Source organism: Ursus americanus, chromosome 18 (genome assembly GCF_024610735.1).
Source record: "Ursus americanus isolate L20-20 chromosome 18, mUrsAme1.1.p, whole genome shotgun sequence".
Lineage (NCBI taxonomy): Eukaryota > Metazoa > Chordata > Mammalia > Carnivora > Ursidae > Ursus > Ursus americanus.
Window position 1 is genome coordinate 40,767,337 of NC_142144.1, and position 72,089 is coordinate 40,839,425.

Sequence of the window (72,089 nt, forward strand, 5' to 3'; positions counted from 1 at the left end):
CCTCCCCATCCCTCACCTCAATGGACTGACAATGGACTGACACATTAAATACATTCATCCATTCAAGAAACTTCATTGTAGCCTACAAGTCATTCTTTAAAGTTCCTTCATTGAAGCACCAATTTCATAAGCATTTATTGAGCTCCTTCTATAAAGCAGAGACTGGACTAGGTGTGTAGTAGATGTGGTTCCTACTCTCTCAGAGTTTATGGTCTACTGGGAGAGACAAACGTGTTCAGGCAGTCACCTACGATATGACATGTGTTGTGATGGAAGTGGAGGATGCAATGAAAGAAGCGAAGAGAAGCCCATAATGATAGGCTTGAATTGGACTCATCTCTCTGTATGAGGTTACATCTAAACTGAAATGTGAAAGTTGTGCAATAACCAGTTCGAAGAGCATATGCTTATGTGAAGTGTGTGTGTGTGACAGAGAGAGAGTGAGAGAGATTTGGGAGGAAGAAGGAACAGCATGTATAAAGTCTCATGAGCAAGTGGCATTTTGTAAACTGAAAGCAAGTAATTTCACATAGTGTTGTTCTGACCCCTTATATGTTGATTTCATAGTTTACTTCTCCGTCTTTAAGAAGGGAACATTTCTTTTGTTGCATGTTTACAATTAATGCAGGAATGAAGGCTTATCATTCTGAGTGGGTTCTCATTTTAGAAATGTCGCAGCTCACACCAAGCAGCTGTCACCCTCACTAAGCCAAATCCTCTACCAGGCAAACAGCCTTTGGAATAGCTTAACAGAAACATGGTATGTGCATTTTTTAATTGTTCTGTTCGCCTACAAAAAGCTAGCTGTGGTAAGCCCTAGATTAGTGCATCCACATTGATATCTTAGCAAGTACTTATTTTATTGTCTTTATTTTAAACAAAAAGAGCTCAACTTTTTATAGTATAGATTTCTTCAATTTGGATATAATTTCCCTTAGCTTGGTAGACTACAAAGACTTAATAAAATCTTTAAGCACAGTTTGCAGAAACCAGCCACTTCTCATACTATATTTTAACCATTGAAAAAGTAGGTGGATAGAGAAGTTAAGATTTTCTGGCTTCAAATGAATAATTTAAATTACCAGTGGCTAAACAAGATAAAACATACCAGGCACGGTACAGACTCTTAATATATACATACTAGACTAAATAAATCAATGAAAACTATTTCCTTGCTAATTATACACACGGTAAAACTGAAACATTCTAATAATCATTCTGTGGTTAAAATGCCCATGTGGTAGAATACTTGCATGGTATGGCATTTCTAGTTTGGACTGGTGGTTCACAGTTTCTTTCCAGAGAATACTCCAAAAGTTCAAAGGAGTGGTGGTCTTGTCCCCATTATGACAGCCTCTCCCTTGGAAATGCCCCTTCTCTTCACCTGGCAGTAGATGAGTTGCTCATCTTATGGTCTTCTAGTTTCCATGTATAACCCAGAAAGCTGGTGTTATCCTTTAAGCCTCAATAAAAAGAAGAGGGTTCTTTAATTTAATCCTGTTAAATCTCACTTCCCAATTTTCCACCCCCCTAGAATTCAGCTATCTGCCCCACAGTATCAAGTCCTGCAATATAAGAGAAAATAGCAGATATAAATGCATTTTAAGGAGAGCAATCTGCCAAGGCTTTTTGGATGGAAGGTGAAGAATGTGGGTTTCGGTAGAGTGTTATCAGATGCTTGATTGTTTTGCACTTCTAATTCACTGATAAGCTCCAGTGATCCTAAAGTGTCTCATTTTTACATATATAAAAAAGACAGTTGAAATCTTTAAACTGTCTTTAAAACTACAGTCAGAGAGTACTTTGAGAGGCACTGGGTCGCTCAGTTGAACATCCCATTCTTGAATTCAACTCAGGTCATGATCTCATGGGTCATGGGGTCGAGACCTGAGTCAGGCTCCAGCCGCAGGGGGACTCTGCTTGAAGATTCTCTCCCTCTGCCTCTCCCCTCACTTCTTCCTCTCTCTCTCTCTCTCTCAAATAAATAAATATTTTTTAAAAATAAGGAGAGAGTACTTTGAAGAGGAAACTTCCTTTGCTGAATTAGAGCCTTCAGACTACACAACTTTCAAACAGGGGAGCACGCAGAAGCTGAAGCCAATCACCACGGTCAAAGAGAAGAGTTTCGAGTTTGTGATGGCACATGTTGGCCTCCAGGAGTTGGCATCACCCCAAGCCCTGTTTCTGCAGTCTGTGAATGCAGGTCAGCAACAGGCCAAAGGCAAAGGCGGTGTTTCAGCCAGTTTTCTTTTCCTTAACATAACATTCAATTGTAGAAGATGAAAAAGCAAGAGATTTCTGTCAAAGACTAAAAAATAAAAAAGGACTTGGAGCTAGAAAAAGAGCTTCAGGAAAAAAAAATGTTTATAAGAAATTCATGCCTAAAGACAATGAATTGAAGCCAGACTATACATTCTAATCACTGTGAACGAACCCTTGGAATTTCTTTCTCCATCCTTCCCTGAAAGTTTCTCTCCAAAGCTCCTTTTCCACATGTAAATTTATGGGTTTCATTATGGATTTACATTTCCAGGATTAATGTGTTTTTAATCACAAAAATATTCAACATGTAGGTTAAGATTACCTCAGTGTTGGGACCCCCGGGTGGCTCAGTTCGTTAAGCATCTGCCTTCGGCTCAGATCATGATCCCAGGGTCCTGGGATCGAGCCCTGCATCGGGCTCCCTGCTCGGCGGGAAGCCTGCTTCTCCCTCTGCCTGCCACTCCCCCCTTCTTGTGCCCCTCTCTCTCACAAATAAATCTTAAAAAAAAAAATCTTTAAAAAAAAAGATTACCCTTTAAATGTTAAATGTTTAAAATGAAATGTTTAAAATGAAAATAATGCTGCTTCCTACTTTGCAGGATGGACTCGGTGAGATACTGCAGGGAAAGTACTTATTTAGTGCAGTACCCAGCGAATCCTCAGTTCTGTCAGGTACAGCAGTGCAGCGGATGCCAAGGGAGTAGAGGCTTTTTGGACTATATTTCAGCTGTGAGGGCTTCACAGCAATCAGAGCTCTATTTCTGTGGTCACAGTACAACGTTAGAATTGGGAAGGGAGAAAAATGACAACAAATTATTGAGTAGGGAAAGCTCCATACATATTTGGATAGTATGCAAATCCTGCGGTCCTGGATTTTAGGACTTCTGTCCATGCCTATGAGTTCCTTATCTTTTCAGTATGGCTGGGAGCCCCCCAAACCTCCCGTCCTCTGTGATGCCTACAACAACCCAGTTCTGGACTTTCATGGGGTTTTAGAGTAGGTGGAGGACTTTTCAGGTATGGCCTCCACCCTGCTCAAGCATGGCTCTAATTAAAACGGTTCTGGTGGCAAGGAGCAGGAATTTTAAAGTTAGATCTAATAAGGAATAAAGAGATTGTTAATGAAGGGTGTCCTGAAGCTCTGCTTCCTTCTGCATATTTGTTCCATTCACTTCCTTGTAGACTTAGTGTTTCTCTTTCCTCATAGTTTCTGCCCCCGCCCCTCTCTCCAGTTTCACGTTGTACTTGGTTTTGGTTTACTGTGGTGATTCTGGCCTTGCTAATAAGAATTGTAATATAATATCCCACAGCTAAGACCGGTGCCTGAATCACCAAATATAAAATTTGGGGAGGATAAAGCTGATTGGCCCACCTTACACTGAGTGTCTACCTGCTGGTCCAGAAGTTGTTGTGGGATGGGGGTGATGGTGTCCAGAGTCACTTGTGGTTGGCAGGAAAATGGCTCCCCAAAGAATTCCTTGTCCTAATGTCTAGAGTCTCTGAATATGTTACCTTATATAGCAAAAGGGACTTCGCAGATTTCATTAAAATAAAGATCTTCAGATGTAAACAATACCCTGGATTGTCTAGGTTGGAGCTGTATAATCACAAGGGTGCTAATCAGGGGAAGAGGAAGGCAAGAGAGTCAGCGTCAGAGGAGGAGATGTGATGAGGAAAGCAGTTTGGAGTGATGCAAGGCCATGAGTCAAGGAATGCAGGAAACTGCTTGAAGTTGGAAGTCAGGGACACACAATCTCTGCTAACACTTTAACACAGCCCTGAGACCCATTTTAGACTTGATCTCCAGGGCTATAAGAGAATAAATTTGTGTTGTGTTAAAGCCCTAAATCGGTGGTAATTTGTTACGGTAGCAATAGGAAACCAATATGCCACCCCTTTCAGAAGTAGGGACAGTTCCTAGAGATTGTTAATGCCAGCCACCCTCTATCATCTCAGGACCTCAGAGAAATCAAAAGTCTTTTCTCAAAGTTTAGGGACTTCTTACCTTCCATTTCCTAACTTTTCTTCTGTCCCTGAGTAGGCTGAGGAATAGCCACTAGGTAATTCTATGTCGATAGAAGCTGTCCTTGTTTCCTGAGAGCAATAGTAATAGCTACTTCATGTTTGTGAGTATTAATTTAGATAATACACCTATGGAAAGTTACTTATAACAATGTCTGGCACAGAGTGAATGCCAGTTATCTGAACACTACCAATGAGAAGTGAAATATTGATGGTGGTCTTGGATGAAGTCTGAAGGCCATGCACTTGTTGCACATCTTTTGTGGTTCAAATATTTCCACATGTGTCACTCATTCAGACTTCACAACCACATGGTAGGATGCATTATCTCTATCTTACAGATGAGAACTGGCTCCTAGAGAATGTAAATAACTCGCCCAGAAGCGGGAATGTCAAAGCTAGAATTCAAATGTAGGTCATCTGGCTTTAACAGCAAGCCTCTTCCGAGGTCATTGCGCAGGCTCTCCCAGTGCCAACAAACTACTAGTCCCCAGAGCACTGCCCACACTTCTAGTGCATGATATTTTAGAAGGTGGCAATGGATATGAAAAAGCTGGGAAACACCTCAACATAAGAGCACTGAGTCTGCAAACGTCTGTCAGAGGTTCACTAAGTATGCATATTGCTATGGACTGAATTGTGTTTCCCTAAAATTCATGTGCTGAAGCCCTGCTCCCAGGGTGACTGTATTTAGATATAGAACCTATGAGGAGGTGATAAAGGTTAAATGAGATCATAAGAGTTAAACCCTAACTTGATAGGGCCTGTGCCCTTAGAAGAAGAGGAAGAGACACCAGAGTTCTCTCTCTCTTCACCATGTGAGGGCACAGTGAGAAGGCAGCTGACTACACACCAGGAGGAGAATCCTTACCAGGAACCAGATAAACCTGCACCTTCATCTTGGACTTCGCAGGCTTCGGAACTATGAGAAAATAAACTTCTGGTGGTTAAGTCCCTCAGTCTAAGGTATTTTGTTGTGGCAGCGTGACTGGACTAAGACACATTTCCATTAGCGGCATCTCCTCTCTTCCTCTTCGTACAGTTATTCTGGTTTTCTTTTTTTTTTTTTTCAACTCCAGGTATTTCAGTGTGTGTGCCTATAAATATGAAATACTGTTCCTCATTTCATATCTAACATACCTGCATTCATTCCAAAATTTTTTAAGAGGAGAACTTGTGTTACCTGACAGAGATGCAAAATCAGGAAGGACAGACTCCAAGAATTACGGTGGAGCTTCCAGCATAAAAATGTAGGGTGTGTGTGTGTGTGTGTGTGTGTGTGTGTGTGTGTTGGTGTGTGTTGGTGTCTGTTCATGTATGTGTGTGAGATATGTGAGCAAGACAAAGAAAAAAGAAAAAAGGGTGATGAAAGAGGCAGAGTTAGCATCAGAGATTAAACAATACATCTCTTTACTTCATTCTGAGGGAACAACATGGTGTTTTTGGGTAAAGCAAGGGGAAAGAAAGGAACAAGGGTTTTAGGGAAGATAGTAAGGAGAAAGGTCCAAAAAGTTGTCTTTTACCCTTCTAGACAATTTCCTTCCTAGACTAACACCTGATATCTTTTCTGGGTCCTAGAAAAGATGCTTCCACATCCTGGTGCTTTGGATAGTTCACACAACAGAACTAGGGTCCCACCCCAGTTCTGCTGTTTAGCCTTGGAACCCCATGCATGGATAGTGATAATTGGAAAAGCAGTGTTGACTCGTGGGTACTTGAAGAACACATAGAAAGATTCAGCTATGGAACTTCTCTAGGAGCTAATCTTAACTTTGCAAATAACATATTTGGCTACTGGAAAACATTAAACGATTCATTATTCCTTCTTTCTTGAACTATAGATTCTTGCTTCCATCCTGGGGAAGGGCATGCACTATCATCAGACTTTCTATGCTTCTTCCCACCTGAATGGCACTACGTAGGTTGAGTCCACTATCACCTAATGCCAAGTTAACTGTTGCTAGTATCCACTTCCAACCGTTCTCTCCAACATTACAGTATGATCTTGTGATTCCCTATGTAAAAACTTTGAGTGACTCTCCCTTGTACTCTGCATCAAGTCCTTTGGGTTCAGGGTGCCCTAAAAGACCCTGTAAGCTTCAGCTATACAAATATTAACAGTTCCCGGAAGGTGACAAGCTCTCCCTCATCATCAGTTCCTTTGCACATGCTGTTGTCTCTGCTTTTCCTGAACTGGATAGCTCTATGTTCGGGTTTCCACCCATCTAGATTAGCCTGCCTTCGTTTTACATCAGAGGAGGAAACTCCTGTGTGTTTCCAGAGTACCCAGAATTCTTATCACATTGGAATGGGATCGTCTGTTTGCTGCAAGTCACTAGAAAGTAGGTGCTGATGGTGGGGACTAATTATTGTTCATTGTTCATCATAGTGTTTGTTATGTTCACTACAATGTCCTTTCTGTGCCTCAACTATATGTCAAACCTTCTATTGGCTCACTTACTCAAAATTCATCCAAACATTCATTCAGAAATATGTATTGAATACCAGGTATGTCTCTGGTACTGTTCCAGGTCCTGGGAACTTAGCAGTGAACATAACAGAAAGTAACTCTTGCCCTCATGTAGCTTCCATTGTTATGAGGCTGAGGCAGAAAATAACCAAAAGCAATAATGAAAATATAGAAGATAGAGATCAGAGAGGGAGTGCTGGTGTGTGGAAACGGATGCAATCTTAAATAAGGTGACCAGTGAAGGCCTCATTGAAAAGATGACATTCGAACAGAGCATAGAAGAGAATTGGACTTGTATTTGGGGAAAAAAAGCAATCCAGACAGAAAGATACCAGAGCAAAGTTCATGCTATTATTTCTCTCACTTAGTGAATAAATAAACAAAAGAACTCATTTTTTTTTACCTCATCTCCCTTCCAGCTACCATTTCATTTTTCAGTTCTGGCTCCATTTTATATATAGTCTATATCCTTGATTATATATTACATATATGTATTTATTTGCCTCTTGTCTGTCCCTCTAGTAAATTACAAGCTCCATAAAGACAGGGATTTTGTCCATTTTATTCATTACTACATCATCAGAATCTAGAATAGTGTCTGGATACATAATAGGCATTTGATTAATATTTTTTGAATGATAAAATAATGAACAATATGTGTTGAACGAATCAATGAGTTAGAATCCCTATACATATCGATATGTTATTATTAAATATATTTTCTTCTAGTTTTGTTTCCATGAAGTCTTAACTTCGGAAACCCTCATTTTGGCTTCTGGACTACTACATTTCAAATACAGTGAAAATCAATCTTTTCTTCCAAAAACATTGCCCTTTACCGTCTCTCACCAAATCTACTTATTTTAAATATCCCGATGTTAGCAAAAAAAAAAAAAAAAAAAAAAGGAAAAGAAAAAAGAAATCAGTGTATGGATAGTGGCTTCAGTCTGATCAGGTATTTTTTGTTCTGTGTGCTGCTGCCTCAACTCTGTGGAAGGGTGAGTGGACTTTTCAAAACATACAAATTAAAAATAAGGAAAATGATAAAGCTCTTTGGATGTCCTTTAAAAAATGGCTACAAAATGTTTAGTGCATACATTAGTCAGAGAAGTTTGTGGGGGTTTTGTTTTGTTTTGTTTCGTTTGGAAGGGGGTATTTTGTTTTGTTTGCCTATTAAAAGCCTGAAATAATTAAATTCATAGATACGGATAGGTGGTTCATTTTCAAATGGGTTAAGGTACATCTCAAGGATAACATGAAGGAATTCTGTGTGGCAGAACCACACATGGCTATTCTAATGTCCTTTGTGAAAACACGTCCTACTTATGCAGATGGAAGGGACAGTTTTGTTTACTGATTATTTACATCCTCCCAAGTATAGTGCATATATGCTCTTATTGCTTTACTTTAGTGCAGGTTGAGTTCCACAGATCTTTAGGCCTTGGCCCCAACCATTCATATCATCATTTAGGCTGGCTGGCAAAACCGCCTCCTCACTCCTCTGAGGAAGCTTCCCAGTGCAGAGGGAAGGAGATGGCTGCTATGCCTAACCTAATTGTTCGCAAACGTGGCTTTCTATTAGAATCACCTGGGATGCTTTTAAATCCATAGGATGCCAGTTTGCAAAATTAGCCATAATGGCGTGAGCTAGAACCAGACTTTTCTGTCACCATAGTCAACTAGAAATCATTGACTCTCTGTGGCATTCAGTAGATACCCCAAAAACATCACATCCAAGTTGGTAAATAAACTAACACAGGCCAGTAGTGGGCGGAGTAATAGCAGCTGTTCTTAATTTAGATAGGACTTGATAGAAGCCAAAATTCCATTTGTTTACCCCCAAGATACAAGGATCCAACTTTAGAATTTGGGAAGAAAAAGAAAATGTCAATAATACCATTGATCAGAGAAAACCCCATTATGTTCTTGTGCAGTGTCAGATTCTGCAGTCCTGGAAAGTGACCCTCCTTCCATTCTCAGAATTTAAAAAATTCTTCTACATTCAATTTGTATACTCTATTTCTTGTGCCCTGTACCAACTCAGTAAATCATGATCGGATTCTTTCCTTACTGTCACAAATGCCCTAAAGTTTTCCTGAGCATCCTTCTAACACCAAATAAAAATAGAGCATCTCTCCTTTGAACCATTGTGTTTGAATGTCCTGTGACTTCTGAACCTTCGTGAGTGCATGTGAGAGTGTTTTAGTATCGTGAAGTAGCAACTGTTCACAATACTAATTTCTTGATCACTCTGAGATAGTTACTGCACCAAGCACATGTGCAGCTTATCTCATTTAACCTTAACGACAAACACATGTGATGAGAACCCTTATAAATCCTTCCTTCTCCCCTGCGGAAGCCGAGGTTTGGAGAGCTAGTAAGTAGCAAAACCAAGAGTTGAACACAAGCAGCCTGGCTCCAGAAAACACGTTCGCTGGCTCCACTATATTGTGAGTACTTGGTCTCTTTTTCTTGATTAGAAGCTACTTGTAGACAAAGACTGTGTCTTTTCCATCTTTGTATGCTCTGTGCTTAACGTAGTGTTTTGTTTGTAGTTGGTTATCGGTGGACATTTGTTAGGTAAATAAATGCATGCACACGTGAAAATTACGTTTTCGTAGGTGATGTTATGACTCACATCCAGGTATAAATGATGCCTACTGGGTAAGGGGCATATTATTGATGTGTTTGGTGGTTTTGTGTTTGGTAAATAATAGTTCTGTTGAATTGCTTTTGTTTTTTTGTTTTTGTTTTTCTTTTAGACTATTCTCTTTCCTTTGTGTTCCCATTCTGCTAGGATTTTTGAAGCAAAATATACTTTTGACACATAAAATAGATGATGTTTTCAGAGCCGGGAAATTTAGTGATCAATATTCTAATCATTAAGTATGAAATTCCTTTAGTAGAGTGAGATTTGGTAAATGGAGAGAGAAAAATAACTAAAGTCATTGAAAGGAAGCCTCCCTCAGCTTCTCTAGAGGAAAAAATGCCAGTTCAAAAGGAATCAGGAAAAAATGGAAAACAATTACAGGCAAAACCACAGGCTTTACAGGCTCAATGATTTTTTTTTATTTCAGAATTCATTTTATTGCATTTGCTTTTCTTTCCCATAGAGCTGAAAATGAATGGGGAGTGGCATGGTAATAATGAATTTGGGATTGCAAATTTTTTTCGGTGAAGCTGCTATATGACTTAAATGAACGAAACTAAGCATCTTTTGTGTAGAACCTGGAGTAGTGGAAGGAGAGCCACAAATGACCTCACATCCTTTCTGTACTGCCCCTTCCTCCACAGTCCAACTCCTTAACCCCAGACTTTGGGCCCTGGATCTCCCACCACGTGTCCTAGGGTCTCTGCAGTGAAGTGCAGCAAAGTAACAAGATTTAGTGTACCATTAACAGATTTAGCATGAAAGAGACCAAGAGAACACTACTGATCCACTTCTGTTTTGAGCAAATGTTGTACAATGAACTATAAAAAAAAATTGTTCTTTAGAGAAATGGTAAATTTTATGATTCTTCATTTGTTCTTATTTTAGAAATCTGGGTTTGCACTAAAAGTATCTTTGTCAAAATTAGAAAAACTAACAAGGAAAAAGTAAGGGGCCTCCATGTCCTGTTTTCTATCCTAGAGATTAACTGGGAGGAAGAATGTCCCAACTTAAGAGTTGTCCAGAGATGAGGTCACTGCTTCACTGTAGTAAAGCCCAAATGACTCTAGACAAAGCTTTGCCAAGGGCCCCATGGGTGTCATACTCAAGTTGAAAAGCCACAATTGTTAGTGGAGGAGAAACAGTCAGCAATAATTCAATATGATGAGTCAAAGTCCTCTATCAATATACAAAGCAAGAGGCAGGGAGCAAAGGAGATGTGGAACTGGGTCAGGAGAGTTGAGAGAGTTGCTCAAAATTCAGGGCTAGAACCTACAGACAGGTTGCCAAGAGCTTACCCTGATGGTACAGTGTCAGCCACATATGTGGGAGTGGCCCAGCCACCTCAAAGGCATAAAGCAATCCAGATAATTTGCATATGTTACCTCCAGACTGTTGGATGTCAAGAAGCTTGCTTTTGTACTCTCCAGCTATTTATTTGTAATGCTGCAGTGGAATTCAGCATTTTTCATCTATTACCATGGAATAACTTTCGAAACATGATCTGGCTCCAAATCTCAGTTTCACCACTTTTTAAGCTTCTATTCATAACATTTGCAAAGAAAGTTAATAAAAACATGATACATTAGAAATTTCTGGCAAATAGTAACAGGAAAAATTGTTTTATTAATGTACTCATTATTATCATCTTATATTTTACCATAGTGCCTGACACATTGTCAGTGATCTGTAAATATCCAGTGAATACAAATTTACAAGAATTTCATTCATGTGAACAACAGATCATGAATCCTAAGTTTGTAAAGCACTGGCAGTGGTCAAAATACTTACTTGTAGTTCAGACGAAAATGAAAAATCTAGATAGGCACCAGCCACTTCTTTAGAATGATCCCTTTTGATAATTTGTACCTATGATAGCCCTAGTGGAATATGGCTTCATTTTTATTGCATTGAAGCAAAAAATAACTCCCAACATTTGGAGTTTCTTTCCTGATTAATTTGACATTTTTGACTTAGATAAGAATACAGGCAGAATAATTTCCTAAACAAATGTAAGCTGACCTGCTTGCTTGCATTTCGATCAATGTTCCAAGTGAGGGCCAAAGCACATCTTAATTCTAGGCTGTTGTGGAATCGTTGCTTACACCAAGAAGTCCAATCAGCTGAACAATTGTTAATAGAGTTTTAATGAAGTCCAGTGAATTGTAAATAGGCAAGTTGGAGCTCGTTTAGGCAGAAAATTGGGCTGTAGGTATGTGGGGTGTGTGGTAGCGATTATTGAATTAGGCAGACTCTGCAGTCCACAAAGGGAAAGTAACTATGCACCATGACCTGTACTTTCAATATTGTTGCTGGATCTTTGAACATGTATTTTTATTTTTATTTTTGTCTTTAAGAACACGTAAAGTTATTGAAAGCAGCAGCATATGGTACCATCACACGCTACTTTTAGGCCTTGTGATTCACTTCTCCCATATCTTACCATCTGAATTCAGAAGGTTATTTTGACTGCATTTTAGAATTTTCTGTCTTTGGAAATTTTTTAACCACAAGATTATTTAAATATCTTTATAGTCTATTTAAAAAGGACAGAAAGACTTTCCATTTACAACATATTAACTTCAGGTTACCATTCAGTATCTACTAATTATCAGCCTCTTAGCCTGATGTTCTCCCCAGTAGCTCAAATGCGCCTTACTTTTCACTGTTGTGCTTTTTCCCAGCTACCACTTAACTCGAGATTCTCTGATGCCTCCTTTTCAATGTCTCTCAAATCCTGAAGTAACTAATTCTTTTGTGTGGAATGCTTATAGTAAACTCATTAAAATGATTTTCTGCCTCTGGTTTCTTGCTCCCTCTGTTCAGCCATACACATTTTTGCTAGAGTTGTTTTCTAAGACACAAATATAAATAGAACTTCTTTAAAATTTCTGGTGATCTCTGTTGCCAGAAGAAAAAAATAGAGCCCTCTCAACCTGTTTCTTAGCATGATTCAACATTTGCCCTTCACCAAGTAACTCCTCCCACCTCATCCTCCTCAGTGTTGAATGGTGCACCCAAAAGGTAGCCTCCCTGTCCTTCTTCACTGTGCCATATCCTATTTTTGTTTTACTAACATGCGCAACCAGTCGTGTCTAAGCTAAGCCGCATTTAAGGAATAGCTTCTATCCACACACTGGGATCCTAGAACCCCACCCAGACTGCCCCTATCCAGTCATCTCCAGAGTAGAGCGTAATACGCAAGTAGACAATAATGCAGGAAAAAAATATAAAATATCTCCCTCAAATGCTGATTGCAGTCTATAGTAAAGGAATGATTACATTTCATATTAAAATAAGTCATGTCGTAGAATTGTTACTGCTGTTGGATCTCCCTGGTATTTCTTCCTTCAGTGGGGGAACGCTTACTCTTTGACTGAATCCATGTGGCTCTGAGAGAGCCTCCATATTACCCCGAGTTTCTGCCTGTGTAGCTCTAGTTGGTGCATCTACTGTGTATGTGACCCAAACCACATGAGTCCGTCTTCTCCTGTGATTTTTCAACCAGACTCTGGCATGAAAGATGACCTCTTTATGCCAAAGATAGATGATGTGAGATAAGGAAGTTAGCAGTTACATAAGTAAGCAAGGTTAAAAGATTGAAGCCTTATCTGACTGAGCAGAAATGAGGTGTGGGGGCTAGTTTTGTTGTGGTATCCTTGGAAAATAAAAATTGCATATATTTAAGGTATACAAGGTGATGTTTTGATATACATATATAGTGAAATTATTACTGCTGTCTAACTTATTACCATCCCTATCACCTCACATAGTTATGGTTTCTTTTGTGTGTGTATGTGGTGAGAACACTTCAGACCAACTCTCTGAGCAAGTTTCAAATATATAATACAGTATTATTAACTGTCATCATCATGCTGTACATTAGATCCCAAGGGCTTATTCATCTTGTAGCTGGAAATCTGTATGCTTTGATGAACATCTACTCATTTCCCCTACCCTCCCAGCTCCTGATGACTGCCATTTTACTCTTTGGTTTTATGAGTTTGACATTTTTATAGATTCCACATGTAAGTGAGGTCATGTGGTATTTGTCTTTCTATGTCTGGCTTATTTCACTTGGCATAATGTCCACCAGTTTCATCCATGTTGTTGCAAATGGCAACAAAAGATTTCTCTTTTAAGGCTGAATAGTATTCCACTGTGTGTGTGTATTATATATACTAATTTTTTATTCATTCATCCATTGATAGACACATAGGTTATTTCCATATCTTGGCTGTTGTGAATAATGCTACAATGAATATAGGGGTGCAAACACTTCTGCAAGATATTGCTTCTCCTTTAGGTATTTGTCCAGAAGCGATATTCATGAATCCTATGGCAGCTCTATTTCTAACTTTTGAGGTACATTGCTAACACTTGTTCTCTTTTGTCATTTTGATAAGCCATTTTAATACATTTTAGTGAAACATTTTGAGGATTACTTTTTTAAATTTTTTAGACACTTTGGGGAAATTATTAATACTTTTTGGCTACTGATTAACTGGAAGGAATGGATTGTTAGTACTGAATAAATTAGAAAATGTGAGTTTTTACAGAGATGGAATGAAATGGTGAGAAATTCTGAAGTATCACTTGATAATAGTCTCACAGAATCTGCATAAGATAGGAGATAACAGATGTCTGAATTCTGCATCCTAGAAAGTTACACTCTCTGCTAGCTGGTGGCTATTCTACATGAAACATTCTCACTTGATTTGCACTATAACTGAAGCTAGGAAATTGTAATAGTTGACTTCCTTTCTAGTAATCAAGAGGATTACTTGATTTTTTTCTTTTTTTTTTCATCAACAAATAAGGCTAATACTATCTTTTAGTTGGTACTGCTACTGAATGATTTTTAATGAGTTTGCATCTAAAATATGTACTTTCACTTGTTTTAAATGAAAAATCATTACAGTTACACTTAAATGTTTTGTACTTTAATTGGCAAAAATAACTCTGGAAAACAATATTCAAGGTCATTGCCAACAGTTTTTTGCTCTTGTTGTCTTCTTCTTATCATATATCCAAACGCCTTTTTCCTATACTTTAACCCCTTTTTGCCCCCCAAGTGGTCCAGGGGGTCTAGGGCACAACTGACTTTCCTTGAGAAACCTGATTGACCAAAGTAGTATTTACACAACTTAAAGCCTATTAGAAATTATTTCACTCCATACAAGTATTATGCATTTTTATTGTTATCAGAATCTTGCCCTCCATGTTCTTCAACCTTTGGCTAGAATATTGATCTAGCTATTGATGAAATGGATGAGAATCTGGGGGGCCAGATTTAATTCCCCTTCTGAGAGTACTGCAGTGATCAAGATTGAAAAATAGAGTAATGTCAAACACTGTTCAGGTACATGGGTGACTAAAATGCTAGGAAGGAAAACAAAAGATAGTTAAATTCTGGTGGATCAGAGAGGCTAATAAACTGGGATAGGGAGCCAAACGCTAGCAATCAGTATGGTGCTTGATATTCAGGTCATTAATTCATCCAGTAACTATTGTTAGGTAGTGCCAGACACTGCAAATAAAATAATGAAGACAATATGAAAAATGTACTGCTCTTTAGAAGCTATCGTTAAATATTCAGTAAATAAATGAATGGCTATAGAAGAATGAATTAATACACATTCGTAGAGTATCAAATCAGACCCTCTGAAGAGCAAGAGCAGAAGTGGGATAAAGGTAGAACAGAAAAGACAAATTCTGACTTTTCTCTGTTATGGGGCAAGCTGGATATGTGAATGGATGAGTAGAGCCTGATATAAAAGAACAGAAAGGTAGCAGATAATTAGGATGAAATTTTCTCCATATTACTGAACAAAGGCAATAAATAATTTAGCTGCCAGAAATTATTTTTTTCTCCTTCCTTTTAATTGATTTTCAATGTGAGAGGTCTAACGGGTCATCATTCCCTTTAATGAATGGGCCACTTCACAAAAAGTCACTGCAAGCCGGAGCCCTCTCTCAAGATAACACATGAGATGGACATTATTTCTCTTGGACTCCAGTAGACTCCAGTCAGTGCAAGCAGTATCCTGACATGCTCAGTTCAGGATATTGCTAACCCTGCCTCTTAGAACATTAGACAATGATCCTATTAACCTTAATGTTCTCGAGTAACTAATTCCTTTTCACAATTGCTGCAGATTCTCTTTTATAAGGCAGGACATCCCCAGGAAGTTGTTAGGCACTCATAATACCATGTCAGCAATCAAATGAACCAGCATCTCCCGTTCAGTGGGTCTGGACTGGGAGCTTCCAGTCAGCTCTCTCTGCTGAACAGACAGCAGTCACTTTTTTATAGTTTAAAAAAAAAAAAAATCTCAGTTACCCCACACCTGTAGGTAATAGGTGACCTTGGAAGAGAGGGCAAAGGAATTGTGTTCAATTAGAGCAGATGTTCTTAGTTACCTGAAGCTTGTTTGGAATAAATGTTACTATCTTTATTTAGCTAAGCAATCAGGTAAAGCAGGAAATATGCCATTTGGTCCTTGTTGATCAGACTTCCAAATTCTCCTTGGAAATCCCAGAAGGTTATCATGAAATTTAAATTTCATTTGTATTTTTTTCTTAGTAATATTTTCTTTCTAATGTTCAGATAAGAAAGTCAATAACACTTAATATCAGAAAAATGGCTCATATGTCAATTATCTGAGAAAAAAGAAATCTGCACATATGCCCATTAAAACTGAAACAAAGAATTTTTTACTTTTTTAGCTAAGGGGGCTTTAAAATATGCTGTAACATAGTTCCAAGCATTTTAATTGTCTGTGCATTTACCTCACTTATAATGCTTGGAAATACTGTGTAGCTGACTTTTTAAAAAAAAAAAATCATAGAACAAAATTGAGATGCTTTCTATTACATGTCAGTTGACAATCCAGGTAACAAAATAAGAAAATATTTACAACCATCATTTTGATACATATATGAAGCCATTATCTCCTTAAATCAAGCAGGGAAATGATGAACTAAGAATTTAGCGATTATTCAGATCTGTCCTCGTGTGCCTGTCCATGCAACTTCTAATTTCATTTTGCTTTGTTCTACTGTTTTCTCTTGGCTCTGACCTTTTTATTTGTATACTGTTCTATTATTTACACACACACACACACACACACACACACACACACACATTTTGGAAGCAAAATAAGGGAATGAAGAATAATCTAAAGGCATGTTTGTCAAACTAGTCCCTTATGAATATTGCCCATGCAAGTGAAAATTTGAACCAGCCACTTCCTCCTCGGCGTGTACTTTGTGAAGGAGAGTTCCTTAGCTGAATGGTGACTGCACACATTCCTCCCCACTGAAACTGCTCCTCGGCAGTTACTGTCTACCCCTGGGGAGGAGCTGTAAGTGGAAATAGCGGGTGCGAGGGGAATCCCCTCCTCCCAAGACCCAGATGGCTCTTCACTGCCTGCTGCCATGGCCTTGTCTGTTAGACGTACTCTGTTGAGCTTTGAGGTACTTTTAATCCAATTTTGAAAGAGAAACAGGCAAACTGAAGGAAAGACCTATGATGCTGAGGAAGGAAATGGATGGGGAGAAGTGAAGCCTCCTGCCCTGTCTTCCAGACTCCCCAACCAACTTTGCGAACCCTCCTTGATCTAACCTTCTTGGAGTCTCTTTCCTCCTACCTGAGAACTCTCCCCTGGCACATCAGAGACTTGTGCTTCTGATAGAAAGATCTCCTCTGAAGAAATTTCTGTTGATAAACTTGGCTAGGGTTTGGGACACTTCTTTAGAAGGCCTTCCATTGTCTGCAGAATGTGAGAAAACCACTGATTATAAACTACATTTTTCAAAAGGAGACAACTGAGTTCTGGGAGTTCGCATGGGTGTGGTCTTTCCGTTCCTGAGCTTTGCAGTCTGAGAAGCTTAATTTTTTCACTTGCTCCCAGAGTTCAGAGACTGAGGGACTGAATGTCAGTCCCTAAGCTTCCTCCAAGGAAGTGTACTAAAAAGGCCAATGCATTTATCTACAATGAGGATAACCAACTCCAAAGAACTTGAGTGTTCATTGTCTAGGCCAATATCTTGGCCAAATGTGTGGGAAACCTAATGTATAGCCAGGAGCTGGCTGGGTGAGTGCATGATTATGGCAAGGACAGAGATGTAGTATCATTTTAAACAGTGGTGAGCCAGTTTATGTGCTAGGAGAAAAGAACACAGAGTTTGTAGTCACAGTAGCCTTCATCCAAAGTCTTTGTCCCTGTAACAAATTCTGAAGCTATTGAGTGTCAATCTTTTCATCTAAAAATGTAAGAATACCTTTTAAGTAAAAGTTGAACATCTTAAATAAGATAGCACAAACAGCCCATTAGATTCATGGAAAGTGCCCACAGGTTGCAATATTATCTAGCATTGTCATTATTGTTAGTATTAAAATTTATCCAGGCAGTCTAAAGATAAGTCTTGCTCCCTCAAAGAGTTCATTTGTTTATTTTTAGTAGGTGGTATGCTCTGCTCCACTTGGTGCAGTGACTCTTGTCTGGATATTACTGGCTAAATATTCATAAATTATACCTGAACTGATTTTCATATTCCTAGACTCAATGCAAATTAGCAGTTCATTTCCTTTATGATGTCACAGAAAAATTATACTAATTATATTTTGATCGACCAAAGATTTGACAGACATCTTATTTTCACTAAGAAAATTTGAGTCTCTCTGACCTTCATTTGCACAATGGGGATTAAAATGCCTGTGTGTAAGACACATGCGAGTATTTTGTGGCTGAATGAGAGAATATATTTTTCAAAGGCCTAGCACAGGGCCTGATGAGTAGTCAGATCCTTAACTATGCTAACTGAAGCTACTGCTTATTTCGAAACCATTCCTGCGAGTAGTTGCTCTCACTGAATTCTATTGACTCCTGTTAGTTTCTGCTGAAGGGAGTAGCGTCCTGGCCTGTCCTCAGCTGGTGAAGAATATTATATTTTTTGAAGCTAATGTGTCTGATACTGTTCTCCTCAGTGTATAATTAAGAGGTATGTAAGAAGAAAAGGGAAAAACACTTTATACCCAAAAAGCAAGCATATAAGCCCCAACACTTCTTAGATACTTGTTACAGTAAAGATTTTTTTTTCTCTTATAATGAATAATTGGAAATAAGGGATTCCAGTCAATAGCGGTTAGTCATCTAGTTATACAACCTTATGCCATCTATTTCCACAAATCCACAATAGATTTTTGTCATATAATTGTAGGCAGTTCTATATATCTGCACCTGATTTAATATTCTGCCATTTCAGTAGAGTATATTTTTAAAAAGTTGATTTCCACAAACACACATTGGGCATATTCTTTGTGTAAAAGTTGCAAGCAGGGTGTAGCATTGTCAATTTTGTGTTATAAAAGGACGACTTTGACCATTACATAAGAGGAAGAAAGTAAGAGTGGACATGAGGAATTAGGACTTGTTAGGATTGTGTGCAAAGAGAAAACTAAAAGTTTAATTGAGAACATATGGGCCCCTCCTGCAGGCATAACTTTTCATGACTGACCCTTTCATTTAGCATGTGGCTTCTCAGAGACCTTGTTTCCCTTTACTTGTAGATTCCTGGCTATGTTCCATGTTGTTGAATTTGCCGGAAATCTAAGCATACAGCAGTTGGATTCTTAAAGTAAATTTATTGTATTATCAAGATAAACCTGTTTCCCCAAAGCTGGAAACCATTATCTGTCGATGGCTTACATATTTTTTTGTATCTCTAATGAATCTTAATGCTCTCAGACAGAATGTCTACAAATAAATAAACGACCAATAAATAAAGTACCAATAATGGGAATTTCTGACTGGAATTCACAGGGGAGAATTAAAATCCAATAAGCAGTTGCCATATACTGATATTTTTCACTTCTGCCTTTTAACAGCTTAGGGATTTAGTGATTGAAAATAAAGCAAATTATTTCTAAAACTTCTAAAGGTAAGAAATGAAACAAGTTCAGTTGTTGTTGGTTTGTTTGTGTTTTTGTTTTTTTGTTTTGTTTTGTTTTGTTTTGTTTACTTTGCTTGGTTGGAGAAAAACTGTCTTTCATTCCAACCTGATATTGTGTTCTTCCTTGTAATCCAATATCAGAGCATTATTAGGATGAGATTGTTATCTCTGTAAATGTAGTTGGAAACACATATTGAAAGTCTGTAGGTGTTTGAAAAGGGAATGTTGCAAAGTGGAAATTCATAAACTTTGATTATAAATTGGACAGTGTCATTCATTAGAGCACAAAGGCTTTCTCTTCATTATGGAAACACAGGGATTTGATACAGGTAGAAAGTAATTTCGATGCCCAGAAATACAATACATTGTGAATAAAGCCTCATTTCTCCCATAACAGGAAAGTGATATACAATCTGTACTGACTTTATAAATAAAAACCCACTCACACGCATATGTCCAAACAGACTAAACAATACAGAAATGGGAAGACCATATTTTTTCCTGGAATTTCTTTACATTTGGATCAGCGTATGTTCGTATTTGATTTATAACCTTTACAAATTGAAATTTGGCCCCACAGGGAAGGGAGTGAGCTTTGAGTAGAGAAACACTGTCGTAGTAGTCTGACCCAAAGTATGAATTTTTCTTTATAAGTAAAGAAATATCCCAAGTAAACAAATTGTTATGGTAATAAATAGCCAGCTCTTCGGTCATGTTTTAGATGGAAATTTGGATTTTCCCGTCCACCTCCCCACGTCCACCTCCTTGTTCACCCCCCCCCCCGGAAAGATACAGAAGGACCTAGTGTACAGCGATGTTGGTCATAGCACTAGCAATAAAGGGGAGTAATGAAGGCGCATTGAAGTCATGATTCTCCATTACTGATCGTGGATCCTATATCTTTCTAGATATCACGTGTCATCTTTAAGTACAAATAATCCGAGAATTAAATGAATGTGTACGTGAAAGTAATCGGTAGACCCCCACTCATGAAGCTGAGATAAGCCTTGCTTGTCTCCATTATATTTGCTTTCTTCAGTGTGAATTCCTTACTTATGCTTTTTTTTCCTGATATAACATCACCGTGTGTAGTGTAGTAACCCACTTCCTAATTCTTAATTTAACCACAATAAATTTAAGTTTAGGTGACACTAAATAACATGCCTCCAGTATAAAGAAATAGAGGAATCTTCTATTAGTATTTCAATATTTTAATCACAAATAATTGCATGTTTATTAAAATGTGAAAATATAAAAATTGACAAATTAGAAAGTGAAAGTATTTTGTGAAGTAAGGACTACTGGGCCACTTCTAAAGAGATGTGCTTTTTATAGATCCATGACTTTATGTCGCATGAAATTTAACAATTTAATTTTGGCATATAATCATATGTTTGTTCATTGGGTATGCAAACATTGATTGAACATCAATAAATAACAGGTAATTTTCGAGGCTCTGGGTTATAGCAATAAGTAATCTAAATAAGGGGTGTGTGTGTGTGTGTGTGTGTGTGTGTGTGTTAAAAGTATTACCACTTACACACAGATTTATCTCCAGATGTTTGGATACATCTTAATGTGTATATGCAACCCTCACAAATGGACATTCAAGCTGTTTCTAATGCCTCACAATTAAGGGGAAGAAAAATAACAAGGAATTCTCACTATATATATATTTCAACAAAGTTGAAATTAGTGAGTCAAAATTATTAATATTTGTTATTTTGTTAGAAATTGCCAAATTGCCTTTTACAATGTTGTGCTAATTTAAACTCCCATAAACAATAAATGCCTTATTATATGACACAAACATTTTGCTTCCCTGATAAATTAACAGCGAGCTCTCTGAATAAATTTTCATAACTTTATTAATTTTGAGCATTGCCAGTTATTTATCTTTTCCCCACTGATATTTAGGCATTTTCTCTATTATGGATATTGATCTATTGGCTTCTAATTATATTGAAGTTATTTTTTTCCAAAGTCGTTGCCAGTTTGATTAAGGTAAACTAATAGATGCTTTTGATTTGTATTATTTCAATTTATCAGTGTTTTATGATTTTTGTCAGATTTCAAGCATTTCCTACCCCCAAGTTATATCCACTTATATTTTCTCCTAGCACTCTTGTGTTTACATTATTTACATTTCAACATTTGATCCGCTCTGGATTTTGAATAAGGAATAAAGTAAGGCTCTAGCTTTACTGGTTTCAAGTAGTTTCCACTTGGCCTATTGACATTTACTTAGTAGCTATTTTCCTACTAATTTAAAATGTCATTTTTATACACATTAAATTCCCATATATATTTGGATTTATATTGAAGTCTTCTCTTCAGTTCCATTGATCAGTCTATTCTTTGACCAGTTCCATAATCTATTAATAAAGATAGATCTTACCTTTGGTAGAGTTAATTAACCTTCATTATCTGTGCATTAGTGTGTATTTATTCTTCTAAATCCTAAAATTTTGCTGGTATCTTTATGGGAGGGCAGCATTTCATTTCTAGATAAATGTAGGAAACATTGATATTTTTACAACATTGAATCATCTAGTCCAAGAACAAAAAATATCTGTCCAATTTTTCATTAGTTTATAATTTCTGCAACCTCTGCATTTCTTAAGTTCATTCTCAAGAATTTTTATGGTCTTATTGCTATGGTGAGTAGGGTTGTTTTCATTAAATTTTCTTACATGTCATTATTTACAATATGAAAAAATCTCTAAGCTCTATTAAAATCAAATTTATTTTGTTTTGGATTTTCTAGTTGTATTAACAATTTCAAATAATTACAGTATTTTCTTTATTTAAATAGTCATGATAATACTATTGTCTAACTATATTTGTTAACATATCCAGAGGAATATTAAATATTGTGGTGATAAAAGAAATGCTTAGGTTCTCTTGATTTTATTTGCAATGCTTCTAGAATGTTACCATTAAGCCTAAACATTGTATTGACCGGGGCTCCTGGGTGGTGCAGTCATTAAGCGTCTGTCTTAGGTGTCAGGTCATGATCTCATGGTCCTCAGATCCAGTCCCAGGTCAGGCTCCCTGCTCGGTGGGGAGTCTGCTTCTCCTTCTACCCCTCTCTCCTCCCACTGTTTCTGTCTCGGTCTCTCTCTCTCTCAGATAAATAAATTTTAAAAAATAAAGTAAAAAAAAATAAACATGGTATTAAGCTTTGGTATTTTATATAGATAGATATTTAGCATATATATAGCTCTATGTATTCCTGTATAAATAAAAATTCATATTCAGTTAATTATATCATCATTTATTAAAGATTTTTATGAGGAAAGAATGTTGAATTTCATGAAATGCCTCTTAAGCATCTGTTAAAGAGATTATATGGTCTTTCTCTACAGATCTATTCCAGTAGTCAGTTACAGGTATTGATATCCTAATACTGAAATATCTTTGCTTTTCAAGAATAATTCAAACTTGGTCATAATGAATTATTCTCAGAATATACTGCTGCATTCTATTTAGGGATATTTTTCGTAGAACACACTAAACGTAATTAGTGTATAGTTTTCTCATTTGAGTGCATTGGCTTTCTCAGGATCTGGTCTAAGTGTTAATCCAGCTTTGCAAAATAAATATAAATCTTCCTTTATTGTTTTCTGAAATACCTTAAATATCATAAAAATGATGTGCTCCTTTTAAAGATGAAGGAATTTAATGTTGTAACTAAGTTTGGCACTATTTCAGGAAGTAACTCTTTGACAACTTTCTTAATATTCTCCAAGATTATTGACCTGTTTAGGATTTTTATCACTTCTTATGTCAATTTTGATAGTTTATGTTTTCCTAGAAAATCATTTTATTTAGACTTTGAAACATTTAATTTCCTCTATAGCTATGATTCTTTCCCCTTTATCAAACCACGATCAGTATTGGTACTTTCTTCATCTTTGCTAGATCCAGCTAGCTAGTGGCTATTTATTTTATTAGTTTCTTTTAAAGCACAAACTATAGGTTTTTAGAAGGAATTTGCTAGAAAATAGTATGATCCTCTTGGATACTGCAGCCTCACCAAAAGATGTCTGTCATCAATGAACTTTTTCAGAATTTCAGAAACCCCGCCCCCCACCTTCTTACCAGTTCTTCTGCCAACTTGATGTCTAATCTTCTTTCAGTTTGGCCCTAACCTGACATGTCTAGGGGTGAATAAAATATAAGCATAAAAGAGAAAGAATCTTCAGGAATATGTTAGATTTTTACTCACATGACTTTCCTGAAAATAAATATCTCTGTCATTTGGTGGGGATGACCTAATTTCTTTTTTCTGGAAGTCTTACTAAGTGCATGACCTTGCACAAATAACTTAACCTCCTCATACCAGTTTCCTCATCTGTAAATTGGATGTACTAATCGTTTCTAACTCCTAACGTAATTATGAGGATCAAGTGAATTAGAGGGAGTTAGTATTGTTGAAGTGCTTAAAAGAGTGCCTGGTAGACCTCAGCATAGAGCAAGCACTATTGATACATTCATTTCAGAGTACGTTGAGATCACTGTGGATGGTAGTAGGGTGGGATGATGATATAGAAATTGTTGTTGGCTCATCCCCTTTACAATTCTGAAACCTCTTAAAAGCAGGAGACAGCAACCACTCTACTGACTATCCAGGCAATTTAAGACTGACTAGTTGCTCTTGACCTGTAGGCAGTTACATCTGAAGAGGGCAGATGGTGGTAGAGCTGGTAGCTCATAACCCGTGAGGGACATTGGTCCTGTTGTGAGTGGAGCCATACAGAGGGCTGAATGAGAAAAGACTTTCCCTCAAGATGCTATTTAAAAATAAAAAGTGGAACTTTATTTAAATCATTTTTGACAGTGCCGTACAAATTTGTCCCTTCCCATCTGTTTGCTCAACAAAGACATGGAGATCAGCACTAACCTTAGCATAGAGCAAATCAGCCAAAGGGCCTCAGGCCCAGATAATCTGGGAGAAACAAAGCCTTAATGGGAAGAATTTTGATCAAGGAACCTTGGGGTACTGAGCCTGGGAGAAAATAAAGTTATTTCTGCCACTTTTGCTGAAGCTATTCATGAATAAAAGAAAGAAATGGAAGAATTTCTTAAAATTAAACGGTACACAAAATTTTTAAAGAATGCTTAAGACTGGGTACTTGAAGACCCTCTGCTCAAATTGCATATTTGATGAGGTAAGAGAGAAATTCTGTGGGGAAGGAGGAAGAAAGAAAATTAACACATGGTATGCTCAGATAGGGAGTAAATGTTTTCCAAGTGTTCACAACAATAGGTCAGAGGCAGATCTCAGAACTGAATAGAGTACAGACATACACTCCTGACTCTAATTATGAATCCAAATTCATTTCTTAGAGATGATAATGTGGTAGTCTTGAGAATGCATTTTGATAGCCTTATACTCTATAAACGTATTACTATTCTATAGGCTACTTCATACTCTGCAGCATTAGAGAATTGCTTAAAATACCCAATGTATGCAAATCCATAGTACCTCTTAGTTTGAACTACAAATTATCTAATGTATTAAAAACCCTCTGTAGTTACCACTGAGATCCCTGCATTCCCCCTGACCGATCTTTGCCTTCCTCTTCACCCAGTCCTAATATCTTCAGCTTCTAGTAAACATTGATGATTTCTCCCCTCCCTTTCTTTTTGAGACTACATAGGAGTGGAGCATTTCTTTCTACAGCCTGATAATCCTGGTTCAGAGAATACTGTAACAATATAATGACAGACTAGAGAAAGGAGGAGGGGAGGTGCTGGATTGTTCTTCTTAGACGGACTCCTTCATGACCTGATGGATCCCCGTTCTCCCTCCTGCTTCTGTTCCTCGCTGAGTTCATTTATTTCAGATGGCTGTATGCCTGGACATTGAAACCTTACCTTCCAAAGATTTCTATTGGAAAATACCCTTCCCACTGGACAAAATTGGCTGTAGGAGTCCATCTGGTTTTTTTAACTGCTTCAACTCAAGGCCACACTGATAATCCACTTGACATTCTCATTGTACTTCCTCAGTCATCAAATGCTTGATCATATACTGTCTTGCATAAGCTTCAATTTATCTTACTATTCATGTTTGCCGAACCAGGCTGAGATCCCTCTGGGAGCAGGGGTTTCATCTTTTGTTGTTGTTGTCTGGTAATAACTACCTCCCCTTAACCCACCCTCATCCTCCAGCACATCACAAAGACCTAAATATAGATTTTGGGTCATTCTTGGGGAATTGAACTGAATATACACCCCAGCAGATGAAGTCTACCTCTTACTATCTAGATTTCCTCCAAAACTGAAATGGACTTTTTAAAAGAATTTATATATTGAACCCTTACTCCTGCAATTATGGAGATCGTTATGCTAAATTCTGGCACCAGAAGAATCTCATTAGTGCTTTTTAAAACTTCTGATTCTCAGGCTCCTCTCCTAGAAGTTTCTGTTTCAGGGGTTAGTATAGAGTCTGGCGATCTATAGCTTCAGCAACCCAGGGGATTCTGGCTTGAGCCACTTTAGAAAAACACTGAACTAGGCATGATAAGCCTATGTCTGGGAAGTCTTGAAAAAGTAATTTTCTCATTTAAAATAATCTCCATTTACCTTCAAGCTCAAAAGAAATAGCAGATATTCTTCTTTTTTTTAATTTAAGATTTTATCTATTTGAGAGAGAGAGAGCACAGGCAAGGGAAGCAGCAGAGGGAGAGGGAGAAACAGGCTCCCTGCTGAGCAGGGAACCTGATGCGGGGCTCAACCCCAGAACCCTGGGATCATGGCTTGAGTCGAAGGCAGACGCTCAACCAACTGAGCCATCCAGGCACCCCTGAAATAGTAGATATTTCTGTAACACAAGACCATTTATTCAGTTACTGAAGGACTTAAAGATCAATTAAAGAAGGTTGCAAATTAATTGATCTTTGTATCCATCATTCTCCATCCATTGATCTGACTGCCTACCTACTCCCCTACCTGCTCATGTATTTATCTACATGCTGTATATCTTCTCTGAACTTTATTAATTTAAGGCATCCCCACACTAATTCATCCTTCCTAAATTTAGTAGATGCTATGGCAAGAAGTCACAACCTAAATTTTTGTAGAAACTAATTTGACACAGAAGATTTAAGGATTAAATCTTAGGTCATCTGTTTTTCCTTTTGATTGAAATAACTCTTGGAGATCTGAGTTCTTTCCTTTTTTCATGAGTAATTTAAGTAATCTAAGAGATGGCTCTTTTGATTAGAAAAATTTATGTTATTGATTGTAAAGCCTCATTTTCTCATTTTTCTCACCAGGCTTTCTATTTGTTTTTGTTCTATGTTAAATACCTCCTCTTTTCCTTTGAAGTTTATCTGTCGTATGTAAAACTCAATATTGAGTAGTTTGATTCACTAATTCATCTATTTCCTTAACTATTTTAAGCCTATTTGCTCATTTGCCTGTTCATTCCATATTTTACTGCTATGATCCTCTGTTACTTGAAACTGAAGAGATGGAGTTTTATTAGTCTTCCATACAAAAGGGATTATCCACTTCAAGATGTGAGAGTTAAAATAGCACTTAACCCTTTGCCCTCTAAAGTATTTGGCTGACTCTTCATTTCCCAGTCATTAGAGTCTATATTTGGCTTACCAGTTTTGCTTTCTTTGACTCTCTAGGACTTTGAATTTGGATTGCTTTAAATATTCCAGTAAGACCCAACACCGAAGGATCTAACCGAGGCATCCACTTGGGGATTTTCCCCAAATTCACTGCTTGTTGTCGCTGTAGGACACGCGGGTGATTTCTGAGTGGGACTCACTTGGTACTCAGTTAGGGCCTCCCCAGCTGGGATCTGGACGAACAGTTCACTGAGAGTCTTACTCTTAGCTTCGCAGCTGCAGCAATTCAATTTTTGCCAGCACATCTAGAATGATCAAACCGAAAGCTCCTGGAATAGATTTGTAGTACTGAAACTCCGTGTGAACCAGATAGAAAGATAGTAATCCATAATGAGACTTGAGACTTCAAGTAGAACCACAATGCTTACATATTCCAATCAGCACACTCACTCGAGTTAGGAAAACCAAAATGGAAAAGCAAAAGAGTCGTTTATTTGGTGTGCAGGGAAACAAATCTATGGAATTTTTTATCTGAAGAGCCAGTCTCTCTAGCCTATCAAGTGGAATCATGAACATTTGGGATATCGCCATCAATTAAGTAAAAATCCTTACAACGGGAGGATCAGAGAAGCTTCTCCTTCCATCAGTGCTAGCCACTGATGAAGTTGAGATTCTGGTTGCCGTTGTATTAGCCTGGTCTTTCTTCACATACGTAAATACTACTGATAAACTGTTTTCTTTGACATGAATCATCCTGGCTACCATTTCCTGAGCCACATCCTTTGCTAAATGTTTGAAATATATTAGGTTATTTAATCCTTTAATCATGTGTGAAAAAAGTCCTATGTGGCCTTTGGAGAAAGGTGGGATCGAAAGGTTGAGTAAGTCACCCAATGCTACACAGCTTGTAGCTCAAATTATCAATGACCCATGTCACTAGTTTTCTTTCTCTATTTAAAATACTTAAAGGAAACACTACACATACTTGATTTCGTGTGTTGGCCTTGCTGCTTTAACTCGCAGAGGGGAAACTTATTAGAGAATTCTGGAAACACCTTATCGTCAGCCATAGATGTTAATAAAGCGTGGCTTTTAACTTTAATTGCCATGGTGGAAGAAAGTAATCCCCAGTCAGTTTCAAAAGAAAGAACAACAACTGGTCTCTGTGATGTATGCAAGAGAAGGAAGAAAGCTGTGCACAAAATAACTTTCTGTTAGTAACTCGTCCATGAAATTCTTCTTTGTGTTATGGCAACCTGGAAACGTGCTGAAGTGTGTTATTTTTTTTCCTTACAATTTTCCAGTAAGACTACTACCTGGTTAACAATCGCAGCTAAAGATCGTGCTTGACCGTGAAATACCATTGCAGGCATAGACTAATATGTGGAGATGGGACGGTATTTCATGGTGTGATCAAGTCTGCAGAAGCTGGTAATACAAATCAATACAAAATAACTCTGCGATCACTTGAAGAGGTACATAATGAAGTAGTATGGTTTTCGGTGAACACTTCTTGTTTATGTGGGATTTTCCTAAACACTGCAGGAGACTGATCTCTCCTCAATGCCACTAGCATCCTCCAACCTTTTGACGGTGTCCCTACACCACAATGACAGATACCCCTCCTGTGGTTAACAGTTCTGCCCCTAGTTGACAACCACTGGAAGTATAGCTGGTCAAGGGTAAGTTTCTAAAAACTCTAAAGTGAGGGCCAGGCCCATAACTCAAAACTTAATAAATGAGGGTCTCTTCTCTTTTCCATTTTCAGCAAATACCATGACCAAAATAAGTTCACATTTCTGGAATCAGCTAATAAAAACTTCATTTTTCCATCCAGGTTGAATAATTGAGGCAATTTTCTGTTTAAGGATACTCAACCAAATTTTAATTTGAACATTACTGGCTTGGGCTTGAGATAATTTGATGTTTCTGGTATGAATTCTGATTTATTTTGTTAGCGATTAGTGACTTTATTAAGTACATAAAGAACGAGAGAAATGAGCAAAGAGCACTTTGAATTTATTTAAGAAAATAATCTTGATTTTTCTCCTATGTGTGAAATCCTGTAATAGGTGTTAGAGATACAGACGTAAGAATCGCTACGTTTTTGTGGAGCCTACAACTTAGTATGGAAGGCAGACTGCTAACCAAATAATTACCAGTTTGCTAAGTAATACAGAAAATACATGTACAAAACGCTATGGCAAAATTTGGGGGAGTGGCAGTAACTGTCCATTGGCTTAAAGAGTACTTCCAAGAAGACATTAATTTGAACTAGGTTTTAAGGTATGAGTAGAACTCTGCCAGATGGAAAACAGCTTGCAGTGAGAGAGAACTATATGGGCAAAGGCACATAGGTATGAAATAGCAGTAGTCCAGTACGGATGGAATAGAAAAAAAGTGGCAAGCCATGAGACTTCAGTGATGAGCGTGGCTTCAAGGGAATATAAGTACAGCTTCTTTCCTTGGGTAAACATGAAGTCTGTGGAATTTAAGGTGACAGTGATAAGTGATACAGTTTGCAAATCCTAAATCACTCTGTCATATGCATTAACATATCTGGTGGACTCCGTAAACACCTCCGAGTTTGTGTTACAGATTGAACTTTTCAGTTTTTGTGAAGTTGAAAGGGAATAATGTTTTTGATTGCCACTGGCCAGATTGTCCTGGCCTCCCTAGTCTCAGTGCCTACAGAGAAGCATTAAAGAGCTTTTCACATTAACCCAGAAGTTTTATTTATTCATTTTTGTCTTGTAAGGTAGGCTAGTAAAGTCCAACTTTTTAGGTCTTTAAGATTAAGATTTTCGTAGGTAGAATGACAGGATTTTGTTTTGCTTCAAGGACCAAGGCTACCTTCGAATTGTATATTATCTGCATGCATATCAATCTCGTATAAAAGTAACTTTTACTTGAAAGACCTCTCAAGAAATTTAAAGAAAGTATTGGTAAAGTGAATTGAATGGCCTGCCATAAATCTTTTTAATAATTGCAGGACCAAATGTTATCCAAGGGCGTTAATGAGATAGTTCAATGGTCCCTTGGGATGACTCAGAATGGCTCAATTTTACCTTTTCCCCCCAAAACAAAAACATAGATTTTTCTATGTTTATACTTAGTGTTCATGTATTTTCCCTTAAAAAAATATTTTTGTGATACCTTTCTTAATTTCCAATATGTACATCTCAATGTATTTTATAAGCAATTTCTATAAATCTTTCTGGCAGTAAAATTTCTTTACATTTTCAATTAAATCTCACAGTAGGAAGAAATGAATTCAATGGAAAGAACCAAGCAAAGAATATAAGCATTTCTATTGTTAACCATGGAAAATGCTTCACTTTCTGTCCTTTAATTAAAATCTACATTTCTCTTATCAGTTTTGCTTTCTGCATTTGTACCCCAGTGAATATTACAGTAATGTAGCTGATATACTGGGCCTGTGTTGTAATTGGATGAATAAGAAAAGATAATAAATTTAAAAGGATGTATTCCACTCACGTAATTCCTTACTTCATAGGCATATGTATTTAGCCACGTGTGTACACACTACATAAATGAGGGTGTATGTATCCTGTGTTTAAACCAGCTCCAGAAAGCTGTTGGAAGCTAAGATTTCTTTAGACAGGAGCAAATTGCCAGTGCTAAGGTTATGACTCTGGTGACTTTTTTAGTAATAGCTGAGAGGCCAATACAGTCATGGCTAAGGTCCAGCCCCGGCATTGCTGAGCTGCACACGTGAGACCCTCACTCTGCAGTGGTAGATAATGATGCACTCAGCAAGGCTGCTCCAAGCTTTTTCGGTATTTAACTAACCTGAAAAATAGCTTCAGGCATGATTGAACAGACCACTCCCTCCTAGAAGCCAGGCCTCTTTAAGGATCACGGAGAGAAAAGGGATAAACTTCCAGTGAAATTGGCCATTAGGGAGAAAATAACCTATCCTTTTCTTGGACAAATAACAGTGCTTACATATTGGAGATGGTGTGATAGCTTTCTCACCTTCCTTGTCCCTGGGTTTTTCATTTGTGAAATATAGGAAACGATCTTGCCTTTTAGAATTCCAATCTTTTGCAGATTTGATTTAGCAATGACCATGAATGTATTAGCTTATATAAATTCCTTAGGATTGATTATGATAACACTTATTTTATATGCTTGTTAATATTAGCATCATTAACCTTTTATATGATCTTACAAGAGGCTCAAGGACATGAGTACCACTACAAAAGGAAGTGAAATAAAGTTCATGATTATTTTAATGAGTCGCTGAAAAATGCCTGCTTTTCAAAGCAAGGCTATAATTCTTTAATCAAAGACTGGGGGCAGTGAAAGAAGATTATAGTATCTCACTACATCACTTAACTTGGATTCAAATATGAAAAATGGCCTCATGGAAAAAAATGCATCAATTCTGCATTTGATGAGAAGAGCAGAATTTTAAAATTCTCAGCTCTGTCATTGTATTGAAAAGACATCTTTCATTGCCTTTCCTATAGAATATATATAGACCTGGTATATTTTATAATTTTCAGCCATGTCTATTAATAGAGAGAGGGATTTGTAACTTATTACAGATGTTAATGAAGTAAAAGCAAAAGAAAAAGTCAGAAGAGTTCAGGGAGGGGCACCTGGGTGGCTCGGTTGTTAAGCGTCTGCCTTCGGCACAGGGCGTGATCCCGGCGTTATGGGATCGAGCCCCACATCAGGCTCCTCCGCTATGAGCCTGCTTCTTCCTCTCCCACTCCCCCTGCTTGTGTTCCCTCTCTCGCTGGCTGTCTCTATCTCTGTCGAATAAGTAAATAAATAAAATCTTAAAAAAAAAAAAAAGAGTTCAGGGAGAGATTCTGAGGAGTGGTCTAGGTTAATTGATAATTGGTTTGCCTTTATCTTGGAAGAAAGTTGTAGAAGTCAAATGGTGAAGACCAAGAGTCTTGAGTCAGATGGGATCAGACCTTGGTCACTGGTTACTTTGATTTTAGGTGTCAGAGTGATCTCGAGCAACCTTAACTTTTCTGAGGCTTATTTTCTCTGCTATCAAATGAAAATGATATCTACCTTCTAGGGTTTTTATAAGGATAAACTGATAACGTATATAAAGCATTTAGCAACAAAGAGTTGGGCACTCAGTAGCTGAAAGTAGATAGAAATAAAATTCCTCCAAGATACCTATTTCCAAAAAGTGGGTAATACATGAAATGAATAGAAACATACTCACATTGAGTTTCTTCTGTTGAGTTTGTCTATTTATCCAGGTCTGAGTGGTTTACTTTGCATAAATTTTCTCAAAACTCTCTCTTACCTCATGGAACTCAAGATCCGCGGGGTTTTTTTTTTTGTTTTTTTTTTTTTTTAAGTAAAGAAAAAAATGTCAATTTTGTAAGACCAGTGAAGTCCATGAGCACAGGTCCATTGCTACATTCCTTTTGCTTTAAAGTAAGTTCACTGACCAGAAGCAATGCTATGTGGAATATTATGATGGTGGATAAGGCATTCTCTAAATCCACAGATGGTAATTTTGGCAGAAACATAGCATGCAGGGAAGGCAAATCTGATCCAGAGTATCTATTCCAGTATGAACAAAACACTGACCCTTTCATGATAGAAGTGGTAATTAACCTGCACCAGGTAGCTGGATGATTACCCCCAGGAAATGGTGCTGTCCTGGGGATTTACTGTTGGTCTCTGCTGCTAGTGGATTTAACATTCAGCAGTAGCCTTAGCCAAGTCAGCCTTTGTGAGTGGAAGCCCATGTTTCTGGGCCCACTGATAACCTGCATCCCTGTCGCTATGGCCATTTTCTCTATGAGCCCACTGGGTAATGACAGTAATGGCTGGAGAAAGAGACTGGCTGATATTAAAGAACAGGTCATCCTATCCCCTTGATTATTAAAATGTTCCTCTGCTGAGATCATCTTTTGGTTAACATGTGAGACACAAATATCTTCATGTTTTGTGCCCATTTTTTTGAGTGGTCTTGCCATATACCTTTCCCCCAAATTTTATTGTCACCAGTTTTTCAACCATCAAGTCCCTTTAAATTCCCTGACCATCCAGCCAAACCATTGGCCACAGCCCATGCATCAGTATATAATTGCTCATCTTGCCATTTCTCCTTCCAAACAAAGTGAACAGCCTAGGCTCAGATTTCTGCTTGCTAGGAGGATTTCTCTTCACCAGTGTCTTTCAGGGATGTTCCAGAAAGGGGCTCTAGTGCTACAGCTGTCCACTTTGGGGTGATGCTTTCATATTCTGCAGAGCCATCTATAAGGCCCAAATCTGTTCTTCTGTGAACTGATCTTAAACTTACCATGAGGCCATAGATACAGGCTACCAGAAAGAAGGTAGTATATAGCAAAAGTGGGAATCATGGACATGTGGGCCACTTCTTCCTGTAGTTTACTTGGGTCTTCAGGGTTTTCTTGGCCTAATCTTGTATATACCCCTTCCATTTGATGAAATGTTGTGGATGCCCAACCTTATGGCTTGGTGGGTCAGATAACACCCAGTTCATGATGGGCAGCTCAGGTTGCATGGTAACTTGGTGGCCTATGGTTAAGTGATCAGTTTCCATTAAGGCCCAGTAGCAGGCCAAGAGAAGAGCTATTTTCTGCAGAGAATGTCAGGGCTTTGTTTGAAAATGCTAAGGACCTGAACTGTGATTCACCTATGGGGACCTGACAAAGATCCCAAATGGTCTGCACATCTGCCATTAACCCTTCAAGCACCATTGGATCTGCTGGGTCATCTGGCCAAAGTGGCCGAGCAGCTTGCACAGCAGCCTGGACCTGTTGTAGAGCTGCCTCTTAGTCTAGGCCCTCTTAAAACTAGCAGTTTATTGGGTCACTTGCTAAATGAGCCAGGGTAAGACCTCCAATGAGGCTCCAAAATCCAAAAAGGCCCACCAGGCATTGTATCATAGATTTTGTTGTTGTTGTTCTTGTTGTTGTTGGAAGATCCAGATGCAACAATTTATTCTTCAGCTTAAAAGGGATATCTTGACATGCCCTACACCACTGCATCCCTAGAAAGTGTCAACTTTATTTCTACTCTATTTTTTTCTATACTCTTTATATCTTACTATTATTACTTGCTCATTAGATGCAATCTGCATGTCCTCAACATAATGAACCAGTATGATACCTCATAGAAGGCATCCCTGTGAGCTAAATTATGACTTAAGCCTGAAGAGTTGATATATATGTGATGAAGATAGCAAAGTTGTATTGTTGGCCTTGCCAACTGAAACCAAGCTGTCTCTTGTGGGCCCTGTTGACAGGAATGAAGAGAAAGGCATTTTTCCAGATCAATAGCTGTGTACCAGGTATCAGGTCATACATTAATTTGCTCACGCAGTGAAACCACCTCTGTTACAGCAGAGCTACATTTTTTTTTTTTTGGTAGAGCTGTAATTTCAATTACCACCCAGGTAATTTATGATAATCCACTATCCTTTTCTAAGATCCATCTGTCTTTTACACAAACCAAATAGAGTTGAATGGGGATGTGGTGGAAATCACCACCCCTGCATCCTTCAAATCCCTAATGGCTGCACTGATCTCTGAAATTCTTCTGGAAGTACAGTGTTGATTTTAGTTTACTATTTTTCTGGGTAGAGGTAATTCTAATGGCATTTCCCTGGCCTTTCCTACCATAATAGCCCTCACTCCACAGGTCAGGGAACCAATGTGGGGATTCTGCCAGCTGCTAAGTACATTAGTCCAATTACACATTCTGGAACAGGAAAATAACCATAGAATGGCGGGAGGACACACTGGGCCAACTGTGATATGGACCTACGCTAAAACACCATTGATCACCTGACCTCTATAAGCCCCTACTCTGACTGTTGGACCACAGTGGCATATTGGGTCACTGACAATTACTATTCAGAGACACTGTCCAGTAGTGCTCAAAAGGTCTGATTATTTCTTTTTTCCCAGTGCACAGTTACATTGGTGGAAGCTGTAGGTCCCTTCGGGGTTGGCTAGGAGAAAGATTGACAGTATATATTTTGGGCAGTATAGTGGGTCCATCCCTGAGAGGACCCATTTTCTCTTTCATTCAAAGAGTTCTGTGTTTGCAAACTGGCTCAATTCTGGGAATTGGTTGAGGGACTGTAACTCTGTATTTATGATTTGGATTAGACTTGTATTCACTTGACCTAAAACTTTTCAGCCTATATAGATCAAGAGAGAATTTAGGCTTTCTACCTATTTTATTCCTAGGAATACCATGACCAACTACCTAACACCTTAGGTCCAAATTGCTACTTGACTTTGCTGTCCATTACAGCAACCATATCTGCCTTGTTTGGGGTGGTCGAGTGCTACCACTTGGCCTCTGTCTCCCAGAATGCAATTACTACCATTGCTTTTAAATTTTCCAAATCCGTCAGTTTCCACTGTAAATGAGTTTTCACTATTCTCATCTGATCTACGAAGAATAGTGATCACAGAACTCTTCAAAAATGCCAGGGCTCAACTCAAAGGATACAAACATAGTGATTCGAAGGGGTGCATGCACCCCGATGTTTATAGCAGCAATGTCCACAATAGCCAAAACATAGAAAGAGCTCAGATGTCCATAAACAGATAGATAAAGATGTGGTATTTATATGCAATGTACTATTGCTCAGCCATCAAAAAGAATGAGATATTGCCATTTGCAACAATGTGGATGGAGCTAGAGAGTATTATGCTAAGTGGAATAAGTCAGTCAGAGAAAGACAAATACTGTATGATTTCCCTCATATGTGGAATTTAAGAAACAAACACAGGGGAAGGGAGGGAAAAATAAAATGAAAATTGAGAGGGAGTCAAACTCTAAGAGGCTCTTAACTATAGAGAACAAACTGGGGGTTGCTGGAGGGGAGGTGGGGGGATGGGGTAATTAGGTGATGGGCATTAAGGAGGACACTTGATGTCATGAGCACTGGGTGTTATATGCAACTGATGAATCAATAAATTCTACCTCTGAAACTGATAAAAAAAAAAATGCCAGGGCTCTACTCAAAAATTTGTATCTTAAAGTAGTGGTAAAAAGTATATCTTCTGGGTCTTCCCAGCGTGGATGAGTAACTCCTGCATGACAAAGACACTCTAACATTCCATTCTCCTTAAGTCTTTGAATTCCTTTCCCTACATTAAACCAAAGCAGTTCTGGCATTTCTAACTTACTTGCTATGGGCCACCTTTTGGTCCCCGTTTTAGCTAACTAACCAAATTAAGAGCCTTTCCCAATTCCCCGAGCTTCAACATTAAATGCAGGATCTCTGCTTAATGAACCCAAATCAATAAATGCAGCCTGATCCAACTTCATGTTCTTCTACCATTATCCCCCAGTCTTAATATCCATTCCCAAGAATGTTCCCCAGATTTTAGTCTTAATAAATTGGAAAACTCATAGTTCTTTTGGAGCATAAAGCACCTTCTCATAGGTCACACTTTGTACCTCACCTTTAGGGACCTGATGAGACTTGAATCTAGTTATAAGTCTAGAAGCAATAATGGGTGGTTGATGTGGGTCCTGAGGGGAATCAGCTTTGTGTTACGTGACAACTGCCTTAAGGAGGCCATTATGGTTTCTTTAGGCGATGCAGAGCTAATCCCAGTAGATGCCAGTGGGGAGGTTGCTACTTTTACTGGATGTGGGGAAGCTACTTCCACTGGGGGTGGGAAGTCTTCTTTGACAAGGAAGATTCATGAGGGGCTACATGTCCCCAGCTTCATCAGGGTCTTCCCACATACCCCCTCTAATTTACAGAATCCTACCTTTTCCAGTCAATGCTTCATTTTAATAGTAGAGACCCTGTAAGGCTGGAAGTTCACCTTGCCTTGTGTTTCAGGCAGTGCTTGAGCTGGGATTTTCCAATCCCTGAAATCAATTTTTTTTTTACACCACTTTGTCCAGTGATAGGAGGAGCAACCAGCCTCAAACCCCACCCCCACCCCCCACTCCTGGGTGGGATAGATGTGACATGCCTTCAGGAAACTCTCAACTGTCTCAATGTTGATGCTTTTCTAGAGAGAAAAACAACCTTAGCCTGACAATAGCAAGGCCTCCAGTATCCTTGGGGTCTTCTTTAGCATATGAAAGTCTTTATGGACACTTCCCCTTTTCCTTACCACCCCCCCAACTCCCAAGTATATTATCAGCCATCCCTCATAACCCCAGTGCAGCAGCTCTTTTCGCTCATGGGTCCTGTGGTTTAATAAAGCCACCTTTTCTGCACCAAAGACAGCTCAAGAATTCTTTCTTGGCCATTGACTTGCCAACATTCAAAAACTAGATCACTAGTATTTACATATAGTGAAGGGGGAAATTACCCAGAGCAAGCCCAGGCCTGCAGGCCCCAGTAGATGGAAAGTTACTAGAAAGAGCAAGAGATAACCAGCCATTTCTGCTTCTGTGAACAGGGTTCCTGCCACAAGCTCCCTGCATCCTTGGCTGCTGTTCCTGCCTAAAGCAACACCCCCCAGATTAAACCCACCTACAAGCAGTCAGCACAGCCCTTGTAACCTGACCCCCTGCACTCCCTTATAAAAGCCCTATAACCCCGCTGTCTAAGGCCCAGAAATTGGATTGAGAGCTTGTCTGGGTCTGCTGGCATAGAATAAACCCGAGTTCTACTTCTCTGAGTGTCACTTGGTTTCTCAAAGTCAGATTTTTATTTTCCGCAACAATCTATTCTTTTTCTAGCCATCAGACTTTATCAAGTGCTGACAGCCTCTAGGTGCTGGACTATACAGGCCTCTGTTCTTGGGACACTTAAACATTTCTGTGAAGGGAGAGTAACAGTATCTGAGTGAATATAATTAATGAGATAATCATGGTTATGATAAGGGCTATCAAAGAAAGAAATAGGATGATGGAAGAGAGAAGCACTAATAAATACTTTAGAGATCAGTGAAGGGTTCGAGGTGAGGCTTTTTTATGGTAGTATGTTGAGCCTCAGCTGTAGGAAGTCTGGAGAACCATGTATGAAGTTGAGGGAACAACGGTATAAATAAAAGATCAATGTGGCTGATGAGAAAGGAGCAAGACTTGAAATTAAGAGAGTGGGAGCCAGTAATGTAAGACAGATCATGGCACAGAATTTAGATTTCACTCCAATCCATCAGTGGTCATTGGAGCGTTTGAAGAATGGTAGTGATCTGATAGGATTTCCTTTGTTTTATTGTGAATTTTATTTTTGAGTAGATGATATAGCCACAGGGTTCATAAATAAGGTTTTGTACTGTTGCTTTTCCTCATTACTGTCTTCTGTGTCCATTTCTGTTGTCCATTGTTCTCTCACAGGCTCCCTTGAATCTTCTTTCTTTAATGATGTTATATTTTGAAAAATTGTATCTTGAAAAATTTCTTGAATGCTCTCTTGCATTCCATCACCATGTGTTTCAACTTTTCTCACTGTCCAAATATTTCTTCCTTGAGTTCTTATATTTCTTCATTAGAGTCCTCTTTTATGGCAATCACTTCATATATTTATTTAAGTCTACGGTGAAATGTTTGATTACATTTTTTAATATTCCATCATGACTTTATTTTTGAGATTATTTTTCATCCATTGGTATATTTTGCTACTTCTCACCACCTTTTTCAAAGGTCTTGATAACAATGCCATATCCAGTACTGCTCTGTTACTTCTGGTTGGATAGATAAGATTTTACTGAATCAGCTATTTGCAAGAGGTTCTCTGCTGGTGGTGTAGGTAGCCTTTCAGACTGTAGTTCAAAAGCTCCCCCTTCTTCTCCCCAGATTTAGACTGTTTACTTCCTATATGGGTCTCCTGAGTTTTGGAGGCATTTCTTTGATCTGCCACTGCTATTAGACACATCATCTTGGCAGTTGTTCTCTAATGACAGCCTTCTTTAGTCTTGTTTGTTGGAAGTGTGTGCAAAGGAGAAAAAGTAATCCAGGAAGAGTCGGACCTAATTTGATTTTGTGGAACAGGATGAATGGTGGTGCTTTATATTGAGAGTTCTTCTCAGACATGCCATTTTAATATGTTGATGATATCATAAGACATCTAAAAAGAAATGTCAAATCTGGAACTAATGTGATGGTCCTGGACCAGAGATTTAAATTTGAGTATCAGTAAATAACAGATGGCATTTAAAACATGGAATTTGAGGAAATCATAGTGGGAGAGAATAATGAATATAAAGGACCCAATATTAAACCTTAAAAAAACCAACATTTAAAAATAAGGGAAAACAGAGGATCCAGCAAAGGAGATTGAGGAGGAGTGACATTAAGGTAGACAGACAACCACATTTCACTTAAAAGCAATCTGAGTTCTATGACCCATGCCTCCAAGCTGTCTGTCAGTGCTCCCTGAGCTTATCCCTGAACAAACTACTCTTCAGCTCAGTGATCCAAGATAATTAATATTTCAAAAAATCACTTACTGTGTAGGTTTACCTATCTGGTAATATTTCTAATATCTTAGATTTAATTTTAAAAACTATCTGTGTGTTGTTGACTTCAATTTCGTATATCTAGTCCAGATCTTTTCTCGAAACTCGTATATCATCCTTCTGACAGCCCTACTTAAATGGCTAATAGGATTTCAAACATATTTTGCCATAATTATAAATATAGAGCATAGTTATAATATGGAAAATACGTAATTATTTTTTTTAGTTTTTTTATGAACAACCATAGTAATAGGTCCCCTCCCAAATGTAAATACAGGATACATAGTTGTAAAATAAATATATAGTATATGATTAACATATCTGGCACTTCCTTAATCTACATATTCAAGAAATAACATAATTCGATCTTTTATATACTTTCTGTTTATCTTCATTATCTCTACAATGGTTACTTGTGAATAAGACAGTCTTATCTTGAGCAGTTTGTTCAAATAATCCTCTTAATAAATGTCAACTTTTGTGTGGTTTGATATAATGAGGCAGATGCCTAATTTTGCCTTTCTCTGTATTTTGTGACATTTAAGTTGCTTATTCTTAGGGTATTTGTGGTATACATAAATGTGTGGACTGAAAGCCTTGGCCACAGCTTGCTGTGTTTTCTTCATAAATGTGGAGATTGTCTTTTGATGGATAGGAGTGTCTGCTCAAATTGACGCAGTGTCTCAGTTTGGAACAAATGTCAGCTGTTGCTATTCACATAAGTGTTCAGTGAAAGCAAACAGGTCAAGGTCAGCTTTGTTTTCCCCTTGAAAAGTGTATCATCCAAAGGAAGGGCATAAAAAGCTCTGAGACCTTAATGACACAAAGTACTTTTCACTTCATGGAGCAACGGAGTTAAATTCAGTCTTTTCAAAGAGTGGAGATATGGAAATCAAAAGCATCTGTAGTTTTATTACATGCGAAAAACCTGATTTATTAAAATGATGGGCTTTGACATAAATGAGTAAAAAGGTACAAAGTAGTTAACTAAAAATCTTGTTTTAAGTTGTACTTAAATTTTTCTGTCAAACCATGTAACCCCGGGAAATCCAAAGTACTGGCCATAGAAATGAAAGTTGTCAAGTTGAAGTACCTGAAATGGTTATAACTCTGACATCCTTGGCTTCTGCCTTCTTGCCTTAGAAATTCTCTTTATCATGGTTCTGATGGGAAGATGTAATAGGATTGGGGGAAATCAGATTGATTAAGCTATGTGAAAGGATTTTTTAAGACATTATTTCATTTTATTCTCCAATAGCTCTACAAATAAGACAACTCAATTTATATTTTTATGGGCCATTTAGATCTATAAATATTTAGAGATGGCTTTCAGTAATTCAATCAATAAAATCAACTGTAACAGAAAATCAGGGTCAGTGGCTGAGAGGTATAATGTGGAAAAAGATCATATGTGCACAGGCAAGCTTTACCTGTCTGTGAATTTCCTAAATAAGTTATTAACATGAGGCTGCATATTTAACTGAACTTTTTGGCACTCCGTAGAATTACACTTCTTTCACAATGGAAGGGTTGGAGGTTCAGGGAGGTAACTTCATGTGCCCCAGGGCACAATGGTGAGGCAGTAGAGCTAAGATCAGATCTTGGATTTCAAGACTGAGCTCCCAAATCTATGCTCCGTCTATCATAATGTGTTGAGGAGGTTCCATCCTTTTTCAAACTCAGGTTTTCATCCTAGGTATAGCTGTCCTTCTTTGTTCAACCCACTTTTTCTCCCAATATGAACGTTTCCCCGAAAGCCCCTTGGAGGTATGATGTATTGACAAATTGTGTTCCCTTTGATTGTTTCTGGCTGAAGGACTCAAGCCCTAGATGGTGGGTCAGCAACCTACTCTTGTTGGAATCTGTGAGGAAGAATGTAGTAAGGGCCTTGCCCCCCAGCATCTCATTATTATGGGGATAAAACCAATGCACATGAAACCATTGTAGAGCAATTACCAGCTGAACTCTATTATTCATGCTTCTATATGCCATCTGCATTTTATTTTTTCAGCCTTCGATCCTCCTCCCCTACATTATAGTCACATCATTAAATATTTAGTAGGTATATACTTCCTATGCTAGGCATTTGGGGGAGATAAAAAAAAGGTGATTTAGATACAGTCTTTACTTCTAAGGAGCTTAAGTCTATTGCCAGTGATAAGCCAAGTATAAGCATATAAAGTAGAATAAGTTCAGTGACAAAAAACAAACTGAAAATGCAGTGGGCTTTCGAGGAAGAAGATGTCTGATGAAGACGGTCCCCAAAAGTTTAGCCTCTGAACAGCATTGGCAAAATACAAGACTTCTTCACTACCACTCCCAAATTCATACCTTGACATCACTAATCAACCATGGAGGGTTTCATTTTGTTTTTCTTCCTGAAGCTAAAAGTGACTTTAAAATCTTTTCCCACACATGACCACCCCGCCCAAAAAAAGCCCTGTCAGTTTATCAGAGTTGACCACAGAACAAACTGACTTTTTAAACTTCGTTATGAGGACATATGGGGGGGGGGGGGGGACAGATGACAGATAGAGGATGAAGCAACATGAACAAAAGCAGGAATAGGGAAGAAAAGACCTGTTTGGGGAAATCCCAGTATATCAGGTTGGCGGCCTATACATGGTGACAGAGAACTGAAACATGGATGTGGGGCTCCATTGTGGATGGCCCTGAATGGCTGCATTGAAATAGGTATGCATAAACTTTGTTCTGTAGCCAAACTAGACTGCTTCTCCAAATCTAATTTTTTTTTAACTCTGTATACCTGGCTCAGCATGTCTGCCAACAAAAATAATGTCATATTTTGCTCTATTATCCCGAGTTCTGGCCAAACTAGCCTTAAGATAACTGCCCCACCTTGTAACTCCCATACTGTGGTACAAACTATTTTATTTATGAATGCCGTTTATGATGTGATTTCTGATCCTGTTATACTGGCATGTGTACATGGCCTGATTTTCCAGCTAGACTGTACCTAATAGGGGTAGGAACATGTTGTATTTTTACAGATTCTTCTAACAGAGGTTAAATGGTTGTCAGTGGGCACATGGTAAGAGATTCTCAGAAACTTGACTAAAATTTAGATCTGGAAGAAAAAGATCTTAAGGTTTAGCTAGTATGGCATTCCTTCCCAACAAGTTTAAATAGATTCTACAGTCTCACAGCTGGAGGGAGAATTGAATATCAGACTTATTGGTGCTGACCTTGAATCCAAAAGTAATACAGTCATAGCAGAACAAATACAGTTGAATCAGAAAATAAGCAGCAAGTTTCAAAAATGTGATGAAGAGTCTTAAGATCTATTTTAGAGGGTCTGGAGTTCACACTAGTGGTTAAAACTAAGTCACAACTCTAAATCTGGAAAAGTCCTCTATTGCACACGGGAATCAACGTCAGAATTGACACAGTCCCCTAGAGTTTACTGGAAGATCAATAAATATATTTTTGGGGCCCTGAAACATGTGAAGTAGTCTGAAGAGGTTACTGTGTGGTTTCTTATATTTTAGGGGGAAAAAAGTCAACTAAAATAGAAGTCCATTGGAGCATAATTTACTGTACTACAAAGATTCATGTGTTCTGGGTCAAATCAAAGACCTGTTTAGAGTTATTTCTCATTCTATAAAAAGAAAAGCATATTTTTCTTCTATCTGCTTTTTTCCCAGATATTATATTATGAATGCTTTTAATTTTATAAACCAAAAATAAGCTAAATAACCCATTCATGAGTCTTTATCTTTTATATTATTTTTTCAATCACCAGGGATATCTGTACACCATATAGTTGTACATTTAGTCAATGAAAATTTCCAAATTTGCAACTGGACCACTAATAAAAACTAATGAGCTATTTTTAAGCCCTCCCCCCCCCCATTGTTCTGGTTTAGATAGTTGATATCATCATAGCTATTTCCTTACCAGAAGACAGATGAGGTGAATTTAGGAAGAGTCAGAGGAATGGTCCTAGATCTATTCACCTAGGGAGGATTCTGGCTTTTTCTGGAGACTGATTGAAAAGATATAATTGGATAGGCTCTTCCAGTGATGAGGTTTGTAGGCCGATCAAGAGTCTACACTGGGCAAATATCTCATTAGGTTATGAATATCCAGACATCATGCTAGAATTGAAGAACTCCAAGATAGTTGGGAGCTATAGGGTTACTCAGTTAAATAATGGTACAAGAACCACATACGGGGAACAAAGGGAACTTTCATTTGGCTTGTTTTGTGGATACTGAGAGCTATACTTCACCAGAGTTCATTGTCAGGACTGGTTCTGCCCAGGTCCTAAGAGTAGAGAGGCCAAGTCCAAGAGACCAGTAGTCTGCTCTGGAGCACCACATCTCAGGAAGAATAAATTTCTATTAAAAATCCCTTGCCCAAATCTGGCTGAGACTTTATAAAACCTTTCTTTTTTAGTCAGGTCTGATCTTAGAATAATATGCTATAATAAGTAGAGAACTAAGAATAGAGGCAGGGGAAATTTGATGAGGTTATTATTTACCTCCCATACATGTAAGAGAAGGCTAAGGAGTTTGATTTACTCATAGCTGTTTGGTGGTGTTATGACAAATTTTATTTGGGGCACAGTAATTATCACCAATACCAATTAGTGCTTTTTCAAGTTATGCTTCCTTCATCCAAGAATAACTTCTGTTTTTCATAGAGCTGTCATTGGGGAGTCAGGAAGCCTAAGTCCCAGTGCCTATTCTATAACTCACAAGCGGGATCTCCTACAAATCACTTTCCCTCTCTGAAGCTTTCTTCACCTATGAAATAAAGGGGCTGAGCTAGATAATCTCAAAGACGTTTTTGCATCTATCATCCTACAACTCTATTAAGCAAGCTTGACATCTGACTGGAGCTTTCTAGAACATTTACGAACACACTGGCTAATTGAATTCTACATGTCCGAGATTTTGGATAATAGAAATCTGTTCAGGTTTTTCTAATTGGAGACCCTTAATGAAAAGGCAAGATAACTGAATTTCCTCTTTTGGCTATTGAAGAATCATACCTTCTTTACTTCTTTCTACCTTATTGTCTAATACTGGTTTCTTGACTCTCCTCCAGTCTAGCATTTTATCTTTTAGCCTCTGAATTTGTCACCTCCGGTTGAGGTTAATAGCAACAGAAGGAGAAATACATAACAATAGCAGGCGCGCGCGCGCGCACACACACACACATACACACACACACACACACTCTTACAATTTCATTTAACCCTCAAAAGAATTCTGTGGGTTAGACCTCACTGTCCCCATTTTGTCAATGTTAACCAGAGGGGTAAAGGAACTTTTTAAGGTCACAGTGTTAGTAGCAAGCCACTACTCCAGCCCTGGTCTTGCCAACACCAAACTCTGCCCTGAACCAGAAAAATCATGGCAAAAGTGGCATTAAGTATGTAGATGCTAGTTTTATTTCCATGCCAGGGAATTGTTTTTACATATGGCAAAGAACATGGAGACAACCCACCATAGAGAGAGGACTCTTCCTAAGCCAAGCTTTGCATTCTCTAGTCTAGGTAGTGTTGTCTGATCCTGCATGAAGTGTCCCATCTTCTAACTCTGTATTTGTGGCATTCAAACCAGGAGATACTCTTTTGTGCCCTATCTGCATGTACTCTCCAAGGAAAGTTCTTCAGGGTGGTATACAGTCCAGCATTTGCAAATCAAGCGTTAGAATTGTCAGTTATAAAGGCAGGACTCCTGTCATAGCTACTTTTTTTCAATTGGCTGGATTCAAATATCAGTGACAAGAAAATCCAGGCAGTATCACTCCGGAATTAAGAGTTAGGCTTTGAAATCTGACAGCATGGTTGTGATTCTGCATCTACAGCTCCCTAGCTGCCAGGTACTTATCTCTGTGCCTCACTGTCCTCACCTGTAACACAGGGATTAAAAATAGTACTTAGCTCACGGGGTTGTAGTGAGGATGAATGCCCTAATACAGTGCCAGGCACTATGTAATTTCTGCTTAAATTAACCACGCTTAAAATTGTTCTTTTCTCCTGACACATGCTGAGCACCCCTTTAACTCAAATGTTTCCTCACCGAATTAATAGTGAAAGAAGTTGCAATAACAATGGAAGTCAGCACTACAAAACGGAATAACCAGAGTTTGGGAATCTTCTTCAGTTACCTGTTGTTCAAGAACAAACCTCAAAAACTGAGCGGCTTAGAAAACCACTGTCCAGCATTTTCCCCATAATTCAGCAATTTGGGCAGGGTTTAATGGGAATAGCTCATCTCTGCCTTTATTTAGTGTTGGCTATGGTGGTGACTAGGGCTGGTGCCATCTCCCCTCTTCCAGGACCTCCCTGTAGAAACAGTGTAGTTTTATGTATCACAGTCACTGTCTTGGAAGAGCGAAAGTCAGTATGTTAAGAAGCCTGATGGGGCTTCTTAAGGCTTAGGCTCCACAGTTCTAGAACATCACTTATACTTTCGCTATTGGCAAAAACTCACAAAGCCATCCCATATTCAAAGGAAGGGTCATTCACCTCCACTTCCGCATGGGAAGAGTAGTACACACATACAGGGATGAAGGAATTGCTGCTGGCCGTCTTTGTGGCGGAATGAGATAGAACTGAGCTCCAACTTCGCACCTTGCACTTAATACCCAAGGGACTTCGTAGGACGCCTGGGTGGCTCAGTAGGTTAAGCATCTGCCTTTGGCTCAGGTCATGATCGCAGGGTCCTGGGATAGAGCCTTGTGTTGGCTCTCTGCTCAGAGGGGAGCCTGCTTCTCTCTCTCTCTTTCTCTCTCTCTCTGCCTGCTGCTTTCCCTGCTTGTGCTCTCTCTCTGTGTCAAATAAATAAATAAAATCTTTTAAAAAAATACCTAAGGGACTTCTGTGAGTCTCAATTTCTCATCTTTAAAAGAGCTCATTTTAAGACTATGGGGATCAGTATAAAAGATGCATGTAAAGTGTCCAACACAATGCTTCATACACAAAAAATGCTAAGTACATACTTACTTTTCTTTTCCCCTTAATGCCCTCCTGAAGAGCAAATCTGTTTTTTCTGTAAAGAAGAGTAATATCATACTGGTTATCACTGAGCTGCTCAGTTGAAGAGCTATTAACAAATTTACTTTTTTTTTTTTAAGATTTTATTTACTTATTTGAGGTGGGGGGAGCATGAGCAGGGGGGAGAGGCAGATTTCCCACCGAGCAGGGAGCCCAATGCGGGGCCGGATCATGACCTGAGCTGAAGGCAGACACTTAACCAACTGAGCCACCCAGGAGCCCTGCAACCAACAAATTCAACACTTGAAAATAGTGTCACTACCATGAGTTTTTTGTCACTTATATTTAAAACTGATGCTTCCTTGTTCTATGGCTTATTAATGCATAGGGCCAGTCTCTGCCAACTGAGTCACAAGCCTCTAACTCTTGTGTGACTGTCTCCTTGAGGTGCCCCCAGGGTACCCCAAAGTGAACTTAATATCTGCCAACTAGCCTGTAAATTTAACTCAAACCCTCTCCAACACAAAATTCCTATTTGGGAATATCATGCAGCAGATTTCACATGGGTGTGGTAAGAAAGGGACAGAGATTCACTATAAGATGGTAGAGTTCCATAAACGGATCTCAATGCATTGTCAGTCTCAGGGAACAGTTAGGATGGTTTTTTGTTCTTACAGCTCTCATTTTTGGCTATATTCTTCTGACTGAACCTCTTCCAAATACCCTGACAGATGGGATTATTCAGTACTTATTCTAGATTTCATAATTCTGTGGTGGCCACAGCCCATAAAATATAGGTATCTGGTATTTTGAACCTTTAGAAATGAATTTTTATTTTAATACACTTTGCTAAAATAAAACGCCATATGATAATGCCACATACTTTGGCTACAAAGCATCATGGAAGAATTAACACCACAGACTGTCAAAGAGAAGAGCGATTTTGTTTTTTTTTTCCTTTTTGCCACTACAGAGCTGCTTAATATTTAAACCTCTTCATGTAAGTCAGCCATGCTAAGGTGAATTTGAATGATGTGAATTTGAGATCCTATTGGTACGGCGTCCAGGGGCAGTTTGGTGGGTACCCAATTTTCACTAGAGGGTGTTTATCACAACTGGTGGGATAAATGTGCTGGCAATTAGAGACATTTGGGGACTGTAAAAACTGAACCTCTGGAATTAGATTTAGAAGTTACTGCTCTGTTCTCCGTGATTGATCAGGTTTAGGCAGTATTCTAGTCTTTCATTAATGTTACCATTTAGTTTCATGGATTCAGCCCACACTCTTTGTTCCCACAAAAGAGAACGTCACTTGATTTCTTCCCCTTGATTTCTCGACTTATTTCTCCCAAATTCTGGGCTTGATTACTTGCATTATACATAAGTAATGAATCATGGAACTTTACATCAAAAACTAGGGATGTACTCTACGATGACTAACATAATATAATAGAAAAATATTATTAAAACAAATTTTTTTAATTAAAAAAAAAGAAAATCTAAGTGCATCTTTATGATCTGGAACTGAAACCTCTTCTGTCCCAGGGATGAGACAATGAGAAAGTCGTGTAGTCTCTAGCATATAAGGTTGGGTCTAATTTGGCTCTAGAAAAGTACTAGGGGAACCATAATAACCTAGTTCCAGCATTTGGGCAGACACTGTACCACGTTGTTTCCAGAGCACCACTAAAATATTCAATCAGTAAATGTGCCAGAAGAAGTTCTTGTATATGTTAACATTTAAGCTGTTCTGTCTATGGTACCCTCTGAAACAAACACATTCGTAAATAGATAATGCTGAAACAAAGAGATGTCTCAAATCAAGAGTTATTTTTGATTTTGCAATAAACCACATGCCCCTTATTTACCTTTAAACCAGTGGATTGTCATGTTTCTCAGGCTTTTGAAAGGTCTTAAGAAATGCATTGCCCCACCTTCCCTCTAGTATTGACAAGCTCAAATAGCCAAATAGCCCATGCACACACACATTTTTCTTCCCCTTTATACTTCCTCCAATGGTTTTTGCTGAAAATATATATGTACTTGACTGTATTTTCTGGCTCCAAAGTTCTCATGTTCTACCAGAGGCACAACGCTCTCTAACACTTAAAGATTTGAAATGGCACTCGGGAGACGGCCAGCTGCCAACCTTCATTTTATCTATCTGTCTCATCCTATATGTTTAGTGTGAATGATATGCCATCCTCTGCTTTATGACACTAAGGTATCCTCATCTTTTCATCAGTCATCCCTCATAGTATTTCTGGTATTACTTCTATTTATTCACTATAGATTGCTTGACTTGAATGAAAAGCCAGGGTGAGGACCCCAGAAGAAAGATACCTGTTTCTTATCCTGCATTTGCTGGACCTCCTTCTAATAGCTGCTCAGTGCTCCAGCCCATTGCTAGTGAGTATGAGCAGCTGCCTCACTAGCTGTCCCGTTTCTCAGATAGCCAGTGGGGTATTACCAATGAGGCTGGTATTTTCACTCAGGAAGGAAAAGAAGTTTGATTTCGGTTTACTCAGAGGTAAATAAAAAATCATGTCTGGACCATATGTGTGAAACTATTCAAAAAGGAAGGAAAGAAAAAGATAAATACAGTTTTTCCCTGAGGTCTGTTCTTGTTGTCTCTTAATAGGAGTGTGCAGATGGTATAATATGCACCATTATAAGTGTAATATGTCTGTGCTCAAGAAAAACTTCCTCTCTTTGCAACAGTCTGATTTTTGAGATTAGAGGTGATGATACACAATTGAAGTGTAATCTTCTATGCCTATAAAAAGAAGTAAACTAGTTCTCCCAAAGTACTACCTAGATCTTGCTCTTAAACTTCAGCGTATAATTTTAACAGGTTAATTTGAACGTAGCTTTTAGAGTAAAAGGGCGGAATCAGATTTCTGGAATCCAGTTGGGGTTAGAACTGTCAATTGTGACCAAGGTTAATGGCTGCCAAGCCATGTGGGATCCTTAAGACTATTAGCAAAATATGCTTTAAGGAATAAGCCACTTGTCCTTAAAGCCATGCCTTGAGAGAATCCACACTACAAATTCATCATAGTGCAAATTGTATTTCTATTCCAAAATAGACCAAGACAAGGCCCATCCCATAAGACAGCCCATAAAATTATTGTGCTTCTTCTATGCCAAGAATTAAATTTATTCTAATGTCAATTTTGGAGAAACAATGGTTAATTGTCCTTCTTTTATAAATGGGTTCCCATTTTGTTTAACCAGAAGGTCAATTAGAAAAGTGTTTTGAGTGCCAGGTATGTGCTAGACACCATATTGTGTCATGAGGAGTACATTAGGCAAGTGTACTCTTGAATGAAGTTAGGTTCCTTCTGTTTGGAAAAGATTCCTTAATTCCTGAGAATGCAGCTTTGGGAAGGACATCTATAGCTGAGAAAAGAGAGAGGAGGAAGAAGACATTGAGGACCAGGTAGATTAGCAGAACCAATGCTGGTATTAAATCCAGATTGCCTATGCATTCACATAACCAAGTAAGTCAAGGTCGTTTATTTTTGTTTTTGTTTTTGTTTTCAGCTTCACTGAGATAAAATTAACAAATAAAGTTATAGGATATTTAAAGTATGTATCATGGTGATTTGGCATACTTACACACTGTATCCCCATCTAGTTAACACACCCGTCACCTCATATATTTATCTTTATCTGATTTCGACGAGACCACTTAGCACTGTATTGTTTAACTGAAATTAGCTATCAACTATAATCACCATACTTTACATTCAATCCTCTGTTTTTATTCATCTTACACCTGAAAGTTTCTACCCTTTTACCAACATTTCCTATTTCCCCTGTCCCCAATCCCTGGCAATCACTTTTCTATTGTTTCTCTGATACTGACTTTTTTTTTTTTTTACTTATACATATAAGGGCAAGATTTCCTTGTTTTAATGGCTGAATAATATTTGATTATAAAGAATATTCCATTCTGTTCCACATTTTCTTTATCCATTCATCCACTGATACTCAGTTATTTCCATATCTCAGCTACTGTGAATAATGTTGCAATATAAATCCACATTCATAGAACTCCTGGGTGGCTCAGTCCATTGAGTGTCCAACTCTTAATTTCGACTCAGATCCCTATCTCAGTGTCATGAGATCAAGCCCCGTGTCGGACTTAATGCTCAGCGTGGAGTTTGCTTGTCCCTCTTCCTCTGCTCTTCCCCCTGCTTGTGCTCTCTTTCTTTCTCTCTCTCTACCTCATCAATCAATTAATCCAAGTTTATAGTCCTTTTTTTTTTTTTTTTAAGTGTTTTCTTCTCCATATTCTGCTACATAGATTGATTTCCTTTTGGAAACCTGAGTGTGATTCTTGGAGATTCCCTCCTTGAAACTAGGAGAAACATTACTATTCTTGGTTCTAGTTTTGAAAAGCCAGAGAATTGTGAAGTGGTCCCTTACCTCTACTTAGTATTATTCAAGCCTCTTCAACTAGTTTAACTTGCATTCCAACAAAAAGTAAAAGAGCATAAGGAGAAAAAAGATACCTACAAGTAACAGTATTTTTCAAATATTAAGAATTTGACCCAATGAATCACTAAACTCTACCCTGAAACTAATAATACACTGTATGTTAACTAACTTGAATTTAAATTAAAAAAAGGGGGGGGGAGTAAATGTTTCTATCATCATGAAAGAAAAAAAAAAAGAATTTGGCCCAAAGGTTTAAAAAAAAAAAGGGGGGGGGGAGGAGGAGAACATAAAATAAATTCTTTACATGCCATACATACATTCTGATAAATTGGATTATTTCTAATCCTAACATCAGAAAACAGGTACCAGTGAGCGCACATTCTATATGCTTGCTTCCCAACAAATTTCACGGAAAAATTATAATAGACGTGTAACAGAACTCTCAAAAGTACGTGAAATAAGATACATAAATTACAAAACATAATGTGGTTTTGCTAATGCCATGATGGTGATGTTAGCTTTTTCCTTGACTTTTCCATTCTAAGTCAGCATAATCTGGGGATGGCTCGCTTTTGACTCCCAGGGAGAAGTGCGGAAGGAGAAATATTTGCACAGTTCATGTTGAAACCCATAGAGCCACCCTTCTGTAGTATCGTGGGAAAATAGGGTTTAGGAACCAAACATATCTGTTCTAAATCCACCTGGGCCTGTGGGACTCTGGACAGGTTGGAGAAACTTGCTAATTCTCTGTTCTCATATGTAAAATACTAGTGCTGAAATCAACACTACAATATGTGAGTTTTGGTGAGATTTTGTATTTGTCTAGCACATAGTGGACACTGAACACGTGTTATTTTCCTTCTCTGAATTCCTCTGTTGGCATATAGATAATTCTGTTACACTATAAATTCTTAGCACATTTTAATATCACATAGCTTGTGTCTACCTTTTCTAAAAAAGACTTTCAATGGCTTTTCAAACTAATTATTTATCCCAAAAGCTGGACACTACAAAAACAGACACTACTGTGTGTTTTGTTTTCAGCTTCCTTACATACTATTTCAAGATACTTGAAGATACTGGGGTTAGGAAATGAAGTCAAGAGAATTGTTATTTACTAGTTTCACACAGGGCAGGAATTAGGTTTTCTCTTGGTTCTGATTTTTCCAGATAAGCCAATTCATTTGTTAGCTAATCCTTTTGCATATATAAAATGAAGATGATAGCATTTATTTTTGGCAATGTTGTAAATTTTTCAATTTTTAGGAATTTGAAAGAGCATTAAATACTACATTTTTACAAGATACTTATTTTTAGTAGCACAATGGCTGTATATATAATTCAGTTCTGAAGTTTTTGTACTTATTTTCACTGATTCATATTCTAGTGGAGTAACGACAAGAAATTGGATTTCTTAAGTGCCCAGTTTTTCTTTATTCACTAGTCTTTAAGAAAACTTCCCTCCCCTCCTTAAATAAAACAATCTTCTCAAAGATAGATTTTATAAATCTGTGAGGATTTCTCCGAGGAACATTCTTGTAAGGGACACATTTTAGATCCTATTGTCCTATTGTCTTTTGTGGCTTTCTGCCAAGAAACCCAGCTGATTTCATTTAGATTGCCTATCTACAAGCTGCAGTGGCTGCAAGCACAAAAAGGAAGAGGTCCTTTTGTTTTCCTGAAGGTTCCATGGGAGTACTACCAAGTCCAACCAAAAAAAAGACAAAAGAAAAAAAAAAAGAATGCAAAAGGAAATAAGGATGATCAAAGACAAAGGATAGAAAATTTGAGGAGATTCAATTCCTTTTTAAGAACAGGGAAAAAGCAAAAGTCCTAAAAGAGCATGTCTGGTTCATGCCCCATCATGTAAGTGAAATAAAACCAAAAACATTTACCAAGATTTAAAGCCACTTTGACTTTCATTACAGGAAGTAAATTTGTCAAAGAATCTGTATGCTGCTGAAAAAGAGACCTCTGTACAGAAAGGGAGCCTATGCACACTCTTCTCAGCATTTTTCTCCATTTTTCCTTTCATTCTTCTTTCTGGTTTTACAGGATTTTTTTTTCTTGCCGTGAATTTAGTCCACATTTTATTTTGCCCAGGAAGTCCAAAAATCCTCTATTAATGTATCTAAAATATAATTTTTGAGAGAAATAAAAAGTCCAAGTGAGACAGGTTCTAAGTAAATCAATGTAGAACAGATCTTTTTGAGTAGGATGATGTGAGGGTTTTCTTTATTTCTTTTTTCTTTCTTTCTTTCTTTCTTTTTTTTTTTTTTTTAAATCCAGGCAGGCTTGTTTCTTAAGTTATCTTATATTTCACATGAAATACTATTACGAGCCATTGAACAATACATCACAAAAGCAATACATAAAGCTCTCTGGTCTGGGCAAGAAGAACCTTGTAAATTGAAACAGTAGATTTTTTCCCCATAAGTTGGTTTGAGCTGTCAGAAGGATAATTCTGTGTTGTTTCCATTAGAGGTGAACAAGGACCTATACTCACTATTAATTTTTTTTTTCCATTTTGAATTTAAAATTGGTGTGAACTGTAACGATATTGCCGCATCCACTGAAAATCAGACTGCTGTTTGGTAGAGTATTTGAATCCAGCAGAGTGAAGAGCGGGAGGGAGACTTACAGTTCAACTTTAAATTATGGGCCCCAGAAGAAGACCCTGTGACACTGAAAATCTCCAACAAATTCCATGCTACCAAGTATTTCCCCCCCTCTCTATAGCCTGTTTTCTTTGGCATTCAGCCACTAGAAATTAAGACCCAGTTTCCCTGGCAACAGTCCCAGTGCACAAGTCTTCACAAGAGCTCCCTCATCCAGATTGTTAGCTATACAAATAAAGTTCCACAAAGAGATTGCCTCAGAATAAAAGAATAAAAGAAAGACTGTCCCCATCTAGTGTGACAGGCGCTAAGGTATTATTCACAGTACCTCCAATTGGACAATGTGTTTTTGTGATGAACTAAATTACCTCAGATTGGTTTTCCACATCTTTTTGTGCTGGGGATAGCAGCCTAGGCTTCTATAGTCTATTCAGTTCTCTCCTTACTTCCATTTGCATCTGTCCTATTTCTTTCCAGTTTGTTTTAGGGAAAATCTACTTGCTAAGTTGCCATATTACCTTTTAAGGAGCCACTCCCAACTGAAAGTTAAGTATAGCTCAGAGCTTTCAAAATGAAGCTGCATTTTTTTTTTTATTCCACCTTCCCAACAAAATGTACGTGGGAAGAAAGGAAATACAGCATTTTAACCTGTGGTCTGACCCATAAAATAAGTGAATTGAGGTTCGATTGTTACAGATTTGACTAGAAATCCTGAGGAATTTTTGTTTATTTCCACAGGGTATTTACCCATATTTATAAAGGTAAAAATAATAGAGGTGATTTGTTTTAAATTTTACTAAAGACCTATCGATAAATATATTTTAGACTTTTTATTAATCAAGTTCTCCATAATGTTTGCCAAAAAGAGACACATCAGCAGTCCTTTAAATTAGTAAATCCAGAGGTGAAGTAACACATCTCCCCAAAAGGAAAAATCAGATATCAGACACAAGATAGGGTACAATTAATAGAAGTTACCATTCATTGAGTATTTATTCTGTGTCAGCCACAATGCTACTTTATTTAGATACTTTACTTAGTCATCACCTTATTAAGTTATCCCATTTCTATGAATTATATATGTACTTTTTTAAGACTTTATTTATTTGTCAGAGAGAGAAAAAGAGAGAGAGAAAACACAAGCAGAGGGAGAGACAGGCAGAGGGAGAAACAGGCTCCCCACTGAGCAAGGAGCCCGATGTGGGACTCGATCCCAGGACCCTGGGATAGAACCCTGAGCTGAAGGCAGATACTTAACCAACTGAGCCACCCAGGCGTCCCTCAATTATATATGTTTTATGATGATGGTAGTGATGATTATTTTTAAAATTAAGAAATAGAGACTTAGATTATATGAGCCTGCCCAAGGTTACATATGATTCAATTGCAGGCAGTCTAGTTCCAGAGCCTGTGTCTTTAACTACTTCATTATGACTAAATATCACATTTTAATGTGATTTTTTTTCTTTTTATTTTAGTAAAGAAGTGAGATATTTTTCACTGAACCTGTCAAATTCCTTTTAGTTTTCTTTTTTGAGAAAGAAACCAACTAGTGATGGTAGATCATAGATGGAAAGAATCTAAGATGAACCAACTTGAATATAGCTTGAACCACTAACCCCTTTTCAACATGGGTCTCTAATTCTCTGAGCTAACACAAGACTACATTTTTTACAGACATTTGCTAATGTATGCACAATGGAATTCCAAGATAGGTCCAGGTGGGCTAACTGATAATAAACTGGGAACTGAGACTATCCTGTAGGATTTTCAGGTCATCCTTTTCATTCATTCCAAAGGAATTTGACTCATTCAGTCCAAGGAATTCAAATTTGTTCTGTCAATAAATGATTTTTTAAGACCTTAAGTATGCAAAGCTTCAGACCTATAGGCATACCGAGATAGCCTAAATATCATTCTGACATTCACAGGGTTGACTTAGAGCACTGAGTTACATAGAATATTAGGGGGAAAGAACTACAGTAGGAATAAGGACATTTGGATACTAAGTCAATCTCTGTCTGAGTGAGCTTATGTTATAGCTTCTGTTATCATTTTCTCATCTACAAAATGAGGTTTTCTTACCTCTTTATTTCCGACAACCTCTGATTCTGGCTTTCTAAGATTCTATTTCCTAGATTGGGAACCCTGACAAGGGTCATCAGGTTTGGTGGTTGCTATCATAGGTGCTTATACATTTTGACACACCTGTGGTTCCTTTTCAAGACACAGATTTTGCCAGAATTCATTTGAAGTGTGTTCTTCCATTACCATAAACTTAGAAAAGAACCTCCTTAAAACAAAACAAAACAAAACAAAAACACTACTTTTTATTCCAAAGGTAGACTGTTTTAAATGAGATTTTCTTGCACTCAGGCTGGTAAAGATTCAAGGACCAAGGGCAAGTTATATAATTAATTCCAAATCCCTCACCAGCAATATGTCACATCAAGATCCATATAAAATGTGATAGACTTCTGATTTATTTTTGCCTTAGATCACTAAATAGAAGACAGTTATTCTGTAATTAACATCCCAGCCTCCTGTTAAGGATCATTTTTATCTTACAGTATATTTATTGTATATTTGTATTTTGTCCTCTGCTAGATGTATCCTATGTATGTTAGGTAAAAACTTTGCATGAAACATTTTCATGGACCTCAAAAGAATGAGCACAAAATAATTCGTACTTATTAAACATAGAGGTAATTTTTATAGTAATACTGACTGTATATACACTTGAGTGTGTGTACTGCAATTAGAATGTATCCCTGTATTGTTTATTGAAGATTACCTATCAGTTGCTAAGCCTTTCAAAAATCACATCGTCATGCCCGCTCTCAAGCTCTCTGATTCCTCACATGGACTTTCCTTCTACTTGCTGCCCCCAAAATTGGATAGCTCATGGAATACGTTATTGTACTGTTAGAAGCTCTGCTTTATGATCATTATACTAACATTACGCTTATAATTTAATTTTGATGAAAAAAGTCACTACGGTTTCTGAAAACCCAAGGATAACTTGATATTTTGTATTATATATACTACATGACACCCAAGTACGTTCAAATCCATCTAAATAAAATCTACTACTTATCTAGAAAAGTAAGATACGCAGTATTATTCTGTCAGTCCTGCACACTCAGTTCACACTGCTGCACTCACTGGACTCTTTCATGCTTCGTGCCTTTATTCTTGGCATTCCCGTTTCTTATTACTGGTCATCAGCCTGATCTTACTCATCCTTAGCCTGTAAGACGTGGCTTAGATATCACCTTCACGTAGGACGACTTGTCTAAGAAATTATTTACCCCTTTCTTTACATGCCCCGAAAAATTCCTGTTCATCTCCATTGCAGCTTTCTTTCCTGCTTCTAGTAATGGAGGTAAGTGCACTGCATTGAGCAATTAATATGGAAGCTTTTTACATGTTACCTGATTAAATTATATTGATTGCACTACAATTACCTTTTTCCAATCTCCCCCATTCTAGGAGGCTTTAAGCTTCTTGAGGAAAGGGGTAACAGATACTTGCTGAACGAATAAGTGAGTAATTCAAAGAACAATTACTGTGAACTTAGTCACGTTCACTCTGATGATTCCCTTCCTCAAACAGGATTATAATTTAATGAGAGAGCTGGTCAGAGTTAAAAGTTCCTTATAGCCATTTTTGTAATTCCAGTCTGCTCCCATAAAGAGAAATTCATAATCTTAGCCTCCCCCCCCCACCTCCTGCCTTTTAAATATAGAAGGCAAAGCACAGGCTTAAATCTCAGATGGACCTGAGAGGGCTCTGAGGCTCCCCTCCATGTGTGAACGTCTGCACATTTTATACTTTGCTGTGACTCAGTTCCTCATCTCCAAAATATGGGTAAAATATTTACTTCATAGGGTTGATATATTAAATGGGAAAATCCAAAAAAGAGTTCAGAATGATGCTTGACACTTAACCAGTCATCCTTGAATACTTATTTTCATCTTTTGAGACTTATTGCCAGAAACTAATAGGCCCATGTTGCATTCTGTACTATTCCTTGCCCTTCTTACTCCTAACAAACCTAACAGGGGAAGAAAAAAAAAAAAAAAAACACCAAAAACCTGGGCATCACTGAGAGGCCTCTAGCTCAAAAAGTTACTCTCCTGAGTGAAAGTCTAAAGCTTCTTTCTCTTCCCTCTCCCCTTGCTGTGTTTAATGTTACTCTTAGACCTTTCTAAGTGAGATGAAGGTGCAATGGAGTATGTATCAAATATCAATGGCCAGTGTAAGGGGAAAGGATTTTTCCACTGCACTCAACTTACATGGAAGTGTACCAGAGCATTACATCATTGCACCGCGTGTGACATGCTATTTCATAGTTCTAGCATACTTGGCTGCCTGAAGACTCTCCAAAGGTAATTTTACCTAAGAAGAGAGAGTTGGCTTACACCCTTTTTCCTCCAGTCTTTTCATAAGGGAAACAACCTAATTACAACTTTGAAGGGACCTCAGAGTCTATTCCCTTTCAAAGATGGCATTCAGCATTGAGTCCCTGGGTATCGTAGCTGTGAGAGAGCTTTCAGAATCAAATGCAAAGGGAAGACTCATTCAGGGAAAGCTCTAAAGCCTGTATCGACACCCATTTGAACAAGGTGCTGGCAGTGCTCCTGACTTTTTGCTTGCATTTTCTTATGAGCATCAATGAATTTGCACTGCCCTTATTCTATCTGTATTCCTTTCAGAAAACCTCTTATAGACGACACTTCAGGCTCTTCCATTCTGTCCTGAAACATGAAGTGGGCCTCTCAAATGAGTTTCTTTTTCTTAGATAAGTATAGGGGAGGTTTCAGTAGATGTGAATTTTAGGCTTTGATGACTGACCTATTTTTAAAAGTGGTCAAGCATATGGGATGTTTTATCTAAAAAAAAAAAAAAAGAAAGAGAGAAAAAGAAAAAAGAAAAAGAATGCACACAGTGCCCCTAGAAATGAAGCCTGAATGAGGTCAAGCAAACCAACTGAGAGAAGTCTATACATCTGAAATTGTAGTGGAGAATTAGCACTGGTCCTCCTTGCTTTGTTTTCTGTGTGGTTAGGAAAAAGGTTAGCCTTTCAAATTAATATTAAGAAACACACTGTTCTATAATTATTGGGGGTAAGTGGACAACTATTAGAGGTAAAGCAGTAGGAATTATTGAAACAAATAGATGGGGTGGCTCAGAAAATTGCAAAGTAGAGAGGTCATACATTTTTAGAAGTAGAAGAAATCTTAGAGTACTAACTCAACCCATGATTTATACATTGGAGAAAAAAAAAAACTGAGCTACAAAGTTGAATAACATTCCCAAAATCATCTTATATTCTAAAATTTAAAAAAATGGAATTACCAACACTGAAGAAAAGTGATGAAAATGAAGGTTTAAAAATTATTAAAACTATTTGCATAACTTTTATGCACTAAGAACTCTGACAGCTGCGAGGGATAAAATATGGAACAGAACAAATATAATTCCTGCTCTTCTAGAGGTCTATTATGTGGAAGATACCAAACAATCATACAAATGAGGGTAAAGACACAACTGGGACATGTGCTAAGTGTGAGGGGTGCATGGTGCTCTGAAACCATATAACCAGGAGTCAAGTGAGATTTGAAAAACCACAAAGTAGTAGAAGAGTTAACCAGGAGGAGGAATTAAGGAATGGAGGAGAGGTGCATAGAGCTTCCAGGGAAAGATACACCACCAGAACAGCATGAGAAAGCTCACAATTTTTTGCTTGTGTAGTAAGTAGTTGCATAAGCATGAAAGACTCCACAAAGACAGAGAAAGGAAAATAAAAGTAAATAGCACTCATTTTTTCATGGACAAGACACTTTTATTTGTGTTATTTAATTTTCCCAACAGCTCAATAATACAGCCATTCTTTCCCCGATTTACAGATAAGGGAACCAAGGTTTGTACAGTTTAAATAACTTGAGAAGGCTTCACAGCTAGTGAACAGAAATGTTGGATGATTGACTTTCAGAATACATTGTGGGTTTTCCTGGAGATGGCAGGGAGGGGGAGAGAAAGGGAGTGGGAAAGAGATGCAGAAGGAAGAAGCAAGTAAGACCAGAACAAGGAATTGGGGATGTGTACATCACTGTATAGGCGTGTAGCCTCTACAATAAATTTCTAGGTCAGGAGTGAGAAGAAAGAAGGAGTTCAAAACTTCATTCTCCCATGGTGTCCATGTGAGGGAGGGCATGCCCTGGGTCGGGAGAAAAACGCAATTTGAAAGTTGGAAATTTATCGTAAGAGTAATCGTCAGGCCTAAATAGTTCCTGTCTTTGTATTCAACTTGGGGGAAAAAGTAAAACAAATTTTCTTAAGATTCTTTTAAAAATTGTGTGAGCTTTTCTCTTGTCTCAGTCTCTGCTGGAGCTGAGACATAATAACATAATAGAGGCTGCATCTTATAAAGCTGAACTAAAAAAACAAAACAAACAAAACAAAAAAAAAAAAAAACAGGAGAATGGTGGTTGCCAGGGACTGGGGTGGGGGGCAGAAATGGGGAGATTTTGGTCAAAGGGTAAAAACTTAAAAAGATACATAAGTTCTGGGGATCTAATGTACAGCATAGTGATTATGATTAATGATACTGTATTTACATACTTGAAAGTTGTTAATAGATCTTCAATATTTTCCCCACAAAAAAGCAATAGTGATTATATGACTTGGAGAGGTTTGCTAACACTATGGTGTTAATCATTTTGCAAAAATCACATGGTACACCTGAAACTTATACAGTATTATATGTCAATTATATTTTGATAAAGCTGGGGAAAAAATCATAGTTTAAGAGGCTTAAACATTAGAAATTTGTTTTCTCTGTTCTGGAGGCTAGAAATCCAAAATCAAGCTTATGGCCTCATAGAGCTTTTCCTCAGTTTGTGCATATGGGGGAAAGATAATGGAAACACAGAGATCTTTTCATATAAGGCCACCAATCCTATCATATTAGGGCCCATTGTTCTGACCTCCTGTAACTTTAATGACCTTCTAAATGTCTCTCTCCAAATAGAGTCACATCAGGGGTTCAGGCATATGACTTGGGGGGGGGTAGGAGATACAATTCAGCTCATAGCACCTCTCCATTTGTCTCTTATTTAATCACTCTATTGAATTCTGAGTGGCAGTTATCACTACTTGGTATTTTTCTTGTTCATTTATTTATCTTTTGTTTTCATTACTATTATTTATCTCCCCGACTAAGTTAAAGCTTCATTGGAACACTATTTTGCCTTGTTCATCAAGATACTCTCAGAGCCTAGAATAGTGCCTAACACAAAAAGGACACCAGAGAATATTGGCTGAATGAAGAAAAGAGCTTATTCTATGAGAGCTTCACCAGAGAGCACATTTTTTGAGCACTTCCTAATAATGTGACTTCTCATTAGTACAAGAGAAAATACCCCCTGATGTTTCAGAATAGTTCTTCAGAGGGAAAACAGAAGTGGAGTATTTTTGTCTTCAGCTGTTCATGCATATTCTTACCTTCTCTCTAGATATCCATTACTGCATACCCGGAGAATAAAGTGTGCCAATCTGACTTCCGAACTCTAATTGCAATCAGGTTGAAATGATGAGTGAGTCTGGGTCCCCGTGCTTCAGACACTGTGCATATGTCAGGCTGATCTCTGCCTAAAGGGGGGTATTTTCAGTTACATAGTGAGCCCAGCAGTTAATAGGAGATTTTAACACATTCCTTTTTGTGGGGGGAAGGGGAGAACACTGCCTTTATTTTTACCATACTATATTTTATCTTTTGATTATAAAGAACAGATTTCTTAAATGAAAATAAAATATATTTCTTTCATTTCTTTTGAGTGGGAAGTATTGATCAAACTGGCATTATCCAAGAAGGAGGAGCACGAAGCTTAGCAAGGATGAATCAGAGCTAAATTATGGTAAATTCAAGAAGTTGCATACGTCTTTGTGGAAAGAGCTAGTGAGAAAACAGAACTACAGAATGATTGCTAATATTTTTACCACAAGAACAGAGAAGCTAGAGTGTTCTGTCTTGATAGTGGAACTATAATTGAAAAAAATATAAATGAAATGTTCATTAGAGGAAGTGCCCCTTCACTGGGCTCTACATGGGGAGAAGGTCTGGAGGAGGAATTGGGATGAGGTTTGTGCCTCGAATCAGAAATGAGGTCATGAGAGGGAGAATTGGAATGATTTAAAGCAGAGTTACTTTGAATCTTTATGCTAGAGGGTGGCTCTGAGAAATGCAGACCCAGCTGCTGGTCAAGTTGTCATCTCTGTTCCTTGATGTCTTTTGGCTATGAGAGCATGCGGTAAATGAGACCATTTATCTCTGATCACCCAGCAAGCTAATTTGGATTGTTTACATGGTGGCTCAGGGCTTTAAGGGATTGAATAGATGCAGGCAAAGTGTCTTGGGACCCAAGTCAACCTGCACAGCCTCACTTCTACCACATTCCACGGGCCAAAGCAAGCCGCGGGTCAACTCAACCCTCAACTCAAGAGATGGAGATAATAAATTCCACCTCTTGGTGAGAGAAGCTGGGAAGAATCATGATCACTTGTGTAATCTGCCCAGTGCATATAATTAAAAATGCAGATGGATTTTTCTTTGCTTTTTAACTGAATTATACTTTTCAACTGTCCATAAAGTTCAAGGAATCTTACATTATATCTTTATCAGTCACATATCTTCACTTTCAAAAACCTTAAGTTAACAGAAATCCGTACTAAGAATTCTTCCTGAACCTAAGGAGAATATATATTTGGAGAAGTGCTAATGGCCTAGATACAAGCATATTTTAGATAGAATCCAGTACAAAATGTGGCAAGTCAAGCCAAGGGGTATCTTGGATTCACTGGAGATCCTTTGAAGTCAACATTCCAGCTTGGCTTTTCGAGCAGGAATCCTAAGAATAATTACTGTGGAACATGCTGTTTCGTTCTCCAGTATCCAAATCCTAGTTCTTCAGTAAATACTGGACTACCACGCTTCCATAGAAGGATGTCATGTAATTTTTCCTGTGTCCCATTTTTAAAGTAGTCATGGTAGCTACAAGCTATTGTGAATAGAATCTTGAAATAAAAGCTGATGAATATTTTTTCATGCATATGAGTGGTAAGGAGGGATCAGAGTCCTGTGCTTCTTGATGGTTTGAGATGCCCAATTTATCACTGATGCTGTGGCTTTTAAGTGTCTGTCAAATTTGAATTGAGCTTATTTTTAAGCTCCTCAATTAAAAAAAAACAAAAAAACAACAACAGCAAAAAAACACCTTCTCCTTCCCAGCTGCAGTCTCACTAATCCTTGTTTTGAAACTAATTAAACACATACAGCATATTTAAAATAAAATTGGTGATCTGCTTGCCCTCTTCTCGCATCTATAATATCTTGCAAATGTTCTTTTGCTTAAGGCAAGTTTGTGTTTTAGGAAATAAAGATCTCTTAAATGAATTCATCCTTTACCTCAATCCTGGCAGCTAGGGATCCCCTTCTCTAGTTTGTGCTTTTCAATCAGAATTAATACTTGAATTTACAATATTATTGTTATTTCCACCGTAGCCTTCCACACTGCCAGTTTCCCACATGGCTGTTTTGATCTATCATTCAAGCATATATACTGTTTAAAATTGAAAGCTGTCTTTTCCCTTAGTCCCACCAGAAATACTTTATAGAAAAAATACAACGTTTCCCAGGGCTTCTTCTAAGCTGATTTTAATTGACTGCTCCAGCCCAGGGACAGACCAAAACAGTTGTGATTCCAGCACGGTCTCTGTGGCAGCCCACTAAAGCATTCAAAACACTCAGTGGGAAGGATCAAGGTGAGTGGGAGGCAAAGCTGACGGAAAATTGGAAGGCATAGGCTTCTATTTGTCCCCAGTCTACAGTGGCATGTTCAGCACGGTTTTTATTCCTGGTGCATACTCCTAAATGTCAAAATAAATTATCCCATAGAAAACAAGTGAGTTATCAAGGTTGACTGTTCTTGACTTCCTGACTTTTCACAAACTCCTTCTCTTCCAAAACTAAATTTATCATTAGTTCCGTTCTGATGGCAGGATAATGTAACCTTACTTGGCTTTTGCCGTGTGTGTTGATGAGGCACCAGCACTGAGAGACGCAGCATCCCCAGGAACCACCTAGACAAACTGCTACTGAAATAGTTTAACTCTCCCAGAGACAAATAATCCCTTGTCAGTGGGCATTTTTGCAACCACTACCCAGGAGATTTAATTGAAAAGCTTAAAACACATAGAAGCAGTGGGGGAAAGTCCCAGGAATTTGGAAATGATGAAAAAGTTTAATCTTCATCAATGAAAAGTTGCTCTAATTTACTCTTCACACTGTGAGGTATTAGGCCGTGCAGCATTTACAATAGCAAGCAATTAGAAGTCTTTTTTCTCCCCCTTAGCAATAGCCTTGAAGTGACCTAGTTAAAATCACGTTTATAGTTTTGTTTTTGTTTTGTTTTGTCTGAAGTGCTGTCTTAATTTTGTGGAGTAACATTTGGTTTTTCCGTTAGTAGGAAAACATAGCCTTTCGCAAATTCAGGACTTATTAATCAAAAGCCTGAAAAATATGGTTCTACACTCAAAATTTGCATCTGGGATGGACACCTCATCAATGGCATAGTCAAGTCAAGGCCTAACTAACTATAGAGAGAATGGGTCCAGAGGTGGGGAGGGAGGAACAGAACCAGTGTTGGATTGGAGAGGGAGCCACTGTGGATATAAAAACCAGCATCATTCTCCTACTTCCTGTCCTTGCTTCATGACCTTTGCTTTAAAATGTCTCCAAATAACTTAATTCCATCCTTTCTTTAAAAAAACCTGTGAACACATTACCTCTACCCCCACCCTAACTTTTAAAAATTGTATGACTTCAGAAGGTATTCAAGGGGGGCAGTCTCTCCCTCAGCTTGCTCTCACCTCCACCCCCAGCTACACGTCTGTACTCATTCATACTGAATGATGCAATTACTCTAAAAGACTGTCGAAATATAATTTTAGGGTGTGGGAACAGACAGCAAAGTTAAAAGCAGAACTTAGAGTGAACAAAATCATAAACAAAGCTCAATCCCAGTAGAGCCCTTAATCTTAGAAGTTAGAAATAAAAAGAGATTATGGGCTAGAAGTTGAATGAATTCAATGAGGACAGAACAGGTGAAACTGGAGGATGAGAGGAGATCTTCCCTGAAATGAAGAAGGTAACTTCCGCCTTGATTGTCATAGGGGTCCTTTTGCTTCAGTTCTCAATTGGTAAGGAGGCATTAATGGCCACAAACAAGTCCGACAGGAGTGTGGGCTGACAAAATCATCTGAACAATGAATTTCTATTAATTTTCTTTGTAAGACTCAAATGTGACTACATTTATATCCTTAAAAAAGAGTAAGCTTTAATTCCTCGTTCAGCACGTGTTCATTTCTCGGCAATCCATATGACATTGTTCATTTTTATTAGCATTACTACATTGTGTTCTGACTTATCTATTTACTCATTCCTTCTGCCTGCACCCCACCAAACTAGGAGTTAGCTGTTATAAAGCAAGGAGCATTGCATTATCGTTGTGTATCTAGTGTCTAGCACACACTGAGAGCCCATAGTAAGAGTCTCTTGTTGCTCTAGACTGAGTGGTCCCGCTAGTATTACAGTGGGAGGGGATCCCATACAGTATTCTTTCCTGATTTCATTCATTCCCTCAATTATCAAATAATTTTTAAACTCCTATTGTGTCTTTGGTACAGAACTAGGTGTGAAACATGAAATAGTGAGTAATGCAATCCTGGCTCCCTGCAGCTTACAATCTAATGAAAAAACAATTGAAACAAGTTATTTCACAAATAGTATTTTGAATTTAGTTGTATTAAATGCGAAGAAGAAAAATTGTATTAAATGCTAAAAGGAAAAGTAGAGCTGAGAGAGCAGAGAGTACAGTAGATTCTGGGGCAAGAACATGTTGCAGAATTGGTAGTAGGTTCACACTTGAAGAATGTATGGCTCTTGGTCAAGTGAAGAAAAAGTAAAAGAACATTCCAGACAGAGGGCAGAATGATGGAAAGGCTTAAGTTGTGCTACCAAGAGAGTCCAGCCCATGTTGACTTTGGGGAGGAGTGGTGGAAAATGAAATTGGAGGTTTGCTAAGACCAGACTCTTCCTGGCCTCAAAAGCCACTTTGTCAATATGAGTCAATATCTCATGAGTATTGTTAGGGCTTTCAGTGTATTAAGAGATTAGTATGGTCATATTTACATTTTTAAAATCATCCTGGCTTCCGTATGAAGAATAGAAGAACAACAACAACAACAACAAAATGTTCCATGGCAGGAGGCGGGAACCATCCTATTGGGATGGTTCAGGTGAGGTGCAGTGGTGGCTTGGGCCAGGGTGATGGCGGTTATGATGGAGAGAATGGACAAGATTCACATATACTAATGGAATAAATCAACAAGGCTTATTCACGGATTATACTTAGGAATCGAGGGAGAGGACGAAGCCTAGGTTTCTTCTATTTCTTATCCACACTGTATTTAAGCCTTCCTCATAGAATGAACAGTACACTATAACAAAACAAACAACAAAAAACAGAAGTCAGATGAATTGTGCAGGTATATTTTTAGAATAGTCTTATTGTTTAGGGACACTTTGTTGTAATAAATCAAATGGCCATTTCATCGTTAGTGGTACATACTTGACCCCACTGATACTCTTAGTCAAAGCACATATGATGGGGCCTAGGCTTTCGCATGGTAGAGGTGACCTGTCACCTTGAGGAGTCCTCGTTATTTTTTTAATCTAATCAGTAATACTATTGTTACCGCACTGCCTGGTACATCCGGTCTCTCTATAGTTTGACTATAATGTTTTGAATTAAAAGTCAGTGTGACCTATAGCTTCTAAGGTTTGTTTTAAACTTTGGTGACCACTAGCACCCTTGCAGCATGAATCACATTTCAACGTCAGCCGAAAAGAGTACCCATACCTGAAAGTTAGGAAAAATAGTCCTCCTCTCCTGTCCAAAATACAAACATGTTCACCAGTTCCTCTCATCACAGCATCATCTCATTATCAAAACATTCTGTATCCCATGGAAGCCATGGGCCCTTGCCAAGATGGGGGCAAGCTTTGGTGGCTCCACTTTCTCTGTCCCATGTGATATTCTTCTTGTGAACTCTTGGCAACTTATAATATATGACACCTACCAACTGGCAACCTAAACATCTCCATATGGAGTTAGGAATTCCTCTTTTAATCCATATGTGCTTTTACCAATGACCAGCATCTCCACGTAAAAATGCCTGAGTTATACCCAGGATATCTAGCATGCAGAGGAAAGGAGAAGAATCCATGCCCTAAGGGTGTAACTGTGTTCTCTCCGGAAAGGCTAGGTGCTACGCAATCTATAATCTGACCTAAAGACGCTGTTCAGAGGAGCAAAAGTGAGCTGAGTGCAGGCAGACCATGAGGGTAGCTTTGAGAATAAATAGCAACAAAGATATGTGTAAAATTACAAACGTTTAAAAATCTGTTTCTAGGGCAAGTGGAGAAGTATTGGCCCCAAACCCTTTGTAGACATTCCTTCAACTAGGAGTCCAGCCTATCTCCACTCTTTCCTGTCAGCTCCCCCAGGTTTAAGTGTACCTTTACGTCACTTACTCCCTGCTTGCCAAGGGCAGGGAGGCCAGGACACCTTGGTGTTGAGGTTGATCTTGCAGTAGTTGCAGGGAGGGGGTGGGGATTGTCTTTGTACCAAATGCTAATTGAGGTGCAAAGCTAGCAGAACTTGTCAGTGGTGGTGGGCGTGGCTGGAAGTTGTAGGTATTCCTATGCTGAAGCATATATTTTTCTTGAATGGCTTTTGCAGGTCAAACTGAAGGTGTTCTGCCTTTTAGGAGAAAAGGTATGTAATTTCTTTGAAAATTCTGAACGGAAAATTTTCTGAGTTCAGACATAGTACAAATGTTAAACTTTTAATGGTGAAATTCTAATTAGATAGCTGTTTAATTTTGAAAATACCATGTGACTGGTTTAGATATGTATGATTATCTTCTAATTATTCCTGAGGTGGATTTTGTGCCATTAGTGTCCACTTAAGGCCTACCTCCTCTTCCTGCCAAGAGGCCCCCCAGGGTGCAGTATGCTTCCAAGCAACTGGAGGTGAGAGGATGTCTGCTATTGGTCCGTTAGAGGAACTTTCACAGCTAACTTTGAGGGCCTGATAGGATGGGAGAAACAGGGTGGTATAGAGTGGTCCTACTTTTGGGCATGGTTTTGCCCCGGGGCAAGAATCTCCTCTCCTCCTCAAGGTCCTTCTAGCTGGACTAAGAAGCAAATTGACAGGAGACAGATGACAAGAGAAAACAAAATTTAATTTTGTATGTACAGGGAATCCATACAGATAGGGAAATTCCAAAGACCAAATAGTGTACCGATGTCATCCTGAACTAAGGAGAAGGAGGTAGGATTCTGGGACTTGGAAGGAATGCAGTCTGCAGGAAGATGAAACAGAGTAAGTGTTCAGTCAACAAATGTTTGCTGGGCCTCTCAAACAATGGGGCAGAGAGGACTTAGACCTAACAGGCCTTGCCAGGTTCCCCCCGGACCATGCCTGGTTCATAGTATAGTGTAGTTATCTATGGTGATAGCTCTCTTCGTGGAGCAGGTCCTCTATCTAAATTCTGTTTAGCCGGGAGAGGGAGAGGCAAAGGGCCTTTCCTGAATCTGCTGCGTTTTTATTGCTTCTAACTCCAAATAATCTTCCTGCCACAGCAGCCTGCCCTTGCTCGGCTCCTACAGTTTCACTTCGAATGTTGGTAATGAAAGACATGAAAATCGAGTGCTAGTCTCATGTGTAGCTTATTAAATGGATTAGAGGGTCAATGAAAAAAATTCTCAATATCCACCTGCAGCATACATAGGACTCTTCCCATAGGTTACCAAATGCATGGGGTTATTATAATTCTCTCAGAAGAACAGATTTTTCGAGTGTAAAACATACAGATACAATGAAATGCTTATCCTTTTGTCCCCCCCTGCGTCTTCGTTGTTTCGTCTTGCAAAATACCGCTCGCTAGATTTTTTTTAACCAAATTTAGAGGGTACGTTCAAGATGGTCTTTCTAATAGGATAAACCATGACATGCTCTGAATTGTCTGGGAGATTCTGAGTTGTGGAGGTGAGGGGAGGATCTTAAAGAGCTACAGACAAACGAGTTCCTGTTCCTTCCTGTAGCTTGCTAAGATAGGAGCCACAGCGGGGTGTGTTCACTGGGCAACAGCTACCATTCTCCCCAGCCTCTCATCTGAAGTAATCTTTTTAATGAAGTTACGCTCCTTCCTATGGTGGTCAACGTCTGTGTCTCACAGCCATTCTCTTCCCTAATTAGGTCACATCCATTATACCAAATTTTGTGAAAATAGTTCTGCTACTCAGGAGATATTTCATACTAATTATAAATAGCATTTGGCCATTTGGCCTTTGCAAAGAGCTCCTCGTTCAGGTCCTACTTACTGCGTGCCTGCCATGTGCCAGATCCTCTGCCAGGTGCCAGACCCAACACGTATTTAGAGGATTCACAATTTGCAAGAAACGTGGCGAGTGACATGATAGTTACCTTCCTCAAGCATGTGCCTTCATTACCAACTCCTTAAAAATTGCTCCGGCCCATCTCCAAAGCTGTGCTTGATCACAGAAGGTGGAATAAAAACCATTTAGCTCCTGGGAAAGGCTATTCACATTTCGAGATCTTCCCAGGACACGGTTAGCAGCGCTGGCTTTCTTATGCCTCGGTCGCCAGCACTGATGCTGGTCTAAAAATGACCCTCTAATGGCAAGGGATTTTCGAGGCTAGTAGCACGCTGCATTTTCAGACTAGAAGCTGGTGCTTTTAAAATGCCATTTTCCAGGAACAAAAGGTTTCTCGAGTGTTGAAAAGTGTCCTGATGTAACTGACATTAAACATTTAATTGGGAAAATATTAAAAATTTTGGCAAAAGTGACAGTTGAGGGAAACTGACGTTTAATGAGTACTTACTATGTGCTAATTGCCTCAATAAATACAGTCTGTGAATGACTCCCTTTAAGACCACGGTGACCCTAAGATGTTGGTATGCTGAAAGCAAGTTCCACCGCTGTGCCATAGCCTGATTCACCCAAACCCCCATCTTCGTCATTATCAGAACAAAGAAACCTTTGCTTCTTGTCAGAGATTGCCACTAATGCTCCCAGTAATGACCAGGGATCTTTTCCACGGAGGCGTCTGCAGCAGTGTGTCAAGGAAATGAGTCCTTTCATTCTGGAAGAAAATGTGCTGTATAAATTGCCTCTTACACTCCTATCTCTTAGGCAGCAGAGTCTTAGAACTGGTCTCAGAATTCATGTGAAGGCAGAGCCCCTGCCCCATTGAGCACCGCAGCGAGGGGAACAAGGAGAAAGAAAAAGAGCATGGATTTGGAGGTCTGACTACCTGGTTTAAATCTTACCTGTACCACTCGCTAACTCCGTGACCTTGGGCAAGTTACTTAGCCTCTCTTGGCGTTACTTATCCCTGCCATAAAACGGAAATGGTGGTAGCACTTAACTTGTGAGGTTGTGATAAGAATTAAAAGCATGTAAAGCATATAAAGCACTTAGGCCAGTGCCTGGTGCATGATAAGGGCTCGATAAACTAACTATTTTTATGACCTTAAATAAAATGTTCACTGTCATTAAAGACGTGACATTCTTATTGTGCACACAAATAAGGAAAGAAGGTGCTTGGTCTTGGAAAGTGAAAACTGCCTTTGAGTTTTTTCAGGTTTGATCAGAATCCCGTGCTAAGGGATCTGTTTCTGTGGTTTTCACTGGGTGGCATGCTATATGGTTTTCAACTCTCAGAGGACTTGGACTTGAGATATGCCAGCACTTTATCCGTGCACCCCAAGGGGGAGTGTTGGGTGGGGAGGAAGCCAGAACTGGACCGAATCGTGACTACTATGGGGTTTGTAAAGATAGAATTTGGTTTTAAAATTTGGCTTTTATCAAGGTAGCTTGATGATAAAGAACAGAATCGAAGGGGCAAAGCAATCCCAGCCAGGGTCCTAATGTGCATCCTAGAAGCAGGTCTTGTGTGTTGACTAAAATATATCTGAACTATAGCTATTTATTTAACCCTTAATTGTGGCAAGCCATTTGATAAATATATAGATATGTAGATAAGTAGATAGATTCGTATATATATTTATTTTCAAGAACATTTTTCATAGACAATTAATTGATGTGGTAGGCTTTTTATTCAGCAGTTTATAAATTGGGCAGCATCCAATCCAGCTGATGGAAAGGAGGTTAGACAAGCTATACAAGGTGAGATATTTTTATAGACCAAAGCAAGAAGGAACAAGGAAGTCATACGAGGCACCTGCTGGTGGATCAAAGCAGAGCTATTTTTTTTTTTTATGTTGTGCAAAGGAAGGTCTTGAAACCGGGTTAGGTGCTAAGCAGACAAGTTCTAATACGTGACCATAGGCCTTTCTCTTCTGGAAAAACCAACATAGCAATTTAGCTAAGTTCTGGCTTGCTGACAATATTATATATACATAATTAATATATCTACATATTAACATGTCTATGTATTAACATATATATAAATGGTTGGGAATGCTGTAACCAAAGTGTTCCTCCTGCTAGCAATTCCTCCTTGCTAGCAATTGTCCCTGTACTGAAGGAAACTTCGGTAAGATTATAGATCTGAGGTGGACGGTGAAAAACCGCCGACAGTGATTGCACTGAAGTCTCACAAGTACGCGACCAAGTTGGAAGTCCGGGTTGCGCTCTCCCGGTCAGCCAGGGTTTGCTGCATTGTGCACGATACCATTTGGCTGTGTTTTTCCCTTTGAAAAATGACCAGTAAGCTCACTTTTGACATATATAAATTCCCAGTTTATAGCTTTGAGATAAAGTATGCCTGAACTAGCTTTAAGGTCTCTTTACCTTTTCTGAGGCGGAAGAAATGAGATTGGGACCTCAGGAAGCTCGGCCTGCACATACTGGAATTGTCCGTGAATGTATTCTTTGCTTCCAATGAGGGAAAATAATGGAGGTGTTTGGGAAGGAAAACTGCATTTTAAAGTTAGTTACCCTGGCTGCCTATCTTATAAAAACTGCATCTGGGGACTCCAGGCTTTGAGAGGAGAGCAATAGAATGCAGGTGTTTCCTATTCTTCCTAGTCCAGTCTTATCCTCTTTTTTTGAATCTGGACCAGCATCATCTTTTCATTCTGAAAAGAGTGCAGCATTTCTCCACAAATTGTTTGTGGCTTTTTGGTTTTTTATTTTTGGGGTTTGTTCTTGTTTTTGTTTTTCCCAGCTCAGAAACATCTGTGCACACATGGATGTTTTATTATCTAAAATACTTGCACTGTGACATAAAAGGTTTTCGGTGGAAAATTGGCTTCCTTCACACTGCTGTCCTCCTGCTCCTTGTAAGTGGGATATACTCCTCCAGAGTTGTCCTATATAAACATAAGCAAATATTTTTATACAGCTGTTTACTTCTTAATATAAATATGAACGTACTACACACATGCATTGGTTTTTTTTGTGTGTGTTAAAAAACAAAATTCAACCGAGTATATTTGAAGATCTAATTGGCTTTATTAATTGATTCATGAATCAGGCAGCATCCCTTCTAGCAAGCAGAGGGGAG